At 37.0% G+C, this 72089-nt stretch overlaps 1 non-coding gene across 1 annotated transcript; it reads right to left on the bottom strand.

Moving 5' to 3' along the window:
- Nucleotides 1–43702: 43702 nt before the first annotated feature.
- On the bottom strand, nt 43703–43784 carry TRNAL-AAG (transfer RNA leucine (anticodon AAG)). Its single transcript has one exon. It is a non-coding gene; the product is annotated as a tRNA-Leu (tRNA).
- Nucleotides 43785–72089: the final 28305 nt, after the last annotated feature.

Genomic DNA, 72089 nt, shown 5'->3' with positions numbered 1-72089 from the left:
CAGAGGCTACAGAAACAAGTTGTTAAAGGGCTATGGGACCTGAACTGCATTGCAGGAAGAGTACATTTTAAGGAGTATTAGAGCTTGGCAAGAAATTTGTTTTCCTAACATTCAAATTTAAATTTACATTACTGGTTCAGAAGCTCACTGACTACGACTTAAGTGCCCCAAACAAAGAATTACTAACAAGGATACTTTTCATTTTAGATTACTCTTAAATAACAGAAAATATTAGAATGTTAAAAAAAAAATACATTACTGAGAATGTTAGAGAACTATTAAGCAAGACTATAAAATATTAAACCACTGAAAGGATGATTAGAGAAAACTAAGGTCTTTTAATGGGAAAATTCCCCTTTCTAACTTGATAAAACAAAAAGAGCATATTCTACCAAGGCTGTGTACAGTACACACAAATAATAATTAAGAAAAGTCAAACTTGTAGGGATTTTTTTCATATATTAACTTTTTATGTATGATCAGCTTTTCTGATAAGCTTTTATTTCTTTATCCTGGAACTGATTGTTCAAGAGTTAGGCACATAACACTCAATATCACTAATAATGCAAAAATATGCTAATAACCACAAAAGTCCAGTCTTTTACCATCCCATCTCAGAGTTACAGAAGAACCAAAGAGGGCTCAAAAATTAAACAGTGCTCGATATTCTTCTTACTCAAAATCTTTCTTGTGGGTTTACATATGCCTACAATTCTGAATATTAGACCATTAACTGTTTCCTCTCCATATAAATGTGGGAGACAAGCATCAAAGCAGCATGAATGATATCATACTAAAACATGTTTTGGAGTTGTGGAGTGGCTTGACTTTGGAGGCAAATAGCCATAAAAAAAAGCTGGATTATTTAATGTGATACTTCCCAAACACACAAATTTGGAAGTATCTCTTTTAAAGAGATAGACGACAACATTTTATGGTGCAACAGTAAAGCATTTTCTGCAGAGATCTCATAAGAAATCCCTGTTACATAACTGTTTTGTAAGATATGTTTAGCAGATGCAATTCTAGAATTCCAATTCTTCATTTTACATCAACGGCAGATGATTATATGTCATTAGGTTTAATTATAGATGCAAAGATTATCTTGATTTCAGTATTGGTGATACAAAGACTTGAGTACTCAACTCCAAAGTGAAACTCCAAGAATACATTAGGAGAAAACTCAGCTTCTCCAGAGCCAATGTCTTTGTGATTTGTGTGTTATTTAGGTACAGTCTTTGTAAACCAGTATCGTATGGAGACTTATTATAAGGCTATTTTAAAAGAAATCCTAACATATAGACAATGGTTGCAATTTTTACAGATTTCAATTATTAAAGTACCAAGTATCATTTAGAACAAAAATTTTAGAGAATATGAAAAAGTAGAAACAGTCATAATGGAAAATACAGGAGAGTTAGCATTGTAAATTCCAATAGCTTCTCCATCATAACCATAGCCTACTGTCTAAATGTATAGTAGAAGTTTAATAAAATATGTTTTGCATGTTATATACCCGAAAAGTATTTGTAAGAATATTTTTATTAGCAAATTAATGTGTCCTTTTAGTCTATGAAGTGTTTCTTCTGTAAATCTAATCAGATACTTATTAATCATCTACGTTCACAGAAATATTCATGATTGACTGGCAAAACAAGTACAGTGCAACATGGATTTTAACCCTGAAACAGCAGACCTGTTATCATAATACTAAATTGCTCCCACGCCAAGGATGCATATAACAGGTTTAACTCACAAGTTAATTAAAATAACTGACTTAGAAGTTTTCTGAGAAAAATTTTAAAGTTTTAAAGAATTGAAAGGACAAGTCTTGGACAGCAATAATTGCACTATTGCCTCAGGTAACTTTTTGTTGTTGTTTTCCTGAATATCAGGACTATTTGAGATGTTTCAAATCCTCAACTTCAGGGCCATTATTCTAATGAGGTGTTTTCAAATAGGCCCATTTATGTAGAAGAGAGTTCCTTTAAAATAATACAAAACTTTTCTTGTTATAAACTTGCAGAAACTATTTACTTGAACCATTAGAAAGAATCCTCTATTTTTACTGCTGTTTACAGCAGCATTTTAGTGCTAGTAATATCACAGTGATGTTGCCAGCTAGGTCTGATAGCCAGACCTCTTGCACAGCAGGCATTCTGCTTAATTATGTAAAATTAGTTTTCTTGCCAATAGGAACTACATGAAAGATTCCAAAATTATTTTGCTATCAATTAGAAGTGATGAAACATCTGGTTTCTTGCATCAACTGGGTTATTTTTGCAGCAGAATTTTTATTTTTTTAAGAATTAAAGGAGAAAATACATAATTCAACTTTTCAACTCATAACAGACCATTATTCTATCTAATTAAAAGTAAATTAGGTATGTTTTACAATATTATATATGTCTTTAAAACAAAGAAAAAAAGAAGCAAGAAACAACAGCATGATACTTTTGATTTTAAAATGCTGAAAAACAATCCCTCAGAGCTTTAGTATACACATTTTAAAATCAACCACAGTAAAAATTCCGAGCCACAAATCACAAGATCTGCTCGTGCTAAAATGTATACACATACTTTCTAAAGTAACGCATACACAGTCAGCTTCTATATATTTGATGCAAAGAGAACCATAGAATCATAGAATAGTAGGGGTTGGGAGGGACCTTTAGAGATCATCTAGTCCAACCCCCCTATGCACAGGCATAGTCACTTTCCTGGAGTACTTGAAAAAGTAAAGAAAACAATATTGTTCACATTAGTAAACATTTCAAATATAGGTAGCCGATACATTTTTCTAAGTGGTACTTGTTATTTCAGAGTATAAGCAAGAAGAATTTAACTACATTATTGAGAAATAGATCTTTTTGCATATAGACTTCTTGACAGTTTTCTTATTGTAGAAATCAAAGCAAGTTGAAATGATTCTGAAACTTGTATTTTGTTAATTTTTTTGGTGGCAAAAGCAATAATTACACAAGCATCTTTATCTTCCAGTAACTGTGAAAAGGTTGCTAGATAATTTAGGAAGCTACTTTGTTTTTATTTTCACTCTAGAGATGCTTCTAATCTTTCACTGTTAGCTTTCTGCTCTGCACCTGGTGAAATTGATAAGAAGCACTGTTGGGTGAGCAGATAAGTACGTGCTATATGAAGACAGAGTAAAAACACAGTAAAATGTCAAAGATGTTTGTCTTCAGATATATATACATTTTAAAGGAAACCAATAATCTGGGTTCTTTTGTGTTTTAACAATACATTTAAGTCAATTCTTAAATTGTACCATTAGACCTGCAAAAAATGCTTTATGTCCACAAGAGCAGGTTTTGATATTTGCAAATTAGGTAAAACTGGAATAATCCAAAAGGTTTAACTGAATCCAAATTTAGCCTGTAGGATTTATTACCAATTGGAAAAGCATCTATAAATCCCTTGCTGTGGCTGTTGCTTTAGAGGAGAAGATAAGGGATGTAGACATAGATAAGAAAAATATGCATGGCAGAAAAATCTTCACAACTTTTCCACTGTTGAGTTTATGTTTTAAATTATAAATTTTGATTCACTTTGTTATGGCTGTAAAAACCATGTATATTTAACTTTTTTAAACTCTTCACATTCAGTATTTTATATGTATGATACATCACAAGTTAAATCTGGCTGTAGCATTCCACTTTATACAGCTGTGTAACAACCAAACCTATATTTTAAGCTCAGGAATCTGATTTTTGGGTTGTTATACATAAGAAATAAAATTTCATTGTCTTTTCCCATATTGAAGGTCCTCATAATCAAAATTAGAAGTCAGTGCTAGTGAGCCAGTTTTGTACCTAAAATAGCTAGTTAATTTTTCTATTGCCCTACAGCTCAATGACAGGCTTTCCAATCAGTGCTAATTCAGAAGTTTAACCAATTCTGAAAAAACTCCACATAGTAGAGGTCACAGATACTGTAAATCAAAAATAGCTTTCAACAACTTTTCAAATAAAAAGTCTGTAAGTTTTAGCAGCTTTGCAAAACATTTCATCATCTAATTCAGATTGTTTGGAAGGCAATAAATAAATAATAAATAAATAAAGCTTAAGTAATGGTTTTTTATGACTTCAAAACCAGAAATTACATTTCAAATAATCAGGAAAGAAATGGTTATTCTTGATCTATCAGATACTTTCCCCCTAAAACACATGCATATATTTTAGGTCATGTTTGGGAGTGGAATTAATTTGCCTAAAAATTCATCACTATTTTAGATGCTCAGGGCCCAGCCTCTGGCTTCCTCTACAAAAAGACACATTTTCTCTTTAAGTCTTAGGTCGTACCTGTGAGCCTCAATCAAGTGATTCAGATACTTGTCATTAGAAAACCTATCAAAGTACTTGGATAGCTGGAGAGAAGCCTTCCAGGTTTTGAAATGCATGAGAAGACATCTGAAATTTGCTTCCTATCTCTAGAGCACAAGACCAGGATCTTAATGCCCACTATGTAACAAAATACACCCTTCTCACCATCTATCACTTCTGTGTACCTTCTTTGGAAAATACAATATGGGAAGACTTCAGGCTCCTTGGATGACCTTTACATGTTTAAGAGCAAATCCAGGCAAAAGTAAAGGAAATCAACCAGATGACCATAGGTCTTCTCCCAGGAAAGCTGTACTGAAGCTTGACTATATTGGTGAGACAATCTGATCTTTGACAACATTTAGCTGTGAAGTACTGTTGACAGGACTATGAGATCTGGCAAAATGCCACGTGTGAATAAGTATTGTTCTTTTCTCTCAAGTTGACACTAATCAACCTCTCCTTCTATCTCAACCAAATTGAACCAGGGGTTCAATCCTATAACTTATTCTGTTCCAAACTCTTTTTGCCTATATATGTGTATCTGGGGAAGTGCTGAGATCGTACATCTTTTTGTTTGACCCAGACAGTGTTTTCTTTCTTCAATCTCTTTTCAGTCTGGCAGAGGTTGAGGCCTGGATGCTACCCAGCTGGCTGAAGTTCAGCCCAGATAAGGCAGCTGTTACAACAACTAGCAGAGGGAAACATTTTATTTCACTGGCAATGTACTCAACTTCTCAATCATACCAGGGTTTGTGTCAAATCAGTTTCAAGGTACTCCAGTGCTATGAAGGAGGCGTTGCTTTGATTCTATGATCCATACACCTCTTATTTTTGTTGCTTGACTTCCTTCTACCAGTGATCTGTTTTAACTCCTGAAAATCCTTCTTTTGCCTCCAGTGGTGATCGGATCAGGCTCTGTTCAGAGAACCTCTTCTTTCAGTCTGATTTAGCTGCTACCTCCTGCACAATATTCCATCTGGGCTCTGCAAAAAAAGGCACACAAGTGAAGCTGAAACTGCTAGCCACAATCTAAAAGCCAAAGTTATCCTAAAACACAAATTCCAGGCTTGACTTCCTATAATGTTGATGGTTGCTAGCTCAAGGGAAAAAAATTATCAGAGAGCTAAAAGCCAGGCACTTTCTGGAACTGAATTGAAAGAGAAACAGGTTTACCTATGACCATGCCTACACCTAGATAGAGTTCTAAGTTACACCTCTTTGCTCTGGCTTTCTGCTGATGGAGAACTTTTGTACCTCAGTCATTTAACTGACTGCTCACTTCTTTCAGTGTTCTCTCTTTCTTTAAATCTTCATACACAGATGAAGGCATGAAGTTTTACTTTTTCATTATAAAATATTACTGGCACAATTTCAGACATATGAAAGTGCACCTAACTGTCATGTGTAATAAAGAGTATATTTGTCTTCAAATCCATTATTTTTCAGAAGTTTTAAGACAACCTATAAAAAAGGTGGTCTGCAATAGTTACTGCATTAAGTTATGAAGATGCATTTAAATTTTTTAAAGAAAGGAAAATCCTATGCTTTCGCTTTTGGTAAGAGTATTGGTCCTTTCTCTCAGTTATCCTGTACATCATGTACTCACAGAAGAATTAATTCAGTTCACTTAATATTAGATATTCAGTGTGATTTGAGATCTTGTAAGGTACTAAAACATCTGCATGAGATTGGCAGATATGATTGAAGTCCTCTGGGAGATACATTTGTTTCTTGAATGTTGAAATTGCTAATAATCCTTCACTATATAGTCAATCTTCAAAGTAGGATGGTTTTGAATAAGCACAAAAGACTGGGCAATAGTCTAGCACAGGGACAGCTTTGCTACCAAATTACCTAGTGGGAGAAGATATTACTTACTAAGTATTACAGGTGGCAAGAGATCATATGGAAGACTGTTGCAATGTCAGAAGTGTGATGTTTGCTTATAGTGTCTATTTTTATCTTTTTATTGTTGTTTTGCTTACTGTTGAGTGCTACTAAACCTCCCAGCTGTTCTATTACATGATGTACTGTGCTAACAAACAATGCTGTTGGAAAGTTGTGGTGTTTTAAGCTACTAACTTCAAGTGTGACTGCAGCTCACAATATGTGATAAGCACAGCAAGGTTCTTAAAAGCACTAAAGGTGATTAAGTACTGCCTTGCTTTTCAACACATTAGTCAAGAGTAATCTTACAAATATTCTAGTCAGGCTAACATCTAGCTTCTACTCTTTTGGATACAGCATTGGTGACAGTATTTGACTTGGCTAGTTTGATAGTATTTGTTATCAGAGTAATATCCAATGACAATGGCATGTTGTAGTCCAAATAGTGTAGTCTACATCAATGGCTTAAAGGTCTACAGTGCTATTGTACTTAGCCTGACTTTGCCAATGACTTCTGTGAATTCCTTCCAGCAACATTTTTCTGGGGTCATATAGATTCAATTTTCAAATTTCATTTATGCTTAGATTCACAAAAGGTGCTAGGTACTGAAAGCAGCACTTCCACAGAATTCAAGCAACACACACAGTCCAGCCACAACCCCTCCTCTCAGGTGCTTAAAAATGTATAGATGCCTATATTTCAAGTACATTTGGAAACCAAATGTGTACTCCTGTGCACATATGGACACTTATATCATGGTTGGGCATTGCAGTTTCCTGTTTATTTCTCTCATAAACCTATTTCGTATATTGCCTACCTCCATAGCTAATTTTTATATCAATAAACACCACAAAAATTAAGAAATCATGCCCAGGCCTTAAACGATGTTATTGCAGTAACATATGTAATACTTTCTGACAGAAAGAGAAAGAAAGCAAGAAAAGACAGGCATGACTGTAGATAAAGGAGGCATTAGCTACGAAGATGAGATTTGGATCCTGATTCCTATTTTTAACACAGCCTCTCCATTTTCTCTAAAACCAGCACTCAACAACAGAGTAGGGACAGGTGCTCGTTAATCTCATGTCATTGAAAAAGTCCTCAAAAATAATCATGATGCTTCTGCTTTCCAATCACTCAAATCTTGATTTCTCTCGGTTGTCCTTTGAGAAAGAGCTTGCTCCAGGAATATTTACAAACCCAAATGCAGCAGGAGTGAGAGAATTTGAGACTGAGTACCAAACTATTCAGCTGCATCCCATGGCAGTGTGTCTTCTTGGAAAAAAAAATAATTATTCACAGAGTTTCATGGCATGTCAGTCGTGATTTTGGAGATCTTGTAGTATCTAAATTTTGGACTTTGAGGTATGCACACAGGTGAGCATGCAACCAAATTTCATACAGGTATCAAAGCTGCTTAAAAGCTTCAAAAAATGATGCCTTGTGTTTAAATAAATCTTCTATATGAAAAGCAAGTTTTCCTCCTTATAAGGCATGGCAACACTGCATTCACTAAATTGTCTAAAGCAGATGGTCGTCTGCCTCTTTGACGGTAGAGAAGGTATGGTAACAGCAAAAATTGGGGTTTTTTTCTCCTTGTTTTCTCTTCATTTCTTATATTGGGCTCTGGAACACTCTCCACAGACTATAAAGCAACATAAGCAAGAATTTTTAAATAATAAAACAAGGGAAGAAACACCTAAAATCATTATTTTCATTTTAGAGCAGCACAGAGTTGCTTCACCGTGAATTAACTATACGTATTCAGGATGGATGGATCCAAATTTTCAGCATACAATTCTCTCACATAAAAGATATTAAAAACAAGAATCCATAAACCAGAGAGGTTACAGCTAAATCCCTTTGCTAGAATACTGTCCTCTCTCTCCCTAGTCTGCTAAGATCTCTTATTAACAACTTAAATAACACAAAAAGGATATCAGAAGTCGATCAACCCTCTCTGTACCAAGCAGCTGAATTGTCTTGGCGCAATACTGCACACTCATTTCTCATCTCACTGTATTTTCTCTACTTCTTTTTTTTCTATAAGGAAAATGTTTGGGGGGGGGTGGAACCTCTGGTCCACAGCATGCATGTTATAATACAGTTCAGTATCAGAAAATAAATATTTCTATATTGTTCTGTTATCCTGTTGCTCCCTCTCAGCCCTTGCAGTTAGTAACTGCAAAACATATTTTACTTTGAATAAGAATTAAACAGAAACCAAACTTTAAAAAATAAATTGTTCTCTTATTAAAAAAATAGTTGCAAAAGTGCTAAAATTTTTGCACATGTTGTGAACAAAATCTGGCTTCTCTACGTAACTCTAGTCTTCCCTGAATTTATTGGACTTTCATCCTCAATTTCTCATTTCTTCACATTCAGTTATTCTCTTATGTTGAGACCAAATAGGGCTGAGATGAAAGAACATTCTGTAATTTGTTCCTGAAAATTCTTTTCTTCTTCTTGGGGATGATATAATAGATGATAGAACTAAAGTTATGTTCCTATCTTGGCAAAGACATGATAAATTAGTATCCATGAAGAAACTTGTCAATTCAAAACATAGAACAAAATCTTAGTCTGTGAATCATCACGGATTTCATTCTTTGCATTCAACAAGCATGAAAAATTAAGGAGCATTTACATTAGATGTAAGGGCTTTAATGATTCAATATTCTATTTGTCAACTTAATCAAAATGCATTGATCAATGTAAAGAATTAAATCTCTGCAAAGAAAATAGGTATAACAGTATTTTATAGCATCTGAGACTTTTTTTATTTCCACAAGTGATTTACTGATTATTATTATATATCCTATGCACATGTTTAAACCAATGATGCTTTAATTTACTTCAGATTGTGCTAACATGAATGAGAAATTATTATAAGATGTCTTTAATTAAGTTCAAATTGGTTGACTGGATATAAAATGATGCTAAATGAAATTTTAGTTTACAGCTAAGGAGTTTATTATTTGGCTGTAAACCAAATTGTCTCAAATTGCTAAAAGTTAAACATCAAAGTAAGTGGAAGTGAAAATGGAAAGCAAGTTAACTGCTTATGGTGTGTGAATTCACATTTTTAGCTTCTATTTGTGCTGAACTTGTTGACAGCATCAGTATAATGACCTTAGGAAAAAATCTTAGATGAGAAATTAGATTTATGGCCACAATAATAGTTACTTTAGAAGCAGTGAACCTTTCTACCTTTACTGAAGTAGAGGCTTCTGTAAGAGTTCATATATTATCAACTACATAATATTGAACATTGTGATCCGAACTCTTGGTATGATTTCTGTGTTGGGTTGACGTAGAGAGGCTTCTTTGGTAGCAGCTGACAGGCTGCAGTGATGACCCCTGTAAGAAATTTTTCCTCAAGTTGGGACTCATGCCTATTAAAAACTCTAATTTTTCAAAATGTTATTTAAATAAATTCAAACATTTTTTAGCTTAAGAAAATTTTGCAGTGGTGCATGTGGTTAGTTTCTTGTTACAAACATGTTTTGTATTCTGTGAAAGGGTTAAAATGGATATCTTTCTGATAGTATAAGAAATTGGTTTTTATTAAACTACAATTTCATTCATTAGAAGTATTTTGTTATTAGAACACTTATTGTAACTCTTTTTATAACAATTAATATGCAAAAAATGATACAATAAGTTATAAAATAATGAAAATGCTTTTTCAAGCTGTAGTAATAATAGTTACAAGTTTTGAAATTTTTATTGTAATAGCTCTGCTCATGATACTGAAATATGAGATGTATTACTCTTTCTTCTATAATAACTATAATTTCAGATGTTTATAAACCAGTCATAAAAATCTGCTTCTGGTTGTCTTGCAATATGTAGCTCAAAACTGAATTTAGGAAAGGAAAGACAAGAAAAACTTATTAGAACTACTTGTGTTGCCTTTGATATTAAAGCTTTTTCATAACTCAATCAATAATTCTCACTGGTGGAGGAATGATTGGATGAAATGCTACCTGTAAGTTTTTATGTATGAGATCTGGCCTTTAAGTTTGGTGTAGGTAATAAATATAGTCTACAGTTGAATACAGTCTACAGACAAATTAAATTCTGTTTTCATTTTTATCTTACTGTCTGTAATTTGAACATTTAGACACTATCTGTCTTAATTGGAAAAAAAAATCAATCTAAATTGATAATGTATCCTTATTTAAAAAAAAGTGTATGCAAGTCCATTTAAGTGGCAAGTGGAATCACAGCTGTAGGAATTAGTTTATCCACAATTGGAAGTCCCTTGCTTTTAGGATTCATCCTTTAAAATATTGTCTAAGATTTCATTTTTTTTTTTATTTTGTTTCCCCGAGTGCTTATACTATACATGCTTTATTTTTCCTGTGTTTCTTATTGATTTCCTTTATGAAAAAAAACACGATCAGCTCTCCAATTCGATGCCAAAATTTCATAGAATCATAGAATCATAGAATGGTAGGGGTTGGAAGGGACCTCCAGAGATCATCTAGTCCAACCCCCCTGCAGAAGCAGGTTCACCTAGATCAGGTTGCACAGGAACATGTCCAGGTGGGTCTTGAAGACCTCCAAGGAAGGAGACTCCACAACCCCTCTGGGCAGCCTGTGCCAGGGCTCCCTCACCCTCACAGTGAAATAGTTTTTTCTTATGTTTAAGTGGAACTTTTTGTGTTCCAGCTTCATCCCATTACCCCTTGTCCTGTTACTATCTACTATAGAAAAAAAGGGATGTCCCAACCTCCCGACATCCACCCTTTAGATATTTATAAATGTTAATAAGATCTCCCCTCAGTCTCCTCTTCTCCAGATTAAACAGCCCCAGGTCCCGCAGTCTTTCCTCATACGAAAGATGTTCTATACCCTTGATCATCTTGGTGGCCCTGCATGGGACTTTCTAAAGAATTTCCCTGTCCCTCTTGAGCTGAGGAGCTCAGAACTGGAAACAGGACTCTAGATGAGGCCTCACTGGGGCAGAGTAGAGGGGGAGAAGAACTTCCCTTGACCTGCCGGTCACATTCTTCTTGATGCATCCCAGGATGCCATTGGCCTTCTTGGCCACGAGGGTACATTGATGGCTCATGATTAGTTTATTATCAATCAAGACTCCCAGGTCTCTCTCTGCAGAGCTGCTCTTCAGTAGTTTGATCCCCAGCCTGTACTGGTGCATGGGGTTGTTCCTTCCCAGATGCAGGACTCTGCACTTGTCCTTGTTGAACCTCATGAGGTTCCTCTCTGACCAACTCTCAAGCCGGTCGAGATCCTGCTGAATGGCAGCACAGCCTTCTGGGGAATCAGCCAGTCCTCTCAGTTTCGTGTCACCAGCCAACTTGCTGAGGGTACACTCTGTCCCCTCATCCAGGTCCTTGATGAAGATGTTGAACAAGACTGGCCCCAGAACCCATCCCTGTGGAACTCCACTGGCCACAGGCCTCCAACTTGACTCCATGCCAATAATCACCACTGTCTGGTCTCTGTCTTTCAGCCAGCTCTCAATCCTCTTCACTGTCCACTCATCCAAGCCACACTGCCTGAGCTTTCTGATGAGGATGTTGTGGGAGACAGTGTCAAAAGCCTTGCTGAAGTCAAGATAGATGACATCCTCTGCTCTCCCCTCATCTAGCCAGCTGGTTATGCACTCATAGAAGGCTATCAGGTTGGTCAAACAGGAATTCCCCTTGGTGAAGTCATGTTGACTCCTCCTGATAACCATCTTATCCTTCATATGTTCAGTGATAACATTCAGGATGAGTTGTTCCATCACTTTTCCAGGGATGGAGGTGCAGCTGACCGGCCTGTACTTTCTGGGTCATCCTTCCTGCCCTTTTTGAAGACTGGCATGACATTGGCCTTTCTCCAGTCCTCAGGCACCTCAACTGTCCTCCATGATTGTCCAAAAATGACAGAGAGAGGCTTAGGAATCCCATCAGTCAGCTCCCTCAGCACTCTAAGATGCATCCCATCAGGACCCATTGACTTATGAGCCTTAAACTTGGCCAACAAGTCTTCCAACAACCAACAAGTCTTGGCCAACAACCTCTTCCTCTTCCACCCAGGGCAAGTCCTCTGCTGTCCTGGCCATCCTGTTATCCTTGCCAGACTGGACTTCCCGAGGTTCAGCCTTGGCCGTAAAGATTGAAGCAAAGAAGACATTGAGTACTTCAGCCTTCTCTGCATCCTCAGACACCAGGGCACCCTCAGCATTTAGCAGCAGGCCCACATTACCCCTCACCATCCTTCTGCTGCTGATGTACTTGTAAAATACCTTATTGCTGTCCTTAACATCCCTGGCTACATTTAATTCTAGAAGGACTCTAGCCTTCCTAGTTGCACCCCTGCATGCCCTGGCAATGTTCCTATACTCTTCCCAAGAAGCCAGCCCCTGTTTCCACCTCTCATAGATGGCTGCTTTCTGCCTGAGTTGTCTCAGCAGATCCTTGCTCATCCATGGAGGCCTCCTACCTCATTTTCCTCCTTTTTTATGCATTGAGACACACTGATCCTGGGCGTGGAGGAAGTGGTGCTTGAAGATTGACCAGCTCTCATTGGCACTTCTGTCTTCTAGAAGAAAAGAGAGATCTGTCCAAGTAGATCTTTGACGAGGCCAAAGTTGGCCTGCTTTGTGTCCTGCCCCTTCCTCAAAGGATCTTGAACTCTACCATCTCATGGTCACCGCAGCTGAGGTTGCCTCCAACCTTCACATCCCCCACCAGGCCCTCTCTATTCGTCAGTACCAGGTCCAGCAGTACATCCCTCCTTGCTGATTCCTCGATCATCTGTGACAGGAAGGTGTCATCAACAATCTGTAGGAACCTCCTGGACTGTGTGTGCTTGGCTGTGTGGCTATCCCAGCAAATATCAGGGTGTTTGAAGTCCCCTGTGAGGACCAGGGACTGTGATCGTGAGGCAGCTCTCAGCTGTTCATAGAAGGCCTCATCCACATCCTCATCCTGATCAGGTGGCCTGTAGTAAACTCCTACAACAATATCACCTGCCTTACCCTGCCCATTAATTTTTACCCATAAGCACTCTACTCTCTCCTCATTCCCACCCATGCACAGTTTGGTACACATTAGTTGCTCCCTCACAGAGAGCAACTCCATCTCCACGCCTTGTCGGTCTGTCTTTCCTGAACAATCCATAACCCTCCATGGCTGTGCTCCAGTCATGGCAGCTGTCCCACCATGTCTCTGTGACCGCGATGAGGTTGTAGCCCCGCATCTTCACCCACATCTCCAGTTCCTCCTGCTTATTCCCCAGGCTACATGCATTGGTGTAGAGGCAGCGCAGGGGCTTACTCAAACACACAGGTTCCCCTGGGCGGGTGCAGGAGGTTCCTCCCCAGTTTGGCTCTTTCTCAGGGTGGTCAGCCTTCCGTATCTCAGCCCAGTGTGCAGATGAAGGGCACTTATCATTGCGTTCCCTGTCCTGCCCTGTTTCCCAGCTAGAAGGGACAGCTTGTTCTGTTTTGCTTCTTCCCCCACCCCCCAAGTCCCTTAGTTTTTTATTTTAGTTTTTAGTCCCTTAGTTAATTTCCTGGGGTTTTTTTTGGTAACCTTAAAAAAAAAGATTTTTTTTTTTTGGCTTAAACCTGGATCTGACCTCTTCAAATTAAAAATGAAAACCATCTCTTTTTTCTTAACATTTTTGCCTGTGAGGTTTTTTAAATTAAATTTAATTTACTTTTATTTTTGTGTTTGTGAATTCATCATTCTACCTTGTTGTTAAGATCTTTGTATTAAAATAAACTCCTATAAAATGTTAAATGTAAAGGAATGTAAATGTTAAATGTAAAGGAAAAAGTTCCCATATTCATAGAAAACAGAGAATATTCACTTATCCATTCATACAACTAATTTTCTGTGAATTAAGTTACTATTTTTTAAATTCAGTTAAATAATTGCTAATAAAATACTAATATTTGTACTGAAAAAGTAATTCTTTATTCTATAGAAATAATTCAAGGAAAAATATACATGTAAAACCCTGAGGCTGAAAACTTCACAACCAGTTGTATTTCCAGACGTAATGACTGTTTTGTGAAAAAATAATTTCCAAATTGAAATTTGAAATTTTGTTTTAAATATGTAAAAAATGCTGCTATCTTTAAGCAAAAACATTGATTTTATAGGATAATAAATAAAAATAAGGGAACAGATATGTTTTCAATAACAGAGGATTTTGAAAGCAGGCTATATTTTTAACTTAAGTAGAGGTAAAAATCTATACAAACCAGTCTGAGTACTGTGACAGTCGGCAGCTTTGGACCAATACTTCTCATAAGCAAATGTTTAATCCTCATGCATTATGTACATGGAAATCCAGTCTGGACGCAAAACCACCGTTGTTTGGCCAATGAACAATTCCAAGCAAAGAACGTTACCAGTATACTACAAATGAGGATATATTTTTAAGTAAAAGTGTGCATCAGTTCAGGTCGTCATGTCATTTATATACCACCATATCATTCAGTATAGTCACTGTAATGGTAATTTGTCTTGTTTAAGTTTAGTAGGTCCATAGCTTAAGATTTTCAAACTTAAGTGATCCAAAGTATCGTCACCTTGAGGAACAGATGTACACACATACACCATCGGTTTTGGTTTAGTATTTTTGGTTTGCTGGTTCGGGGGGGTTTTTTTGTCCTGGTCATTCTGTTAAATATGGTTGCAAAGTTCAACATTAGATTTGGATTTTGCTTCAATTCCATTCTATGTTATTAAAATTTATCTTTGGGCTTTAACAGTACCTAACTGTCAACTTCCTCTTTGTTTAGTGTCATGATATGCAGCTCCCATTTCTCCACATCAGAAAGAACTGATGCAGCTAGTATATACCTTTGGTCTCTACTCACTATACTCAAAAGTTTATTATGGTTTTCAAAATAATAGGCACACATGGTACAATTAAATTTTATTGAATTGCATTCAATTAACATATTTACTACCCTTAAGAAAAACCCATTTCACATATTGGTAATTGTGGTAAGCAAGAATTCTAGTGGTTAAGTCTCCAGAGAACAAGAAATCTTTACACTGCCCACTTTCAAGGTCAGTTTCTGGTCACCTGCTTTTCATTCATCATGATAAAGTATAGCTCTCTATTCAAAGTTTCTTATGTAACGGAGCACACAGGTTTGATAGGGACTTAAGGCTTCTCAGGCTATTTTTCTACTATTCATATAATGTTTTTTCATAAGCATACTAGATTTCATTTTATAAGATGCCCAGGTGTTTACTCTTGAGACACTGTCAGTATGTTGCTCCAAAACGTATTTTTGTGATGCTTAGAAATGTTAACAAATCAGAATCATTCACTATATAGCCTTGCAATGTCTGTGGTAGGAGAATACTTGACAGAAACCAGGAATTAGAGGGTGTTGTGACTTCGTGAATTGTTTTAATTTGTAAGAGAAAAGGTTCTTTGAGTAAAATGTCCTAGTTTTTGTAGTATACAATTCTAAAAAAACATAAGCAAGAGAGAGGTGAATTGTAATCCTGAAGAGAACATCTGTGCAGTCCCTAGACACACACACTCATTTGAATGGTATTTCAGTATATATAGCTGTTATAAAACCAGATCATTAGATAACTTTGTATGCATCTCAGCCTGGTATTTATTACTTTGGCCATTTGAGAAGCTATATGGATGGAATGCAGCCAGACATATATTTAAGCAGATTTATGTCCTGTCCATTTATTAAGGAATCCTTCTTCTTGTATTATTCAGGGAAAAGGATCTAAATCTACGAGGAGAGTGATGCAATTGTCCAAAAATCCACAGGAAAGTAAGGAATAACTGGCATGTTATTCTATCTTGACCAGTAGAGTGTAACAATTTTCGTATTACTTTTTATTATGGATGAGACTTATTGATAAAAAAAACAAACTTATCATCTTCCTTTAAAAGCTTACCAAGCTGCTAACTCCATAATATGAGTCTTCACTTTACACGAAGGAAGGGAGTCTTTTTTTTCAACTACCATATAACATGTATGAAAATCGAAGTTTATCAAATCAGTTGAGGTCCTTCCTCATTTATTACGTATAAATTTAGGTATAATTTTTTTTCCTGCCCCAAATGATTTTAATTTGAAAGGCATAGTGATGTATACTGCAACTTGCTAAACAATTTAACATTTAAATTTGTATTGGAATTAAAATACTCCTTCAAGCCATGAATACTAAGTAAACATTTTGTGCACTTTAGAACACAACTGGAAATCTCTCCTTTCATTATAGCTTTAACTAAGAAATTATTTTGATTTTTCACACTAAGATGTTCCATTATTTAGATTGAAACCAGAAAAAATACCATACCAATTTTTTTAGTTAATTAGCAAGCAGAAATCTTGATGAACAGCAGGTACTTTTATGTTACCCATGAATAGTTCTATCTACTGTGCATGCTTATTTCTATTATCTTCCTGAAAATCTATGAGCAGAAAGCAGCTGCATGCTGAGTTATTGCAGGATTAAAGGAATCACACAGATAAAAGACAACAATGTGCTTGGGGAAATAACTCTTTTTGCCCATAAAATATAAATCACATATTCATAATTGGGATGTGCTTTGGGATTTCTGTTCATCCTACACTACATAAATATCTGCACTACTACTGTATTCTTAAAAAGGAAGAGAAAAAAAAAAGTCTTTTTTAAAGAAGCATAAGAATATCTTGATTTTTCTTTTATTTGCCTGTACTATAGGCTATAACATCACTGAGATACTGTACTTGCCTCTCAAAACAAGTTCTGTAATATCAGAATTTCATGAACTTTTCAAAGTATCGTCAAAGGGGCATTAGTTCATCTTGCAAGAGACAGAGACACATAGCCAAGGTTAGGATGTGCAAATTTTTCCAGGAAAACATCTAAGCTATTTGTTTAATTTCTCTTACAAGTATTTAATCATTATTTGTTCCATTTACAACATTAAAATCAGAATTATATTCCCTGAGTATCTAGTAATGGAATTATCTCTCAAGCTAATATTGACTTAATAATTTCATGGAAGTAACTTGAAACAATTACTGGGGAAAATGTGAAACAAACAGCCCTGACAGGAGCATCTGGATTCAGGACTATTTTTCCCTGGGTACCTTTTATAATCTGCAAATAAAGGAATCAATGTTTTCACTTTTCCTCTTTTACTGGGCAAGTTGTTTATTCTTTTCTGTAGAGTTCAGTAGCTCTGAAGATAGCTACCGCTTCGTGGTGCTGGGGGTATGGGCTGCCTGCTGAGGAGGGCACTGGGGAGTGTTGGTTTCAATTCTTTCAAACAAAAGGGGGAAATGAACTTAGATCTCATCTATTTCGGGGTAATGTTTCAACTGGTAAAGTGAAATGTACAAGCTTTGCAAAGCTATCACTACCACTCATTGCCTGCTGTGTTTTAGAAGAGTAGGTCCATCTGAGCTTTCAGAAACAAAACAAAAAAAAAGGCTCAGTTGCATTCCTTTAAAGGAGGGATCAGAAGTACATGCAACTATTATACAAGTAAGTCATAAAGACAGAGAGCAGTTGAGACTCCATCCTGTCCTCAGTATGTTCCTGATGGCTGGCTATAAGTAGATCCTCTTTCAGCAGCCTGATTTCTCTAGAGGCTGTTCACCTATAACCTTTTCTGTGTATTGTGTGTGGATCTTGAGATTCTGACACAGGGCTCTGCATTTCAAACGGCTCCTATAAAAAGAGTAGGCCTTTGAATCTCTGATATGGTACTTAAATGCCTATTTAGAAGTAACTCAGATACCCAACTTTAAGCACTCCTCCCTTATTATTCTTTTTCTTTCTTTCTGTGTCTTTTTTATTGAGATGTCTATTTTTAGTACAAGTTTTTATCTGTGGGAACACGCTACAGTTTGACATTGTTAGATTAATATTTTCATTTTAAAAAAATTACTTTGAGTGGTTTATAACATAGTTGTAAAAAACTTCAGTAAAACTGTGATATATATGGCCAACTTGGCCCAAGGGAAACACAATGTTCAGTAAAGTAGCATGTATTTTTTCCTTCACAGAATAGGGGGAGAGCTTTTGCAGGTTATCAAAAATAGAAGAGTACCAATGAACAGAATTGCTAATAAGTCTATCCACCTTAGTTTACTGGTACCTTCAATCTTGACCTAGAATAGTTCAGGTCATTTTCCTAGAAAAGCCATCCAGTAGTGCAAAAATAATCCTGATTTATTGTTAGACTATGTAATGGGTGAATTTAATGAGCTGTTCACTGAGATCACTAAATATATACAACCTTGAACAGATCTTATATAAGAAATCAAAACCAGAAACACAACTAGATGAAAATAAAATGTGGTATGTGCCCATATCAGAGTTTCAGAGATTTTCATACTGAAGTGATGTTATTTTCGACGTGATTTGGAAAGTAGACAGACAAGATGAGTTCTCATTTAAATCCTAGATTAATAGAATTGAATCCCTAGATAGTCTGTTTTAAACCTGGGAGGATTCTCCTACAAGAAGATGAAGGGGAAAGCAGTAGGTTGTTTTTCTCAAACTATCCAGGTTTGGTGAACGACGGTATTTGCATCATAAACCCTTGCGCAAGTTCTGGGCATTATTGATGAATTCAGGATTCTGCAGGGTGAAATTTAAAGAAGTCAGAAAGCTGAAATTATGCCGCAAACCACTCTATCCTTTACAACAGATCAAAATCACCATGATAATACAAAGATGAGTTAAATCTACCTTTACTTTGTCTTCCTGTTATCTGCATATTGTCCACATTTTGAGAACAATCTCATCCAATATGCTTTAATAATGTCAAAAATTATATGGACTGCTTCTTGTCTTATATACTAAAATAATCCTATCAGCTCAGATTGATAAAAAGAGTTAGGTAATTAATATTATCCCACATCTAAAAGAAATGTGCATACTCTGCATCACACTTTGACTTTTATTGATTTGAACTTACGTCAAATGTTAGGAAAGCCGAGGTGTTCAGCTATGTCGTCGGCTACTTCTCCATACTCCTGGTTTTGCAGAAGCCTTTCTACAAATATCTCACACAATGCAGCTTCTGTCATAAAAGAAGAAACTTGGCTGAGATGGCTCCATTCTTAGTGTCTTAATGTTACTTTCCTGGTTCTAAACAGCAAGTCTCTTACTCTATCTCCTCTTGTGTTTTCCACATTAAGAAGTCTCCCATGGAGCAATATAAGGTGCTGGCTAGAGGGGATTAGACAGGAGCAGGCAGAATAGAAACGTGTGTGTGAAAACCTCTTGTGACAGTCTGTTATTCCTGGGCTTATTCTGCAAGAGTAGAGACAGAATCCGAATTGCAATACAAATAAGTGATCTGAAGACATCTCTAGCATGTTTAACCAAATTGGTCACCTGCTACGCTCATAGAGAAATATCAAAATTTTAATACAAGGGCTCTCCTGTCTTGTGTAGTGATACCAGAGAAACCTGAGACTACAAAAAGTTGTGACATCAATGTTCAAGGTATAAGTTTTTTTATAAAGGTCAAAAAATAATTCAGGATTATATTTTGGAACTCAGTTCCTGGTGGTGTGGCAGTAGGCAAGCTTGGTGGCACTTTTTTTTTAAGAAGATTTGCAGGAATCATCACAGTGCTGCTGTGTGGTACAGCAGGAAGCTTTACTCTTAGGACTTTAAAAAAATGTCATTTCATTACACTAAATTAATTAGCATTGGTCAGAAAATGAGAAAAAAACTTGGACTGCAAATTGAAAGAAATTAATTATTAATAATCTCAAAAAAATGGGGACTTGGGGTACAATATCTGAAAGTAACTTAAGGCCAGATCCTTCAATAAGTTGGCATCAACGTGTATAGGTCAGATGTGATAAATAATCTGAGTAAATTAAGGCAATATTTCTACGTGCACTGAACTAGCTAAATATAACAGTAGGAAGAATGATAAAAATCCTAGTCTTTCAAATTCACGCTTTCTCTATGACCCCATAAGAACTCTAACTGTCAAAGCCTGCTACTGTGTAAAGGCAGATACCAAGTAGCTGGAATACAGCAGGGTAACAACACAGTTACTCACCACCCACTGATCAATGCCAGAGTAGTTATCTGCACTTCCCCATCAACTCCTCCTAGTTTTTATACTGGGTGTGTATCATGGTTTGACATGAAGCTATTTCTGGTAATGGGGAACGGGTTGTAAAGATGGCTCCTGTAAGAAGTTGCTTGAAACTCTCCTCAGCTCTGAGTCAGACCCACTTCTGGGGCTGAGTCAATTAGGTACCTCCATGATCAGTTTTTAAGACGAAGAAGCCAAAAGAGGAGAGTTCTTCCTGTTCCTTCTTTCCTTATTTTTCTTGTTCTGTTCTTTCTTCTTTTCCGGCTGGTGGTGGTGCAAGGAGTTGAAGGAGAGAGGGAAGCAACCATGTGAATCCCAAGGTCAGTGAGGGAAGAGAGGAGGAGGTGTGCTAGAGCAAAGACTCCCCTGCATACTGTGTGAGTGACAAAGCAGAAATTTGTTTGCACTTTGTTAAAGACCCTGCATGAGGAACAGTGACTCACTTCATTAAAGACCCCGTGCCAGGGGCAGTGACTATTGCCAGAGAAGGCCATGTCTTGTGGAAGGGACCCTATATTCACAGAGGCTGCAATTGTTGGTAAGAACCTACACCAAAGAATTAAAATTAAGCCCAAAAGAGGCCGTGTCCCACGGGAGGGACCCTGTATCTGCAGAGGCTGTAACTGCTGGGAAGAACCCACACCAGAGAAGTTCCTTAAGGGCTGTGTCCTGTGGAAGGACCTCGTATCGGTGCAGGGGAAGAATGCAAAGAGTTGTCCTCCTCTGAGAAGAGAGAAGCAGCAGAGACCATCTGTGAGAGACTGACCACATCCCCCATTCCCTGTCCCCCTGAGCCATTGAGGGGGGAGGAGATAGAGATATCGGGAGCAGTGAGCTGGACCCGGGAAGAAAGGAGGGATGGGGGAGGGAGATCTTAAAGTACTGGTTGTATTTTTCTTATCATCCTACTCTCTTTTTGCTTTTTGTTCTGTTCTCTTCTTGTAGGTAGTTAGAATAAACTTTCCTTACTTTTCCTCTCTAAGTCGAACTATGGAATCTGTTTTGCCCAGAACTGTAATTGGCAGCCAGCCCTCCCTCCCCTTGTCTCAATCCACAACATCCTTAGTTATATTTTTTCCTCCCATTCCACTGGGGCTTCCGTCATCCTAAACAGGGTGGAGGTGGAGAGATGGCAGTGAGCAAGAGACTGTTGTGGTGCTTCATTGCTGGCTGGGCAAAACCACAACAGCATGCTATTCCATGGTGTGGAATAGCCTTTTGGCTAATTCAGATTAGCTGTCCTGGCCATGTCTCCTCGCAGCTTCTTCTGCTCCTCATCTCATTGGCTGGCAGGGCAGGATGAGAAGCAGAAAAGATTTTGACACTGCAAGCACAGCTCAGCAATAAAAAAAACATCACATGTTATCAACATTCTTTTGAGCATAAACTCAAAACACAGTGCTGTAGCAGCTTCTAAGAAGAAAATTATCTCAGCTGAAATGAGGACAGCTCCACATCTTGCTGAGGGAAGGAGAAAGGAAAGGAGGGAGCACCATATCTCTAGACAAATTCAAATCTATTCTTTTAAGCATTCTGTAATCATATAGCTACCTTAACACTACAAAAACAATGCCTTTGTAATTTTTTTTTTAATTTGCAAGTTTGGTCTCAGTAGAGGATTTTTTCCTGACTTTAAATGATAACATATTATCTAGAGCCACATATATACCTTGAAAGTATTTTAAGACATACAAATTTTTCATGGAATCTGTAAAAAATTTTTAAGAAACTCCATCTCTCTATGAAATGTGATAAGACTGTAGCTGTTAACATTATGGAACTAGCCTCTGCATCACTTCGCAGCAACTTGTTGCTTTGTTCCTTTCATACATTCATCTGGAAATTCTCCAAAATGTCAACTACATCTGTGATGACTGGAGATCTGTCATTGGGAAATATTCAACATACCACAGACATAAGCTATTTTCCCTGCCAGGAATGCCAGCTCTAGCTGACACCAAATATACTTTTTCATTAAAAAAGTTTTTTTAAAAAAATAAAATATTGATTAAAATGCAGTGGGATTTATATATTTGTTGCATAGTAGATGCATAGGTTTGAGACAAATATACCAAAATAGTCTGTTTCCTCCATTTCACTGATATTTATGGACATAATGCACATATCCTCAGATGTCTGGATAATTGGCAATACTGCTGTGGAGCTTCTTGGTTTAGTTTAGCAACTATATTTATGCTTGCATACTTATATTTACTAACAGAATCACTTGAATTAGAAATATGGAACTTTTGTAGTAAATGATATCTATCAAATTCCTTATACATGTAAAGCAGATTTCTCATCCAAAAGAATCATTTTGTTTGGTCAAAACCTAACTACTTGTGTTTAAAGCAATCAAATGATTTTGTTGCAGCCTAGGCAAGGAAGACATGGATGTGCTGGAAGCAGCAACCCAAACCAGCAAGGAGACAGCAGATGTCATGTCTAACTTTATGATTCAGATGTTCTCATGAAAGTTAAAGGGCATGGATTAAAATTCCCCACTCATTTTATTAAAGAAAAAGATTTATAACAACACTATTTTTGGTCTTTCTCAACTCGGTAAGTGTGCTAGCCACTAGACTATAGCACATCCTCCAGCTGGGCTTTATTTGATTCTTGCTAATAAAGATGTCCAGCTTCAAAGAAAATATTTCAATTACTATTTGGTCAAACTAAATCTGATTTTATGATGATAGGATATGGAAAAACTCCCATATTTTTATCTTGGGAAACTGGATTATTCAAGTGTATTCAGTGTTAAAAAGGCAGTTGTACAACCCACTTTACAATATATTATAACTTTTGGCCAGTCTTGAAGTGGTCAGGCAGATGGTTTAGATGATCACTGAATGTCCCTTCTGACTGAAATCTATCCTGTTCTGTTCTATCCTTGAAGCTGAATTACTTCTGTTTTTCAGATACAAACTGTAACTATCGCAACAGGTCTTATTTATTAACAGTACTAAAATTCTGGTGTAAATCCAGTTCACCTTTATAATAAAGTCTTTTCTAATTGTCATTTTCTAAATGATCTGACTATTTGAATATTTCTAAAACAACTTTTTATTGAGATAAAATTATTAGTAGAATTTCACTGGGATTTGCAATGAGTTTCAGATGACCCAAAATTTATTTCTTGAAAAGTGAACAATTACTCAAGAAATATTCATCCAACCATGCTGATAAAAAAGACTTTAAGTGGCATATATTCTCAAAACCTCTTGAAAACAGTAGTTTTCAAGATGATTTTCTAGCTAGCTTTATCCTCTTTATTTTTAGTGCCAGTTACATTTATTTCTTAAAAGTCACCTTCCACGTTTTTAATTGTTTCTTTTAAAATTGTTTACTAGTGCACAGCTGTCTTCATTTAATGTTGCTGGAATAATGTATAATAGGCATGCTGATGCTAAATGAACTGATGGTTTCATTCATCCAGTTGTCGCTATTAGTAAGTCACAAGTTGCCAACTGTTACCACATCATAAAAGCCCAGAGAGATATAGTATGCTAAGTACAATCAAATAGCAATGGTATCTAAGATACTAGGGCATGGTTAACTTTTGGCAGACACTAAGTGTTTAATAGCTCTCAAAAATCCCAATAATTATTGCTTAGCCTACTATCACAATTGAATCCCTGATGGCAGAGAACAGAAGCCAAAAACAAAGTAGGCACAGGATCCAAACTAATCCCACATTCTTCAAGTATAAAGCCAACTTGAACTTGAAAACACTAAGAGTTTTTCCTGTTGTTATCTGTTTTCTATTATAAACACTAGTTCTCACTTTTGAAGACTTCACCTGTCACTTTACAGGAATATTAATTTGTCTTTAAATTAAACTCAAAGAAGAAGTGAGTTACTGTTCTGTAACAATGTTTAGAGGAGTATCTTGACTGTGTTATTGAAGACAGGTGACTTCAAGACTGTCATTATCAAAGGATCTCAGGACTTGGTAGTTACCTTGTAAAGGATGCTGATCAAACGCAACCTGCCCTTCTTACAGACTGGAACAGCTGAAGTGACTCGGTATTTTCATTGTAAGACCAATCACTTGTATTTCATTGGTTTCAAAATAAACAAGAAAGAAAAACCATTATATTAAACATGGCATACAATTATCCAAATCCCTATCTAAATGTAGTATCTTGTGCCATTCAGAATGTGCCTTCTTAACAGACATCATACATCTGTCAGGAAAGTAAAGTACTATGGATAATCACGATGAATATTTATGGTTTATATACAAATGCAAGTAGATTAAAATTGGATAGCCACTCATCCTACCTCTCTAATTGAGTCAATTCTTTTCATATTAAGGTTTACTGAACATTTTAGGAAGCAGTTCCTGAAACTTCACTGTATCAAATACAGCATAGTAGGCTAAAAAGCTTTGAGATGGTTCATTTCAGAATGTCTGAAATGTAAGGTGATGAGGAGCTGTTTCATGAGTCATCCAATCATCCATCCTACAGGGACATCAATCTGTTGTTGATGTGGTTTAAGGCAGACATGGAGCAGTAATGCTGTTGGCATCCACTTTTAATCTGTGACCACATAAATCTGAGGTCTTAAGCTTTACTCATTAGAGAGGTTATTCTGCTCTCTAACTACACTGATATTGAAGGTGCTTAGAAAAACAATACTCAGGTGTGCACAATTATTTCTCATCAAGACAAGCTCATAATTTTTGTAACTCTATTATATCCAAGGGAATCATGCCTGCAAGTAGTTTGTCAAATCCATTCAGTTTGATTCAAGGTCTAAAGGATTACAAAGACAAAGGGGAAATTATGTATACTGGAGCTGACTGGTGGCTGAATTTAAAAAGGAAAAAAGAGCAAGGAGTATCAGCCCAAACCAAGACAAATATAATTTATTTTTAAGAATAAGTGATGTAAACTGTGATAGTAAAGAAATTTATGTAGTCTTTAAAAGCTGTTATAAGAATAGGGATAGTAAGGCAGGAAGAATTATTGGTATTTCAGTTTCCAAGTGTTGTTTGAAGATGATTGCAAGAAAACAGAGACATATTTACAGATTGATTTTCACTAACTCTAATTTTATTTCTGGAAGAGTATAACAAAGAATATCCTTTACCAAAAAGGATATCCCTTACCAAAACAATATCCCTTACCAAAAAAGGAGTAAGCATCTGAAGCCCAGGGAACTTTGTTACTCTTAGGATATACAATTCTGGCTTGAGTGTTTCCTTGGAATCTTTAAAGAAACTGCACAGTAGCTAACTGCAGATATCAGAGAAGTCCCTTCTCCATCACACTTGCACTCCTCTCTTCAGTATGAAAACAGAATGGCAAGGAGATGATAATGTTCACCAACATCCCATAAGAGCAAGAAGTCCCCCCAGCAAATGAATCATTTTCTGTCTGGTTCCCCTCAAGCAATATAGAATGCACAAAACTGTGTTAGAGACCTTACAAAGCATGCTCTCACCATGGGAAAACACACTATTTAACTCAACTCTTCTTATTTAACATAAAATACCAGTGAAATAAGAAGCCTGTTATCTTCATAGAAGTCATAAATTGTAGCTAAATGGTTATCTTTTGTGAACACCTTTGTCTTTGCTGTGGCTTCAGGTTGAATTGATGAACCGTCATTCAAACATACTGTTGTACTTTTTATGGTTAGCCAATAGCATAGACTTCAACTATAGAAAAAGAGAACAACAGAATCATAGGGGTTGGAAGGGATCTTTAGAGATCATAGAATCATCTGGTCCAACCTAGTGGCAGAAGCAGGTCCACCTAGATCAGGTACCATAGGAATGTGTCCAGGTGGGTCTTGAAGACCTCCAAGGAAGGAGACGCCACAATCTCCCTAGGCAACATGTTCCAGTGCTCCATGTTTAAATGGAACTTTTTGTGTTCCAGCTTCATCCCATTACCCTTTGTCCTGCTTTTAGATACCATGCTTTTAAAAAAACCCACATCGTTATTGAAAGAAAATAGTTTTCCATTAATTCTTGCACTGTAGTAGAGATTTTATTAAAGAATAATGTTCAACAAAATGGAGTAAAAAAATGTAATTTCCTTCCTACATAATGTTGCAGGGTTTTTCCCCTATTTAATGACATAAGACTTCTTCATAAGTTAATATTTGACTTAGTTTTATAACATGATTTGAATAATTACTTTTATTTATGATATTGTTTAGAGTGCTGTAGAATTGCTGCAGGCTGGCCTCTGGAGATTACAGGTTTGCCAGGCATCGTGACTTTGCTTTATTTTTGATTTTGTTGTTATTCTTTTAAATCATTTTACTGTGGAGAAACTTCTCAGCTCCATGCCACAGTGGCATTTCACAATGCTGCTAAAATGCTAACAAATCTTTGGAATGTCACTGTAGGAGGAGATGTATTACATACACATAGCAAGGTCAGTATGAGTTCTATCCATATAACAGATATTTTTACAAGATTATGAATAGTAGTTATGACTACTTTTAATCATATGATTTTCTTGTTTCTAATCTTGGTCTCTATCCAAATGTTATTTGTTCAGCCTCTTTAAAAGTCTGAAAAAGCTGGGACTCTGTGTACAGCACTTTGCAGGTGAATAACTGATGGAAAGAATGTGACAGGAGACCCTGAGGCATCCACAGGAAGACATGTGTTCATGTATGTAGAATACTCACTTGATTTGATATTAATTTCCTACTCTGTAATGTTAGAAACAGCAGTCTATGCTACGGTGTCACTTAAAGCAGATGGCTCTCCTATGCTTTCAGAACAAGTGGCTATGCACATTTCAGTCAATATCTGTCTCCACAGGGACAGAAGAAAGGGTTAGAAAAATATTTAATTTAGATCATACCACTTCTTTCAACCATAGGTAAACAAGCTTTTCCTGAAATATCAGTATGTCTTTATTTATCTATCTATCTATCTATCTATCTATCTATCTATCTATCACTGAGCCTTGGGGAACACCACTGGTGATCAGCCACCAACTGGATTTAGCTTCCTTCACAACTCTTTCAGCCTCGATATCCAGCCAGTTTTTTACTTGATGAAGAATATGCTCATCCAGGCCACAAGCAGACAATTTCTCCAGGAGGATGCTGTTGGAAAAAGTATCAAAGACTTTACTGGAGTCTGGCTAGACAAAATCCACAGTCATTCTGTCAACCACTAAGCAGATTACTTGGTCATAGAAGGATATCAGGTTGGTCAAGCAGGATTTGCATTTCGTAAACCTGTGATGACTAGGCCAGAGCACCTGGTTCTCCAGTACATGCTGTATGATGGCACTCAAGATTACTTACTCCATAACCCTCTCCACCACTGAGATCAGGCTGACAGGCCTGTAGTTCCCTAGATCCTCATTCCCCTCCTTGTAGATGGGTGTTACATTTGCCAACCTCCAGTCAACTGTGACCTCCCTGGTGAGCCAGGACTGGAGAGTGGCTTGGTGAGCATTTCTGCCAGCTCCCTCAGCACCCTTGGATGGACTGCATCTGGGCTCATAGACTTGTGGGTTTCTTAATGGTGTGACAGTTCACTGATCATTTCTGCTTGGACTATGAGACTTCATGTTGCTCTCTGTCCCTGTCTTCCAGCTCAGCGGATTGGGTAGCTGGAGAATAATTGTCTTACCATTAAAGACAAAGTTGACTTTGAGTACCTCAGCCTTTTCCTCATTCTTTATCAGCATTTTTCCCCCCAAATTTACAATTTATTTACAAAGCAGGTTCTGGATCAACTAAGGAAAAAAAAAAAAGTGAAACAATAAGTAGTCAAAAAATAAAAAATAAAATGTCATCAGAGTAAGAATAAAAAAAAGGCCACTTTTTATCATGTCCTTAATCTATTTATTTCCCAGAGAGTAATCTGGTCACTTAAGATTCCAAATCTAAATAAGTCAATCCCTATTCCTAGTAACAGCACTGACTTTCAGTGTGAATTCAGAGAAGGCATGAATACAGCTTTTAAGCGTGTTTTAAGAAGCTGTAGAGGATAATAAACCCGTGACAATTAGTAGTGTCCATAGACTTGGAGTAATGAACTGGACATGTTGATAAGAGAAAGAAACATATGGTAGCAAAACCAGTGAGCTGAAGGTAGGAAGTCTAATAGCAGAAACACCAGACCAAACACACAAGGCCCGAAACAGAATGTGAGAGAAGATAGCAGAAAAAAGAAGGAAGAGGAAAACAACAAAAGAAAATGAGACAAAAGATTAACATAAAGGAGATTTTCTTCTCCTTTCCAATACCTACCCTATTCCATTCCCATTCCCATCTCCATAATGTACTTCAATTTCACTCCAGGAGGAAGAACTAGATCTTAAGTAGTACATTTCTCATGAAAATCCTATTACTCTACAAAGAAACTAGTTTTAGAGCTAAACATAATTACAATGCTAAAATATTATATTGTTGTGATGTTTTAAGCAACCAAGAACAAATCAGCTAAGTATTCTAGATAATTTTTTCAGAATGTCTCTCACATATAAATTCACTCAACAAGCTTTAACGTTCTGATAAAGCCATAAGCAGACGGCATAGTCTGTAAAAGGAAGACAGGCAGACAACAAATCTTCAGCTATGGATTATATTCAAGAGATGACAAGTAAAACAGTATTTCAGGGGATAACTGTTAGATTTCCTGTATCAATTTTAAGCCAGGTCAGACAAATAGACTCAAGCTTATTCTACTAAATTTCTATCAAATATTTCCTTAAATATTATTATTTTGACTTTTCAGTGGAAGGCAGCAGGATAAGGAGAGGTTTTGAGATCATGTCAACATATCATTATCCTTCCTTCTGGCAACTGGTAGATGTTTAGAACCAAAATAGTGCAAAATCAGCTTAAAGTGTTACAGGATGCCAAGAATACTCTTTCTTAAAGGTGAAAAAAGGAAATAGCCTCAAAGTTCTTATTTTGTGGCAGTAGATTATTGTAAACAGAAGCTTCCATTCCTCCATCAGAAGAATTTTTATGTAGGAACAGAGTTTTAGCGAAAGTTATTCTAATTTTTAATATGAAGTCTAAACATATATTCCCACACAGGGAATAAAAATCTGCTACTGTGTCTCATGTTCAAGAGTGCTTTATATTTGTCAGGTTTCACTCATATTTCAGAACATTCTATATTTTTGTGTTTTACAATAGTCTTTCCCTTTCTTTCTTTTTCTTTTCTTTGTCTATTTCCTCCATGTCTTGCTCTGTAAAAGTGTCGATTCTCTTTCCTTTTGTCTGGGAAGGGAAATTCAGAAAAATTAACAGTGTCTCTTCACCTAGCAACCACCAAATACTTTGTGTATGAGTTGAGTGTAATTTCCTTCCCCCAAGAGTAACCTCCATAAGCAAAACAAGAGTGTGTTCAGTTGGTTGCCTATAAAAATGAGAAAAAATAATATAGAAAACTAAAATGTATTTCCTAATCCACAGAAGACTTATTATTTTCCTCATTTGTTTGACTATTTATTTCCACTAAGCATTAATGATTATGTTACTTGAAAACAGAAGAGAAAACTGGGTGATCTACCACAGTCTTTTTGCGTAATTTAAGCAATGAGATGCAGCTACCATTCAAAATCTCAAGATTTGGCTTGAATGTATTCTGAAGCCAGTTGGTTTAGTATAAATCTGCTTCTAAAGTTACAAAGTATAAACCTCCATTTGAGCTCATCTGACCATGGACACACAAAATCAAGTATCTACAAATTAATATTTAGTACATTGTCCAGAACGTATTTCACAGGAAGAACACATTGAATGCATGATTGAGGGAAAGAGATGTTCAGAAAATGAAACCATTAAAATTATTTTCCACAATATATTGCTTTTAAATAAATATTTTCATGACTTACTTTATTATAAGAATATTATACTTGTTACCTATTTAGCTAGTAGATGTATGTATATGCATATATGTGTGTATACAAAGTACACATACAGGTTAAAAGAATAAGGATATAGGTTCTTTGTTTTATTTAAAGGCTCATGAAAATCATTAATTAGTAGAGCATTAGAGCCTTCCTAATGCATGTTTTCAAAGAATAAATATTCCAAGCCTCTTTGTATTCAAAATATATTTTAAAAACCTAGAGGGGAAAAAAATCCATCTTTGGTGTTACCTTATTAATTAACACCTGAGGATAATCTGATTCCTAAGAAAAGACAATTTTTCAAAAGTATGAGAGAGAATTATTTCTTGAAAGTACAGGGAGTGATGATATAAATATTTGCAGAAAAATCACCTCTTCACAATGTTTGCAGATGTGGGGCTAGCAACAACATATGTCCCACAAATCATTGAAATGTAGAGATCTGAGTTTTGAAGGGAACGAAAAGACAATAACAATCACGGTCCTTCTCTGTCCTTCACGTGGATTCTGGGAATATTATCATGCATCTGGATAAAGATTCTTAATGAAACAATGTTGTACAAGCTCTGCTAATGCAGAGCTTATATTTTTTTTGTGTCCCCAAGTAATACAGGCCAAAACCCTTGCGTTCTACAAGACTTGAATATACTGTATGTTCCAGCAGTAAGATTACAAGCTCTTGTCAAGACAAATATTTTCGTATGTTTTCATCTGGTCATGTTCTCTTTAAAATTGGACAGATTTTTTTCTATTTGCCAATTTATAGCATTTGTAAAATTTTTGACATGCAACCTTGCAGCGTGATCCATGACTGAATGATGGAGGTGTTATTTCCACCTGTACAGCCAGCACTGTTGTCTGGCTGAATATCCATTATCTCTTATCGTTGATCAGCTTCATCTTGTCTGACTTTAGGCACCTGGCAGACATTTCTAAACTAGGGCTCTGGTTGCCACAGGTTTTTTTATTTATTATACTAGTGAGAAAGAGAGGCACTCCCAGAGGAAAATACCTTATCTTTGATATGAATCACTCCCTGGAGATTCCTCTCTGTCCTTGCTAAGTATGCAGGGAACATCCATTTGCTATGTTTTTAGATGCGAAACCTGTAGACAGGTGGGATGAATCAGGATTCCTGAGTCTTTTCTTTCATTGTTACAGTACTTTATCTATTTGTTCTACTTAATCATAAACTCTCTTCAGAAAGGACTGTATTTTCTGTCTTTTTGTATGCAGTAGTCTGGAAGAATGTTTTTAAAAGATATTTTTTAGGAGGTATTTCAGAGTTATATGAATTGCATACTTCATATATAGTGTTTTCTTTTATGCTTATCAAAAGCTCTGTGCTTTGAAAAACACAGTTTATAATCTTAAATTTTTCCACTGAATTTAGTGAGAACAAGACTGGACAGTTTCTCATGATGTGACATTTTATTCAACCATCTGTGGGATAGCTTTAATTTCTCTTTTTATACTTTGGTACAGATGAATTGGAAAACTGGGACAAAACAAGCTAAATTTTATGTTTGTTGACACACTAGTTATTTGTAGTAAGTCTTGGAGTAGAAACATTATAATATCAACAATCACATCCAGTATCTTTGTATGACAGCTCTTCATTAAAAGAAAATAAAACAAAAAACCAAGCATACAGAATTTTAGAAATAAATTATCTAAGTTAGACATAATTATTTTTTTTATCTCTATCCTTTTACAACTGTTTATATGTATGGGGTTTTGTAACCTGACTGTTCTAGAAGTAGTGCTCCTGTAGTAGCACCTTGATCTTAACTACAGCTCACTGCTGTGTTTACAACACAGCAAGGCTTTTCAACCCCAATGCAAAGATGTAAATCTCCACTGTTAACATTCAAGACAGTATTCCAGTCATTGACTTATACCCTGCTCTTCTCAAGCAAGTGTTCTTTCTTGAACCAAAAACTTTCTAGGTGAAATTTGCATGGAAACAGTTTTGTCTCTATGGAACATTACTGCTTTGGTGAACCAGTGTATTTTACCGAAATGTCACACAGCTGAAAATGTTCCAACTGCTTTTAGTGCTATAATATATATTTAAATCTTCCTTAAAATTGGCCATGCAGAACTGTTAATACTGTCATCTATAATTAAAATATGTGATCAGCTTTGAACTCTAAATTCCACCAATTGTGATCTTAACATATAAGCCTAAATTCCAAAGGCTCTCTTCATGGTCAAAGAGATATCAGATGTTAGTTCACAGGAAAACTCTTGCTGGAGCAAAAAAAGTAATTTTGTAAAGTAATCTCTAAAGGCCATGTAAAACTAATTTTTTAACAGTCTTCAAGGAAACTGTCTCTTTCTGATAGCAAAGATCTGGGATTTGTAAAAGTCAGTTAGAAGAGTTATTATTTAACCTCTCTTGGTGACATTATTTGAGGTTGCGTTGTTATAAACTCTGCAAAGATCCTATGGGTTGATTTACATTGTGAAGGTTATCTTGAAACTGGAAGACTAGAGACATTTTTTAAACAACTTCTCAAATTCTGAAATATTTTTGGTAATATATTCACAAAGGATTTAGCAATGCACCTTCAATGAATTCAGTATGAATACTAGACCAGTCAAAGAAATTCTTAAATAAGAAGGGTTAAGGAGATACTGGGTTCCAACCTGCTGTGAAAAATATGCTGGAATTTCTGCATCTAATACACAACAAATGGGACTAGTGAGTTTATATCAAGCCTTAGCATATGCACTCTAAAATAAAAACACCTAATTATATGCTACCAAAACATAGAAGAGCCAGAAGCTTGAAATATGTTTTTAATTTTAACAAAAACTTGCATTTTGAGGAATGCAAACTGTTTGAACTGAAAAGTGAAATTCTATCACTTAAAAAGATGTACATTGAAAGTCAATGGCTTCCAGGTTACTATGTGGAGGGGTATTTTTAAAGTAATAGAATCTTCATGCAGATTTTAATCATATTTTTTTATGATTTAGGATATCAGTAAAAGTATTGGAGTGCCCAACCTAAGTGGCTGCAAAATCATCCTGTAGAATGTAAATAGGTCTATGTGTCTCATTTTCAAGTTTGTGGAAAGTGAGCCTTAAACAATTTCATTGCAGTATTACTTGAAAACAATAGGAAAGTAAAATGAATAAGCTAAAGGAAGATACAGCTAGAAGTAAAAATAAGCAAGGGGAAAATCATGGTGCTGGAGCTGATGGATATGAGTTATAATATGATATTATATAATAATAATGCATTCTGGAGTCAGAGTGAGCAGACAAAAAATATACCATGGTAAAGCAGAAATACTGCCGTTTGAAGCAGAATAAGTAGAATTATTATCAATTTTATAGGACATAGATGATAATTCTGATGTCTCATTTGTGCCAGTTAATATGCTTTTGCTGAATTAAATTCTGCAACCAGGTTATAAAGCATCAAAAGCTCAAGTCTTCCTCATTAACAAAAACTTAGAAGAATTGTGATCACACTTGGCAGTAATTGTCATTCTTAGATCAAGTTTATTAAGAGAAACACTTTCATATTTTAGAAGAATTACCATAAGTCCATTTCCTCCTTTTCCATACCTGCTGATATATTTCCAGTGGGAAGGCACTTTAGGATATTTTGTGGAAACTTTGGACTAGGTTAACTAATAAACTCTGTCAATCCATACTAGGCAATTAAGTGGTATATTTAATCTGTTTTACCTCAGGAGAAGGCTTTTAAATCACAGTCATTAGTTAATTAACTGGCCCATTAGTTGAACTGACATCAATTTAAGGGGTTGAGCTTTCTTTTCATTTGCAAATACTTTTCAAAGTCAGACTATGGTACAAATATAATTAAACAACAAATTTTGCTATGGATTTTGGGGAACAATCTTTACCTCTAAGGCATAGCTTTTGATTTACTAGGGTTAATATGTAAGTTGCAAATCAAATTTTAAAATTTTATTCTGTCTCAGAGCAAGACGGTGAAGGATATAAAGTAATGTATTTTTTTATGTTGAATACATAGGGAAGACTTGAAGGTATATGATGAAACAAGCTTTTGCCCATCCTCCCTTTGATATGATAATTCTTTTTTGTCCTCACTAATCTTAAAAACACTGAACAAAGATTCTCTAGAACCCAAGTATTTCAGAATTATAATAAGAATATCTTATATTCAGAATGTTGATTTTTTTTTTATTCCCACACAATTTAGTCCTTTTTCAGATGTGTTTAAAAGTGATTTTAATTCACTAGCTAGCTCTTCTCTCAATCTGTTCCTTTAGACATTCTTCTTAATAGCACATATTTCAGTTGGCTGCTTCTGGTAATTTGAATCATAGAATTATAGAATGGTAGAGGTTGAAAGGGACCTTTAGAGTTCATCTAGCCCAACCCCCTTGCAGAAGCAGCTTAACCTAGATCAAGTCACATAGGAACATGTCCAGGTGGGTCTTGAAGATCTTCAAGGAAGGAGATTCCACAACCTTCCTGGGCAGCCTGTGCCAGGGTCCCTCACTTTCACAGTAAAATAGTTTTTTCTTATATTTAAGTGGAACTTTTTGTGTTCCAGCTTCATCCCATTACCCCTTGTCCTGTTGCTAGCTACTATAGAAAGAAGGGATGTCCCAATCTCCTGACACCCTCCATTCATATATTTGTAAATGTTAATAAGATCTCCCCTGAGTCTCCTCTTCTCTAGACTAAATAGCCCCAATTTGGGAGACTTCTAGCACATTCGTAAAACTTTTCAGGTAGTATCAAATTGAGAATAAGCGTATTGAATCAATAAACCTGTAATAGGCATTCTAGATTTTTAGAATTCGCCTTCTTTTCTGAAACTGTCTAGCATGTCCCTTAGAACCAGCTGTCATCTGGACAGTCAGTTTCCAGATAAGGACAAGGACGGACAGATATTTAATATTCTTGAAATAATCCAAGGTTTTGTAATTTTTGTTTAAATTTCTGCTGATGAACTTCGGCAAAATGACTGTACAACATCGTAACCATATCTTACCTTCAGATTTCGGAATTATGTGACATGAAAAATTATTTTAGAAAATAAAGCAAAAATTATTGCAGATTGTTTTCAGATTTCTTAGTTTATCAAATTCAATTCTAGAATTTGAAATGTAGTTTGACTTGGGTTGCTCATGTGTGGCTATGGTACATTTTGAAGCAGTTGCATTTCTCATCATCTGTTGTGTAAGTTACCTGATCACATCTTTGTTTGGCTTTTTAAAATATTTTATCCATTCTGCATGATGGAATGAAACCCTACCAACACAAATCAGAAGACTATTTGAGAATAAATAATGTTGTCACTAAATTCTTCTGGCAAAGTAAGCAATTACTGTGGGCTCTAACAAGGAGCTTCATATTGGTAAGACTTAATGTATGACAAAAGATTGCAATTTCTGTCCAATATCACATTCTCAAATACTGTGCAACTCATGTCAGTGAGAAATAATTTGGTCTTTATGCTATTTCCATCTTGAAACTTTCTTCAAAAGAGACAAATTGTGATAAATTATGTGTGATGGTATACTCTTGTGATTGATGGCAGAGAAAATCAAGCTATTTCACTTAGTTTCTTGCTGTGGAATTGAACTGGACTTACCAGAAATAAACATTTTGCATTGAGTCATCCAGCCTTGTTACTCAGTCTAGAAGCTCTGTTTTTAAGTTCCAGCCACCTCCATTGCTCAACAGGATCCACTTCTTTCTTTCAAGGGACTGATAATTAGCACAACTACAGTTATTGTAAGCTAATTATATGCTCTAAAACCAATGTACTTAGTGAACCAGAGGGTAACTTACCATGTGAGCATTTGATAAGCAAACAGGTGCTTAAAAGATTTAATGGGTTTGTAGCCATCTGTAGTGATTAATGATGTTTGAGATTCTCAATGCAGCTCATAATATCATCATAAATGAACACTGTCTCTTTTTTAGTTCAACAAAAGTGTAAACGATTCTTACATTTTCATTGTGAAGTTCTTAATGCTAAGGGGGTTTTTTCATATATTTTGAGGAGCAATGAATAATTGAACTTTTCTAGAAACTACAAAGATGAAAAAGATCTTTTCCCCACCTTTTCACTGCAAGGTAAAATTAAGTATTCATTTTTCACATATGAAACAGAAAAATCAAGCAGAATTTCCTACATAACCAATTTATCAGCTCTCAATTTTCTTACTAGGTCAGAAACCTGGGTTAAGTAATTTTTGTTTATCACACCCTGTAGAAATGCTGCCTCTCTTGAAGTAAGTGGTAAAATTCCCACTGTGACCAGATGTTTCTTCCTATTTGGAGATGAGGAGCCAAGTATAAGTAAAAGAAAATGTCCCTGCTTGTGCCTGAGAAGTGGTTATGACTGTATAGCATCAAGCTATGTATTAAGTTGTAGTATTAAGCTATGTACCCACAAAAGACAGGACAGGATATAAAATACAGATACATCTCAGATCTTAACATCCTACAAAAGCCAAACTTATTTTCTTAGAACTAAAGGGAGCTCATCCTTCAAGCTGTGATTCACAGGTCTTTCAAAACGATGGCCCTCCTACAAGGTAACTAAACTAACCATCAATTTCACCCATGCTCTGTGAGACACAGGGTTTGTTACTTTTACAAAAGCTGTTGTATTAAATAAATCAATTGCTGAGGCAAGGCAGAAGGAAGATGGATCTTTATCTGGAAGGCTAGTAAACTTATGAGAAGGACAAGTTGTATATATGAAGTCTGAAATGAAAAAGTAAACAAACTTATCTCTGCATAGAGTAAAAGTTCTATGACCACCTCAATAGAATAAGCCTCATTTCTTATTTGTGCCATATGTCTGACTGATCTTAACATCTAAAGGAAAGATTTCAAGCATTGAGTGATTCTTTTAATTGCTCACCAGGGATATTTGTAGGTCTGAATTCTGAATTGCTTTCAATTTCCAGTAATGCGCTCATGTCTCAGTCTCTAAAACCTTTGTAGCACTTATCAAGTGTCTCCCAATAACAAAGCTCACAAAAGTTGAAAGGATTCATTTTTTTTGAGACCTAGGATCCTCTTTCCACTTGGACTTAAATTACTTGATAGGTTCATATACTTCATATACTTCATATACATAAGCTTCATGTACTCTTCTGTTAGATCTCAGGATTGAGGTCTGGCAAGTTTGCTTGTGCCTGAACTTTTTTTTGATCTACCTGTAGCTTTGTTTCACTTGAGTTAGCTATGATGGTAATTTGTCTAATTGATTAGTTGTCTATGGTTGTATTTGTTGTTACGCTATGCAATAAAAGCTCATCTGCACACAACAGAGCAGAGGCACAATAGCAGGTGGAAGGGCCATGATGGCTGCTTCCACGCCCTTCCCAGAGAACCATCAACCCATCAAAAGCCCATCTCTACAAATTTGGGGAATAGAGATGCAGTGGCAAAAGGGGAACACAAATTAAGAAGTCGGAGAGAGGGACACCCTGTCTGAGTCCCTCACAGTAGACCTTCAACCCCATTTTCAAGCCCAGATGTGAAACTCATCATCATGAGTCATTGGAACCAGATTTTCATGTCAGTTCTTGAACTAAGGGGAGCTCCTGCTGATGGGTATGGGACAGTATAGACGAAGAGGAAAGCTTATGTTGGAATTGCACGGGATTTATTAGGGCATATTTAGGAGAGGAAGAAATGGTGGGAAAAGAGAGGAGTTTAGGTGACTTGGGAAGAAACAAGTATGAAAAACAGAGGGATTAAGGAATAGAAAGGACCATTTACATGTAAGCAGGGACTGATTGGTACATTTGTCTGTCTGTGCCCTGCACCTGATCATTGCAGTCTGTCCTATCTCCTCGTTGAACTCCACCTTCAACTATTTTCCAGTAAGGGGCTCTTCACTCCAAGTGCACGTGTGTGTATGGGGGTCTGTGGTACTACCGAGAGAGTGTGGTGTGTGAGCGAGCGTGTTACCACTAGTGAATATTAAGCTTAAAGAGACAGTAGGAAGTGACTTGGGTTCAAGGAGGGGGTGAGTGGCTATCTGAGGGCCAGCTCTGAGTCTGAGTACCTCTGTGTCTCAGGGTCAGAGCACAGGGAAGTCAGCTATGGAACTTGAAAGTCATAGACACCTGTGTGTGTGTGTGTGATGATCTGTACCATGAACTAGAACCAGTCTGTGGCCGTAGGGATTCATATAGCTAGGTGCCAGCAACCGGGAAGACTGGGATCCAGGGACAGCAACTTGGTGGGCTGGGTGTATGAGGCCAGATGCTGGAGGTAATCATACTGTAAGTATACATATAGGTATGATGTATTTCTAATAACATTTCTCCATGCTGGTGAGCCAGAGCTTGAAGCAGGATGAGGCCTTTGACACTGTCTGTGTTCATGTCAATGCTCTGTGTATCTGGCTGTTATTTGTGTGACCAGACACCTATACATGTCATGTATAACTGTGCTCAGTGTGCATGTGCCTATTTTCATACTTGTTACTTGTTAGACCTAGAGGCATGGAGCTGCATCAACTTTGCTTCTCTCAAGCTATTGGATCCTGCATGATATATTTTCCTCTAACATTTTTGTTTATCTTTGTGTGATACAATCATAGTTCCATAACAATAACAATAATAAGCAATTATTCTATGTAATATAAAGACTTGATATGAGAGAAGCAGTCTGAGAACTGGAGATATAGGATGCAGTATGGAGGAGTGTGGGAGGGGGATGGTAAGAGATGGAGCACAGTCTTGGCACTGGGGATCTCTTAACTGCAACCAACTGACCAGCAATAACTTATAGAGATGCAAACTTGGAGCTAGACAAAACCGGTTTTGAAGGTGACAAGAAGAATAGAGAAATGGTATCAAACATAAAGAAATAGCACCACACATGATAAATTTAGATTTAATGTGCAGCTGCAAATCAAAGAACAAAAAGATGTAAAAATATTTAAGCAAACATGTATGAATGATTCAGAGTAGATACTAGAGGTGGAAGAAGAAATCACCAGCATCACCTTCATATTACTCCTGGCAAAGGAGCCCAAATGACACTGACTTTTCATAACACCACCCAGTCCTCATCTTTAGTAGGTTAAAATCAGCATTAGGATACAGAGGAGGAGGAGAAGGGTGACTATAAAACCAGTAATATGAGTAGAAACTAAGAAGTTTATGCAAAACAATTTTAATTTAATTATTATTCTTTATTTAACAATTAGATCTGGATTAAGAATGGTTAGATTCTTATGATTTCTGTAATATAAAAAACCCAAATTAATGCTTTTATTTGTATATAGGATTTGTTTCCTCTTTGCCCATTAACACGATTTTGAGCATAACACTAGATGTGCTGAAAGGTAGCTAACCTTTAGAAATTGATGTCACTATATATCTGGCAAAATGTATGGACATAGATGAATTTTGTATTCTGGAACACTGGAGACACCAGGTGAAAAGGACAATGAGAAGGACATGGTGGTATTGCAGTGAGGTAGTTGTGAAGGAAATAAAGGGAAGAAGACAATGCTGTGAACAGATGAAAATGCTACAGGAACAGTACCTGAAAGAAACCATGCTACATTAGTTCAAGAACCTTTATCTAAAAGTTTTTATAAAGGAATTTATCAAAGTAGGATTGTCTCATTTCTATGAAGGCTAGTGACAATATTCTGTTACGTACTGTCTTCTGACAAGCTGTGAAAGATGTTCTAAAATCAACTGGATCAATATTATAACCATTAAAAATAAGATCCCCTACTGTTGCTCCCCTGACAGCTGGGGATCAGAGAGTTGTTTTATATAGCTGATACTTACACACAGTAATGTCAGTTACATGAGTTTGAATGGACAATACCACACTCAGCACAGAAACTGTTCTTGATCTATTTTGGATTTTTATCCAAACTTTTATCCACAAAAGGTAAAATATTCCTTAGGTTTTTTTAATAAGAATAATTACCATCTTCTACTAGGCTTACCAGTAGAAATTTAATTGAAAATATAATAACTGAGATCTAAATATCTGTTCAAAGGTTACTACTTGTCTGACATATGCAGCTACTCAGTTGAGAATGTTTATTTCAAAGGTCAAATAAATGTGTCAGTGCTTATTTGCAGTTGCTGCTAATTCATGGATAGGTACTAAACAACAGATTTTTCAATTTATTACTGTAAACAGCAATGAGCCCCCATTTGGTTGTTATCCACCACTACCACCACAGGTACTCAATCAATATGAACATGACTATTCTCACACCCAAATGATCTGATGTCATTTAACATAAGTTATCTCTAACCTATTTTTTTCTTATTACATCTCACTTCTTGACGTGTCACTACTGATGGTAATTGTGTTATCCATCTGATCACAGATGACCTTTTTAATTACAATGAAGCTGAAGGGATATCAAGCTCCCCAGTTTTCTTCACATCTGTTATTGGTCCTTCTTACTTGATAGGTATTGGAGCATCCTGTCACTCTTAGTTTACATATCAAAATATTCTTATAACCCTTTATGTCTTTCTCTAGCTGTGCCTCATTTGATGCCCTGCCCTGCTGACATGACCTTTTTATTCCTTGACATTCAGCATGGTTTATGGAAAGCACAACCTCTCAATACATATACATTTTAAAATATCATCTGTTTAGCATTGACAGTTCCTGGAGGTACTGGTTTGTGCTAGGATAAAGCTTATTTTCTTCATAGAAGCTTGTATGGGACTATGTTTTTTATTGGTTACCAAAACAGTACTGGTAACATGGAGCTATTTTAGTTGTTGATGTGCAGTGCTTACATGGTGCCAAGGCCTTTTCTGTATCTCACACTGACCTGTCAGCAACTAAGATGATGACACTCAAAAAGGGAGGGCACACAGCTGTGAAAACTGATCCCAAGTGACTAAAAGGGTGTTCCATACTATATGATGTGCTCAGCATGAAAAATATTGGTGTTTGTCTTCTCAAGTAACCATTATGAGTGATGAAGCCTTTCTTTCCTGGAGACGATTAGACATCTGACTGCTGATGGAAAGCAATGCATCAATTCCTTACTTTACTTTGCTTGCATGTGCAGATTTTCTTTACTTATTAAACTGTCTTTATCTCAAATCACGAGTTTTCTGGCTTTTACCCTTCTGATTTTCTCACCAGTCTCACCAGGGTAGAGGGAGCGAGTGGCTGTGTGGGACTTAGCTGCCTGCTCTAGTTAAACCGTAACAGTCCTTTTTGGCTCCCAACTTGAGGCATGAAGGGTTTGAGATAATGACAGATTTTATTGGAGTGTACTAGACTGAAATTGTAGCTGTTATAGCTGTTTAGCTACCAATTGAGAAGCTCCTGTACTTGCCATGGGGCTTGCTTGCCTTACTGTGTATTAGAGTCCAATGCTTGTTAGTGGCTGCTTTTTGTATTTGATTTTTGTTGTACTGACTATCATCTTACTCTGCTGTGCCTGGGAATATTGTGATAACAGCATAGACCACATACCAGGACAGTGCTGCTGTTCTTACAGTGCCATACTGGACAGTCCGGAACTCCAGTGTGAATGTGAGACAAAGGGACAGTGACCTGTGGATAAATATACATGGGAGCAGGTACACCTCAAGGCATCTGTGGTCATGGATATGTCCACATTGCAGCAGGTATGCTCCTGAAGGGATTGTGACTCAATCATAAAATCAGAGAGTCATAGAACCATCTAATTTGGAAAAGACCTTTAAGATCATCAAATTCAATGATTAATCAAACACTGTGAAGCCCACCTCTAAACCATGTCCCTCAACATCCCATCTATGCATCTTTTTAATATCAATAGGGATGGTGACTCCATCACTTCCCAGGGCAGCTCCTTCCAATGTTTAACAACCCTCTCGGTGAAAAAGTTCTTCCTAATCTCCAATCTAAGCCTTTCTCTATGTAACTTGAGGCAATTTCCTCTTGTTCTATCATTTGTCACGGGGAAGAAGAGGTTAACCTCCACCTTGCTACAACCTCCTTTCAGGTAGTTGTAGAGAGTGATCATATGTCCTCTCAGCCTCTTCTTGTCCTGACTAAATAACTCCAGCTCCTTCAGCTGCTCTTCATAAGAATTGGGCTCCAGAATCTTCACCAGCTTCATTGCCCATCTCTGGACATGCTCCAGCACTTCTATGTCATTCTTGTAATAAGGAGTTCAAAACTGAATACAAGTTGGAAGTACAGCTTCACCAGGGCTGAATACAGGATATACTGGGGCAGGTACACCTTGAAACATCTGTGGCTGTGGATAGGCCATGGCAGAATACTTCAAAGTGTCTAAGATTCTCGATAAGTCCATGCTGCAGCAGGTTTACCCCTGAAGAGACTGTGGCCTGTGATTCAGCTGGCAACACAGAAGATATATGTCTAAGCAATGGTGGGTGTGGTTAAGGCCATGCTGGATTAGGTTGATACCTAATCCATGCATCAACCCATGCTGGAGAAAGGGCAAGTCCACAACACTAGCAATGTGGTTTATTTAAGTTCTAGTAGTTACTTTACTCTTTGTGACATGACAAGAGAATTATAGAATTACAGAATTATAGAATTATAGAATTACAGAATTATAGTATTATAGAATCATAGAATCATAGAATGGTAGGGGTTGGAAGGGACCTTTAGAGATCATCTAGTTCAACCCCCTGCAGAAGCAGATTGACCTAGATCAGGTTGCACAGGAATGCATCCAGGTGGGTCTTGAAGACCTCCAAGGAAGGAGACTCCACAACCCCTCTGGGCAGCCTGTGCCAGGGCTCCCTCACCCGCACGCTAAAATAGTTTTTTCTTGTGTTTAAATTATTTTTATTCTAATGATTTATTGGAGGCATATCTGAGCTTGTTCACATCTTCATTTTCTCTTCTGATCTCAGTTTCCAAAAGAAGCTATCTCTCCAGTGATTCTGTGGAGTCATGGAACCATTGTGCCTCACAAACACCACAATCTGGTCAGAAAGCTTAATCCAGCCAATTGTAAGGACAGGAGAAAACAAAAGTAGACTATACTATACTAGTTCAGGTAGTAGGGACATACAATAGTCACCTAGTCCAACTGCCTGACCAGTTCAGGGCTGACCAGAAGTTAAAAGTATGTTGTTAATGGTATTGTTCAAAAGCTTGTCAAACACTGACAGGCTTGGGGCACTGGTCACCTCTCTAGAAAGTCTGTTCCAGCATTTGATAACAGTCTTAGAAAAGAAATGATCCCTAATGTCCAGACTAAATCTTCCATGACTGATGCAGCTTTGAACTGCTCATGTCACTGGGTAGCAGGGAGAAAGCTCAGCACTTCCCTGTACACTTCCCCTGCTCAGGAAGCTGTAGGTGTCATCCCTTCGCCTCCTTCTCTCCAGACCTAGCCACTCCTTACAGGCACCTGCATTCCATTCCAGTTCTCTCACTAACTCTGTTAAACTGCTTTGGAGGAGGTAAGGATCAAGTACTGCAGACAATGCTCCTGATCTCGAAGATCTAATATGGCACAGCATAATCACCCACATTTACTCATCTTCCTGTCATTACTCAGTCACAGAAAATATACCTGGCAGCGGTGGGATTCGAACCCACGCCTCCGAAGAGACTGGAGCCTTAATCCAGCGCCTTAGACCGCTCGGCCACACTACCTTGGTGGAAGTGCAAATCTGCATCTCCACTAACTATGTCCCCTAACCAAAAGCCAACTTTTCACAGGATGTTTTGAAATAAATCATACCCACTTATGACTTAGAGTAAGTAAAAGGACCAATAGTGACTCTTTCTATAGGTAGAGGTGGACACTCGTTGGAGTGCACCACATATTTCTGGCCCTCTTGTGAGCTGTCAGGGAACATCAACTGGAAAGTATAATAAATATGGTGTATTTTGGGAAGGAACTTGAGTTGACTTTGCATTCAACTTTATATTTTCATATTTTTGGTGTGTAGTGAGATGGAGGCAATGAAACAGCTGACCTTTCATGCAAACGCAGTCACTGCAGTGTTTAACTCATCTACACCAAGAAATATGCCATGGCATGAAGGTAAAATTCAGGCAGAGGTCGTAAGCGTTTATGTGCTAGTCTGTGATGTCTGTCGAGCATGAAATTCAAGGGCTTATTTTACGATCATTTTGACATTTCCGGGGAAAGTTGAACTGAAATATTGTGTTGGTTTTGCCTAGACCAGGTTTTGATAGCAGGGGGAGCTACAGGGGTGGCTTCTTAAAACAAAGATCCACCAGAAGCTTCCCCTGTAGCTGATAGGGCTAGGGCCAGTCAGTTCTAAGATTGACTTGCAGCTGACCCAGGCCTGGCCAATTAGTGACTGAGGTAACTTCTCTGTAATTAACTTATTTCAGAAGGGGAAGAAGTTGCTGCACAGTTGCTAAACTGCAGCAGCTACAGGGAGGGAGAATGTGAAAACATCTCTGCAGACACCAAGGTCAGTGGAGAAGGAGGGAGAGGAGGGTGCTGAGGCCCTGAAAGAAAGACTCGCCTGTGACCTGTGGTGAGGACCATGGTGAGGTAGCTGTGCCCCTGCAGTCCATGGAGGCCACTGGGAAGTGGAGACCCACTTGCAGCATGTAGAGGACTATACTGCAGAGCAGGTGGATGCCTGAAGGAGGCTGTGACTGTTTGGGAAGCTCACCCTGGAGCAAGTTCCAGGAAGGAGCTGGGAGTCCATGGGGAGAGAGGAGCCCCTGCCAGAGCAGGTTTTCTGTCAGGACTTGTGATCCTGTGAGGGACTGAGGCTGGAGCAATCAGTACCTGAAGGACTGTTCTCCCAGTGGATGACCCATGTTGGGGTAGAGTGTGAGGAGCTGCCCCTGTGGGATGCCTCATGCTGGAGCAGTTTGCAAGGAATTGTATCCCATGGGAAGGACCCACATTGGAGAAGTTCATGAAGGACTATCTCCCATGGGACAGACCCCACAGTATAGTGAAGTGTGATGAGGCCTCCCCCTGAGAAGAAGCAGCGGCGAAGTCCATCTGTAATTGACTGACTGTAAGTCCTATCCCCTGTGCCACTGCAGGAGAAGGGAAGGAAAGTCCAGCAAAGAAGAAGGAGTGGGGGGAAGTGTTTTAAGATTTGGTTTTCCGTTCTCTGTTTTGATTGTTTATTAATAAATCAAACCATTTCTCCCCAAGTTGAATCTGTTTTGCTCATGACAGTAACTGGTGATTGATCCCCTTGTCCTTATCTTGACTCATGAGTCCTTTATTATATATATTTCTCTCTCCCCTGTCCAGCTTAGGATGGAGAGTGATAGAACAACTTGGTGAGCATCTGACACCCCACCAGGGCTAAACCACAACACATGTATTACTGGTTTGTTTGATTCTACTTGAAAGCTTTAAGATGTAGCTAGCTGGTCTCTTGATTTTTGTCTTCTTCGGGTACTACCTTTGCTTTGCATGTTCTCCAGCCAAGTACAACATGTTGTCAATTACTCAGCAATACTAGATGCTCCAGCAACTTGAACAAACTGTATATATATTATAAGTATACAAAAGCTTGGTGATGACATTTCTTTAAACCTACTAAATACTGTATACCACACAATTGTTCTAAATATTTACTATTACATGTATATTTACCAGTAGCAGAGTACTGAGACTCTGAATTTAACTTTTTAGAATTGTATTTCTGGGTCAAATTATTTTTAGTTCTTTGTAAAAATTAAGCCAGTAACAGTAACAATTTAAGTCCCTTATAGCATGTGCAACGTGAAGAACCCTATTTGGGATAGTTCTAACATACATTTACAGATTCTGTATATATAGTCAATAGCCTACCCTCCTACGGACTTGATTTTCTCAGATGGACAACCACATAGGATTTGTCTTTCAAATGATTCAAAACATATGAGCTTCACTGGGAAGTATGACCAAGCTAACGTCTAGGTTCTCTGACATCCTAATAACCTGTAACTTATAGCATTGTCCTTCACAAATCATATCCTCTTATCTTTGCACTGGAGTTAAGTGAATCTTTCTTTTTGTACAGTATTGATATGAGCTGCCTCAATGTTTATGCAACAGTATTTCTCCTGGATCTTAGCTCCAATGCTTTGATACACTCAAATATTAACTGATGCCACCTCTCTACCTGTTTTCAGTAATACTGGTAGTTCCTCCCTCTTTCCTAAGTGTATTTAGTATTAACTGCTGCATAATTAAGGTCTCTAAGGAGCTTTTAGTAAGAAAGATTTTGTAAGGTGAAAGTGAACCCAACTTCTTCCTTACATGAAGAATTGTATTTCTACTCCTCTTGATTTAGGTGGAAGTGTACAGTTTATATTCCATACCTCTACAGTAAGTTTTTCCCTCTCTTTTTTCTTTGTACGCTTTTTTTAGAGCATTCCCCCAGCATGCAGGAGCACAATGGAAAGCTTGTTAATATGGAGCACTCTGTTTAATCAGGAAGTGCTTAAGCAGGTCACCCATTTTATCAGGTTATCTTTGCTGGAGCTGGTGTGCATGACGATAGTGTTAATGATTATAGACAGAAGCTATAGCATTGTGTTATATTTGGCCAGTGTAATATTTTAATGTTTCAAGCATTTTAAGTAACTTTATGGACCTTGTATTGTTAACAGCCCAAAGAAAGTAAGATAAAGTGAACTTTCCACAACAGCTAAAGACACTAGGGATGGCAATTAATCCCAACTGCTGAAGCAATTTTTTGTTGTTTTTGTGGGTTGTTGTTTTTTTTTTCCCTGGGGCTTGTATATATCAGGCCTGATATGCCAGCAGGATTAAAAAATCAGAGGCTAATTCTATATGAAAAGACATGGTAGATGTGGAAGAGGAATACACTCTAGTTAAACTCATGGGATAGAATGGTCCTGAAAAAGAGTGTACAGAAGCTCAAATTCAATAAGGGATTGAATGAGGAGAGAAGGAGTGACTATGCAGGCTTGTGAACACCCGTCCATATATGCAGTTTCTTGTCTTAGGGTCACAGGATCATGGAATGGAATTTTCAGATAATTTAGAGTGGAAGGCACCTGTGGAGATTGCCAGTGCAGTTTCCTGCTCCAGACACAGTAATCTCTGTAGTCAAATCAGTTTGTTCTGGATTTTATTCTGTTGGGTCTTGAAAACCTTCAGCAATGGACAAAGACTGCACAAGTTGTCCAGTTAATCTGCTTGCAACCAAGTTTCCACTCCTTAGAATCATAGAATCATAGAATGGTATGGTTGGAAGGGATCTCCAGAGATCATCTAGTCCAATCCCCTGCAGAAGCAGGTTCACTTAGATCAGGTTGCATAGGAACATGTCCAGGCGGGTCTTGAAGACTCCAAGGAAGGAGACTCCACAACCCCTCTGGGCAGCCTGTGCTGGGGCTTCATCACTCTCACAGTGAAATAGTTTTTTCTTATAATTAAGTGGAACTTTTTGTGTTTGAGTTTCATGCCATTACCCCGTGTCCTGTTGCTAGCTACTATAGAAAAAAGGGATATCCCAACCTCCTGACACCCACCCTTTAGATATTTGTAAATGTTAATAAGATGTCCCCTCAATCTCCTCTTTTCTAGACTAAACAGCTCCAGTTCCCACAGCCTTTCCTCATATGAAAGATGTTCCAGTCCCCTGATCACCTTGGTGGCCCTGCGCTGGACTCTCTCCAGAATTTCTCTGTCCATCTTGAGCTGAGGAGCCCAGAACTGGACACAGTACTCCAGATGAGACCTCACCAGGACAGAGTAAAGAGGGAGAAGAACCACCCTTGATCTGCTGGTCACACTCTTTTTGCTGCATCACAGGATGCCATTGGTCTTCTTGAGGTTTTATTTTTATAAAGAAACAATAAGAACAGGGAGATGAGAAATAAAACTATCTTAAATACATCTCCCCCCACCCCTCCTCTTCCCAGGACTCCCTTTCCTACCCCGCAGTGGCCCAGGGAACAGGGGTGAGGATTTCGTTCAGTTAATTCCAGATAAACTTTACTGCTGCTTCTTCTTAGGGGGAGGCCTCATCACACATCCCACTGCTACACTGTGGGGTCCCTCCAGCATGGGTCCTTCCTGTAGGCTGCAGCTCCTCATGAACTGCTTCAACACGGGGCCTCTCACCAGGGCAGCTCCTCACACCCTGCCTCAAAGTGGGTCACCCACCCAGAGTCCTTCAGGGACAGACTGCTCCAACCTAGGTCCCTCACAGGATTACAAGTCCTGACAGCAAATCTATTTACTTAACAGATAAGTTAGAATATCTGTGAGGGTGACAGAACAGTGGAACAGGCTGCCCAGAGGAGGTGTGGAGTCTCCTTCTTTGGAGGTCTTCAAGACCCACCTGGACATGTTCCTATGTGACCTGATCTAGGTGACTCTGCTTCTTCAGGGGGGTTGGACTAGATGATCTCTAAAGGCCCCTTCCAACCCCTACCATTCTACGTATTGTTTCTAAAATTGTCCTTTGTAGCCTGTTCCACTTCCATATCTTTTTTTTTTTTTTCATCGGTACTGTGTCCTCCCACAGAATCCCACAAGTTTCTTGAATTCACTGAAGGATATGTGTCTGAAGTCCAGAGTCAGTAGTCCCACTCCTCCCTTTCGTCATGTCCCTAAGTATTATGAGCTCCACTGCTTCAAGGTCACTACAGTCAAGGGTACTGTTGATTACCATCTCCTCAAACGGTTATTCCTTGTCAGTGAAATGCAGAACCAGGTGTGTGTCACACAGAGTTGATCCACTCCGTACTTCTATCACCTTGAGAAGTCTGCTTGACTCCTTGCAGTCCACTGTATTGTCATTCCATCAATGAACAGGGAGGTCAAAATCTCCCATAAGAGCCAAGGTCTATGATATAGAAACTTCCAGGAATTGTTCTCTTTTTATACCTTCTCTGAAATACTATTGATTAGAAAAAATTGACTAAGAGGAGTCTGGCCACAAAATAACCTTGTCATTGCCCCAACAGCAGAAATTAGGGTGTTGAACTTCAGCGGTGTGCTGTGATGAACAAGGCAGATTTTCAATATGCAGTCCAAAGACTGCAGTCTTGACAAGTACACGCTTGAAAACTGAGTTAGCCCTTTCAACAAGTGTGAGGGGCCTGAAGGGACAGTAAATCTAGAAACGCAGAGAGATGGCTAAAGTCTGCACTCTGAATTTAGGCACTTCACAGAAAGAGAACACAAGACCAAAGCTGTGGAAGAGTTGAATCCAGTGCCTTACATTCACCTTGAAAAGTCAGAGCAATGACTAATGTTTAATTTACAGAAATGTAGTCAGACATCTACTTAAAATATTCAGGATTCATAGTTTAAATGGCAAAGCCTCTGCCAAGGTGGCATAAACCAGTCATACAGTCAGTAGATTGACCCTCTGAGTACTGCACTTCCAGAGAAGAATATTTGGACAGTGGTGTGAAGTTATTCAGTACAAGATTTGCTAGCCTCAGTTATGAGTTTCATTCAGTCATAAACCCTGGTCATTTTAATAGTAAAAAGATACAGAAAAAGTGCAGCAAGAAACATTCCTGAGCTTTTGCTGATTTCTACAAGATTTCATTTCATTTTAATGTTTGGAAAAAAAAAAACCAAAAACCACCAAACCTATCTATATCCTTGGGGTCTAATTACAGTTTCTATGATAAGAACAACAACAAGTTTAGGAGTGAAAAGAGATGCTTTGAAAAAGGAGTCTATACAGGAAACCAGGGTAAAAAATACACTGGCATTTTAAAAAGAACAAACTAATGTATCATGTAAACATGTGCTGCACCTCATTCAAACAGTCTTTGGGTCAGTAAGAACTGCTGACAACACCTAAAAGGTACACACTTTACTGCTTATAGACAATAAATTTATGACTGCATTATCATGAAAGAAATTTATTATACCTTTTCAGCACCATTATGCTTGAACAACTGTGATTAAACTCCTATACCTTAATATCTCAGGTTGAGAGAACCTTTGATCACTATTGTGTAGATATACTTTAGTGAGCTCTCAGACAACTAGACCAGGATTTCGAAACACTACACTTACAGCAGCACCAGGTCAAGCTTTCATTTATTATTTTTGTTTCTGAAATCCAGGATTGTTGCTTCAGGATGGTGTTCTGTTGAGTCATGCAGAGGTACTAACTCACTCACAAGTAGCACAAGACAACAATGTATAGTGCAGAGTAACACAGAAATATGAAAAAAATAACAAGAAAAAGATCCAAATTTTATGTGAAAGTTGTATTTTATTTGGCATTTCTTCCTGTCAGGGGCTACCCATAGATTTTCCAGCATATCTAGATATAAACTGGTTACAAGAACACTTTAACAGAATCAAAGAATCTTAAGGTTCTGAAGGGACCTCAAAAGATCATTTAGTCCAACTACCTAACAGAGCAAGACCACCTATGTAGGTCACACAGGAACTTTTCCAGATGAGTCTTGAATGTCTCCAGAGCAGGAGACTCCATAACCCATCTGGGCAGCCCATTCCAGTGCTCTGTCACCCTCACAATGAAGAAATTCTTCCTTGTGTTTCTTTGGAACCTGTGTTCCAGCTTATACCAACCGCCCCTTGTCCTATGATTGGATATCATTGAGAAAAGCCTGGCTCCATGCTACTGACACTCGCCCTTTACGTGTTTGTAAATATTAATGAGATCACCCCTCAGTCTCCTCGAGCTGAAAAGTCCCAGCTCCTCAGCCTTTCATCATAATGGAGATGCTCCACTTCCTTCACCATCTTTGTGGCCTTGTGCTGAACTCTCTCCAGCAGCTCCCTGTCCTTCTTGAACTGAGGGGCCCAGAACTGGAAACAATATTCCAGATATGGTCTCACAAGGGCAGAGGAGAGGGGGAGGAGAACCTCTCTCGACCTACTGACCACGGCCTTTCTAATACACCCCAGGATGCCATTGGCCTTCTTGGCTATAAGGGCACATGGCTGGCTCATGCTCATCCTGCTGTCCACCATGACCCCCAGGTCCCTTTCTCCTTCAGTACTCTCTAACAGGTTCATTCCCCAACCTGTACTGGTACATGGGGTTATTCTGTCCCAGATGCAAGACTCTACACTTGCTCTTGTTGAATTTCATTAGATTTTTCCCCACCCCAGCTCTCCAGCCTGTCCAGGTCTCCTTGAATGGCAGCACGGCCTTCTGGTGTGTCAGCCACTCCTCCAGTTTATTAACACCAGTAAACTTGCTGACAATGACTTCTGTTCCCTCATCAAGGTCAGTAATGAATACATTGAACAGTCCCAGTCCCAGCATCGATCCTTGAGGGACTCCACTAGATACACACCTCCAACTAGACCTTGCCCCATTGATCACAACTCTCTGCCCTGTTTCCTTCAACCAGTTAACAATCCACCTCACTATCTGATCATCCAGTCCACATCTTCTAAGTTTTGTTATGAGGATGCGTGGGAGATGGTGTCAAATGCTTTACTGAAACCAAGATAAAACATATCGACTGTACTACCACCATCTATCCACCTGGTTACATCTTCATAACAGGCTATCAGGTTGCTAAAACATGATTTCCCTTTGGTAAAAGCATGTTGACTGCTCCTAATGACTTTATTGTCCTTTAAATACCTGGAGACAGCATAGGATAAGTTGTTCCACCACCTTTCCAGGGATGGTGGTGAGGCTGACTGGTCTATAGTTACCCATCTCCTCCTTTTTACCCTTTTTGAAGACTGGAGTGACATTTGCTCTCCTCCAGTCCTCAGGCACCTCTCCTGTTCTCCATGACTTACTGAAGATGATGGAGAGTGGTTTAGCAATGACTTTCATCAGCTCCCTCAGCACTGTAGGTGTATCCCATCAGGGCCCATGGATTTATGCACATCCACATTGCTCAGCTCATCCTTAACCCAGTTCTCATCAATCAAACAAAACTCCTCCTTTAAACTGACTTCCTCTGGAGTCTGGGACTCCTGAGGACAGTTTCCAGCAGTACAGGTAGAAGTAAAGAAGGCATTCAGTAACTCTGTCTTCTCATCCAACAGTGGGCATACATTGCCTCTAGCATTAGTTTTATCTGCAATGTATTTGCAGATCTGCAATGTATTGTATTTTCCTAATGTATCATATCTTACCAATGTATAGCTTTCTATTGCCATTTCTACTACAGCTTGAGCTTGGAAATTTCATTTTCATTTTTTCTAGTAGGGTTCATATTTTAAAAAAAACTACATTATTACAAATACATTCACATACCTTAGCTTTGAGGATTTTTAATATTAGTATTTTTTATCAGAATTGAATAAAACTACAGGAGTCTCCACATTTCTTATAAGATTGCCTCATTATTTTTCCACATAAGATATTTTTAAATTGATGATGTAATTTTAATGCTGTCTTTGTTTTAATATTTATTTTGGCCTCATTACAAATGTAACCTTGTGTTGTGGTTTAGCCCCCGCCAGCAACTAAGCCCTACACGGCCACTCACTCACTTCCACCCAGTGGGATGGGGCAGTGACTCTGTAAAACTGATAAAACTTGTGGATTGAGATAAAGACGGTTTAATAAGGAAAGCAAAAGTTGCATAATTAAAGCAAAGCAAACCAAGGAAATAATTCACCAATTTCCATCATCGGATAGTGTTCAGACATCTCCAGGAAAGTAGCGTTACATTCCTTGTAACACTTATTTGGGAAGACAAACACTGAACACACCCACACATCCACACCCACACATACCTCCTTCTTTTTCCCTCAGCTTTACATGCTAAGCAGGATGTCCTACGGTGTGGGATATGTCTTGGGTCAGTTGGAGTCAGCTGACCCAGCTGTGTCCCCTCTCAACTCCTTGTATTCCTCACTGGCAACATGGGATGAAGAAGAGAAAAGGATTTGAGTCTGTGCAAGTCCCTCTGTGTTATTAACACTGTTTCCATCACAAATCCAAAACACAGCCCTTACTAGCAACTATGAAGAAAAATAACTCTTTTTCAGCCAAACCATCTTGATAAATGGTAATGTTAACTGATGTAGTTTGTGTTACCAAGAAACTTTCTCATTTGTGAAAATATCTATATGGGGCTATATACAAATCTATGTATATTTACACACATATATGTATGTATAACCATTTTGAAAATCACATTGGTGTTTCCAGAAGTTGATCCCTCAGGATAACTTGTCATATGGTTTCATTTATATTATTCTCTGAAGTAAAGGAAAACATCAAGCTCAGAGTTATCCCTGTTAAATTGTTCTATGATGGAAATATACTAAAGAAGAAAACTAGTCAGCTAATAAGGTCATGCTGCTTACTCTATAAATATCCACTAAACACTAGAAAATTGAAGATAATAAAGTTTTATTCTTATTGAACACATTGCTGCACTTGGAAATATAAATAGATATTAACGCAATATCAACTCTTAGATTACATTCTCTATGAAGATGAGTAGTAGAATCTGGATTTCAAGGAAAGGAACCCTTCTGGATGGTAACATCTTGCAACTATTTTTACAATTTCCTTGTTGTTTGGAATTTTATTTGATTCATGTACAAAGTTTAAAGGCTAGGATACTTACATCTAATCATTTATCATATGCCAGAAGTTCAAAAATTTCTCTATTATTTTCACAGAATTTTTTTCAAAAGTGTGTTGTGTTCTTTTTTTCCTAAGATGAAGGATAGGTTGTTTATTGGACTGTGTAAATGTTTCTGTAAGAAAAATGCATTTTTCTATAAAAATTTCACTGAAGAAAGAAAATCCAGATGTAAAGCATTTCCCTGCATTATTTTAAAAAATACTTATTGGATATCTTGCTCTTCTTCTCTCCTTCATGTTTCTGATTTCTTCCTCAACCTCTCTTTCTTCTCACAAATGAAAGAATGTCCTTTTCTTGCTACTGAAAAAAGAAGGGAATACAGCTGACCGAGAAATCAATTGACTTTTTTAATATCTAAACTTCAACAATTAATAACCTGCTCTGCTTTATTTTTAATCGTGTTTACTATGAAGTGGTATTACTTTGGCATCCAAAATCTTTCAAATCTTATTGTACCTATTACCTTTTATGGTTACTTTCCTATAAATACATCAGAGCTATTAATGAGTAAAATAAAAATACTTCACAAAAAGCACACACTGGCATTGTGTTTGCATTTTTTAATGCATCTAAACTGTAAATTGAATAAAACTGAGCAAGATTGTTCTCCTAATTTGTCAAGAGAAGTACGAAGAAATATGATAATTCTACCCAAAAAAAAAAAAAAAAAAAGTCTTAAATTGCTATTCTCATTTTGTGGGCTTCCTCGGTTTTGTTACAACTGAAAGGCAGAGCCAAGGAAATGGAACAATTCCAGCTAAACTCCCCTAAGTGTCAGATTCTACAAAATTTCTGCTAGAGTTTTATTTTCTACTCATAAATATATGTGGTTGCTTAGCATATCTCAGATTATTTTCTTAATTTTCTTACACCAGACCACAGAGCAGAGGAAGTTTTTAATGTTTTCCAGCCAGAGCATGTAAACTCCAAGGATATGTCTTCCAGTATTCCTAAAATGCATATCTAGCACCTTTCAATACAAGCAAAAGTATATATTTAATGTTACTATTACAGGAAGCCAGCAGAGAAAAATTAACATTATGGCACCAGTTCTTTTCAATAGCTGTGTTATTTTGAAGATGTCAGAGCATTTAAACCCATCTTGGCTACCCTTGTTTAAAAGATGCATAAACTATAAATCCCATGAGGCTTAGTGAGCTATTTGAATTAACCAATGAGATAGAGAGAGCACTTAGGGTATCTAAACTCTCCTTCTTTGTTTGTGGGAATAAGAAATTCTGAGATTACTGAATATATCATTGTAGTTAAATGGCAGTCAGGATTAACTCAAGAAATGGAGTTGGACACGATTCAAACTTTGTTTCTGTCTTTACAGTGGATGGAGAGATTACAGAGGTTCCTATCTGTAGCACATTCCTCCATGGCAGTGAAACACAGCCCTGCATACACACTCTCAGACCCATGACTTACCAAAGTGGGAGACATGTAGTAGTAGTTTTCAGCTCACTTTGCTTGTTGGATATACGAGAGAAGTTTAACAGAAGATGATTATTAAAGAAACTACAGGAAAAAAAACCTGTTGAATAGTGAAAGCTAAGAGAAATCTAAATTATCCTTTGTAAGGGAAATCTAAATTATCTCATTTCTGATTATTATTTTTTATACTCAAATATAAGCTTGTTTGAAATCAAAAGAATGGGGGAAAAGTAAAAGAAAATCAAATTACTTTAATTTAGCTTTTCTCAGTTTTGCCAGTTAGGAGATCTTTTAAAATATTTTTTTTTAATTCAAGTTTCTTTCCTTGCTAGTTGCAAGTTTTTTCCAAAATTTCCAAAGACTTCTTTTTTTCTTATATTTATTATACAATACAATGAATAATAAGCTGGGGTTTATTCTGATATGAACAAAAACACAAAAGAGAAATTAAAAGATAGAGAGAAAATTGAGGAAATAAAGACAGGAAGAAAGCAAGACAGGAAGACAGCAAGAAAGAAATAAAGAAAGAAAGAAAGAAAGAAAGAAAAGGAAGGAAGGATGGATGAGGGGAAGGAGATAGAAAGAACAAACTTAGCCCTCAAAATATTTCAACAATTGCTTCCAAAGTTGCTTCCAATTTTGTGCATTTAAAATTCATGAGGCAACCACCTTCTGTTTTTAGTTGCATAGTCTAGCAAGATACAAGGTTTTTCTCCTGTATCTACCTGTTTCTTCCATAGCAGCAGCAGTTCACACAAGAGTGACAGCAGGAACACAGCTGTCAAACTAAAGATATTTGGTTTGTCTAGTTTTGACAGTGAGAAACTCAGAGTATTCGCCATTTCATAAGAGTATTTGCTATTTCATGAACAGCATGAACATCCCAGCTATTTTTAACCTATGTCATCATGATCAAAAATAAAACTTACATGAAACACAGTGTAAGCCAAGCTGCTTTGGATTCATTTCAAAAATTGCAACCCTTGGGGTTTCTGCTTACATCTCAGCCAACTGGGTAGAGCTGGAAGGCACAGGGACAGAAACAGCTGGCCACAAAATGACTTATTGTATTCACCTCACATGCTCAAAGCTAGAATCAACTAAAGTCTACTGTAACCAATGGCTATCTCGGTTTCCTGTTTTCTGACAAGTTATTTTAAGCAATGAAGACAACTTAAAGAGACTTCATGCATAAAAGCCCAGAAAATCGTTCTCATGCCATTGAGTAGTCTAACAGCTTATACTTGTTTTCATACAGTGCAGTTCTTTATCATGAACCCAGGTCACATGCCTAAAAAACCCACTATCCATTCCTTCTCCACAAAGTTTATATTATTATGTATTTTCTGTTTCGTGAAATAATTGCAATGTGAGAAAAAGAAACAAACAAAAAGTCCTCTACAAATTCCAGAACACAAGATGTAGCATGCATGTTAGGAGGAGGAGAAACAAGTCTTCGTGTTCTAAAATACTCGGAAATAATCTAATTGATAGTATATCTGTAGATTAGAATGGAGCAGAAAAAGAATAGTTTATTTTAAATGTAAGGATCTGTGATCTCACTGCTTTTTTATTCTGTGGCACTTGCAGTAAATCCAGAGTAAGACATTGAACTTGATAGCCTTGTAAACAGTCTAGCATCATGGTTAGAGAGTAGAATCAAGTTGAAAAAAGTTTAAGGATTTATAGTGCAGTCATTGCATTTGTTTTACTAGATAGTTTGAGAGGATTTCTTGCTTCATTCATTTTTTTGCCATCTCCTTTGCAAACTATAGTTAGGTCTTAATTTTTATATTTATATACAGCCTTATTTAAAACAGCCTTTCCAAAATCTCAAAACACAATGCTCTTCCTGGGTACTGATACAATGTTGTAACCTATGCTACAAGCACAATAACACTGCTGGAAACATTAATAGAGGAAACATGGAATTCCCCTTCTCCCCTTAGGCTAACATAGATATTCCAATAAATATATCATTGTTGATTTACAGGACAACTACATAGCTTCCAATATCCTATCAATTCTTCCCAGAAAGTGTCACCGAAGCAGCACTTTCAAAGAGTGATTTAGCAATACAGCAATTCCTCTGACAAAGAATGACTTTTTAATGACAGTTCACCATCTTTTTTGTCAATGGCTTTTCACATTCATTTCTTTAAATTATATTGTGCATGAGTTAAAAGATCCTTCCCAAAACCATGAAGACAAGATTCATCTTTATAATTAATCAATTATCTTAAAAAAAACCCCAAAACATCAAAAGTAAATTATGTTGCTGAAATTTAAGAATGAGTTGAAATACTGTACAGATATCTTAATAACAAGGAGAGGAAAGCCTGTGTGACTCTCCTTTGTGAAATGCTTTGACAGGGAGTGTTAAGTAGACACATGAAACAACGCATGTGCAACAATGCTAGGAATTGCTTTGTACTATAGCAAATCTGTTAATTCAGCCAATGACTAATGAAAGTTTAAATATATTCAACTACACCAAAGTAATTGAGGGAATCCACCTCATGTAGTTTCAGTATGCTGGATTTCACAATATCTGAGCTCAGTTGTGTGTCATGGCTGCAACATTGCAGCAGAAGTGCATCTGAAATTAAGAATTTGAATCTGCTTATGATAGATCTAGACTATAAATTTTCACTAATCTCCAGTACTGTCATTGCCACTCCTTTTTCTGTTTTGCAGTTAAATTTTTACACTATGAACTTTTTCTTTAGTTAACATATTCAAAAACATTCAAATAATTAAGATTTACAATCTTAAACTGTGACTGGTAAGAGAGTACTTAATAGCACAAGTCTTCCAAAACTCTTACATGCTGAATTTTCCAATGGTCTTTCAAAACCAAAGCTTAGCCTCTGGTATAATGTCTTATATTTCCACACTGATAAAACAGAAAAGGTTTTATCCGTATTTAATAAGTTGAAAGTTTTGTTTACATAGACATAAATGAAATAATAAATCTTCATATCCACATACACGAATCCATTCATAGCAAAGAAGATACACAGAATACAGGAAATTTCCACTGACTTGTGATCTGAGCTGTGGAATAGATGTGCAGGTATGTGTGGCATTTGGCTCTTGTTGAGCTGCATCAGAACTGCAGAGTCTTTCTGTGATACTACAATTAATCATGTATTTGCAAAAGACCTAGCTAGGGTGGTTGCATTCAGTTGTGATAGCCTATTTTTAAAGTTTAGCTTCTTTGCTTTCATGAGTCCAGTAGTCCTTTTAGAAAACGAAATTTACTGTTTAGTTTGTGTGTTGCGACTTCCTCTGTGCTGGATTTCTGGGGGATTGAGTAAATTGAAGCAAATTGAAGGTTTTTTTGCTTGGACTGCAAGAACCCCAGAAGCTGAATTCAGAGCTTTCAGTAAATTTCCAAATGGGCCTCCAGCGATTTGAGAGATCAGAGTGAAGAGAAAGGATCCAACCACTGGGTCCTTGCTACTAGCATTTTCATAGTACCTTAGAATGAATACTGTGAAAGAGATAGCTAAAAATGAAACATGAAGGATGCATTTGAAAACAATGAGATTTTATGGTAAGTTGAGATATGGGAAAGTGACATATTTACCTGAGATGAAAATTAAAGATACACTGGAAAAAATGTTGCAAAGTATTAAAAACATATATTCTTTGCTCTACTCAAGTCTTAGTCACAACAAAAGCGGAGAAACTTTAGAATGATATTTTTAGGATGATCCTTTCCCTGTTGAATTAAAACATCAATTGTTTAAGGTGTTATAAATGGATTTTTGATGCAGTAAGGGTGAGTCTGTATTCTGTCTTTAAGGAAAATGCAGCAACATAGTAAAGTTAAAATAAGTGATGTGTGAAGTGGCTTTAATATAGGGAATTAAGTTAATTCTTTTCAGTAAATTTGATTAAATCAAATACATGGATTCAATATGTTTAAACTAATGAGGCTTACTTTCACATCTTTAACTAATTCAGGCTGCATTCCTTGCATGTGATATGTACAAAAGCTGTAATGGATGATGATTGAGGCCTGAGAAGCATGAGATTAAAATATATAACTATTGTTTCTTTTGCTTAAGCAATATTTTGTAATTATTGTCAGAAAAATGTGTATGCTCAGTGTCAGCTGAAATGATGTTTAGCTTGTGAGAATTGTCATTGAACGCTGCTGCACAGGGGTGATATATTTCCTGCTCACACACATATAATTTCTTGTTTTACTGTGTAGTAGTATCAGGCTTGATGCTAGCACTGGACTTTGTATTAAAGGGAAATTAAAGGCTCAGAAAGATTTTCCAGAGGATTATAAAGTTTTGATGGGGTGGGCTCCTTGTTGTCAAGGTAACAGGCACCCCTTACACAATGATTGCCTGATTCCTCTTATAACATCAGAGCAACATTATAAGTAAAATAAGACAATTCATACATGTTTTTTAAAACTCTACATTCTTTTGTAACAGGGATATGAGTGTATAAACAGAATATTTGTCTGAAAGAGATAGATTGAATCTGCCTCTTCTTTTCAAATTTAGTTTCATGGAAACATAGGACACATAGTACATGAACTGAGCAGACTACTTACCAGACAGGAAAACAGAAAGTTCATGTGTAACTGTGACATTTGGAGAATGAAAAAGCTTAGTATACATAGCACCTCCAAATCTACATTGTGCATTTGGTGGCAAGAGGACATATGGAAAAAATAGAAATGTTTTGCATTAGTCACTGAATTAATGTTGTGCCTGCCTTTTACTATTAAGGTTATGACTCGTACAAACCAAACTCTTCATTCTTTTTGTTTATCAACAGTAGTTATACGAATTACATGTTTTGACTTTAATTTTGTTGACGGCAGTGATGTTTTCTCTAGAATTTTGCATTTATCCACTCAAGCAGAGCTACAGAAGCAGTCATTTCAAATACTAAATAGCAACACAATATTTCTATGTGCACTAAGCTACACTTAATTCATGTTTGATCTAAAGTATAAGAGATTTGGTAAATATATCCTTTACTATAGAAGATACTGCATTTTGGGCTTGTGGGTATATTAGTAATATCAGCTAATAGACTAAGTGGTTTAAATCATATTTCAAATTAAAGAAATAATATAATAATAATTTCAGTACATATAAGTTTGAGGAAACTTCAAAAAATTTATGCAGAATATTGACACATTTTGCAACATCTTCTCATGATTTTCTAACTTTTGTTCACAAAAGGCATACTTCAGTGTTATCTTTCATTTAAAGAAACTAAAATTTACCATAAACTGAAATTTAAAATTCAGTACCATCACTTTTCTCTGAAGTAACTCTAGTTCAGCTGCTGCTCTATACACCAGTATACCTGTGATACAGCAGACATCTAGTATTGATATTTTTATATCCATATTGATTGACAAGTTTAATTATCTTTCTAAAATAAAGTTTGGGAGAAAATAGATCACATGAGGTATGGCACTTATCTAAATCTTTATGCATTTGAATCTGAATAAAACATATGTCTCCTTTTTTTTGAAGTAAGATATTAGCGCATTGTACTAGTTCTACTTATAATTTCTGTCAGCAATTGGATTTAGCACGTAGGCAAAATTCAGGATAGATAAAAACTGCAAATTCACTTACCACTGGGCCTAACATTTAATTTTGAAAACTTTACCAGGGCTGCAGAAAATATGAAGATATGGTATCAGCTTTGATAAATACTAAATAACAGGCTCTTCTATTTTTCTTTTTTACTATTGAATAAAGCTGTGCATCTCTTTCACATATGTGGGGTGGGGGGGGGAAGCATTTTCAAAGTTAAAAAAAAGTATCGGATTTTCACATGGTTGCACTTACTAAAAATTCATGGATGAATCTTCAGAACAGCATACAGTCATATAACTATTATACCTGCTTCACTACTGAGACACAAATGAAAGTGGGAACATGAGCAGGCAGTATAGTAACAAGAAGTAGGCTTAAAGTCACAAGTAACAAGACAGCAACTTATAGTAACAAGAACTAGGTTTAAAGTTCTGAGCTCAAGTATTGACTCAGATAGCTAATCACCCTGAGAGAACATGGCTGGCAAGAGGTTGCATTTAGCCATCAACTTAATACAGGATTGCAAAAGCATAGGTTCTGTGCAAGTCGGGATAAGTGTCTAAGCTCCAAAGATCATCAACAATGAGTAACAACATGTTCAAACTCCACTTGGATACAGTTACTGTGAGTGAAATCCAAACCACTTGGAACATCTGACAGCAGTGATGGTCTATGGAGTCCTCAATGGGTGGACTAGTGAGTTTCAGTCTGGGTAGCAGCCCAGGAATTAAAGCTATTCTGTGACGTGGTTCATGCTCTGTCAGTTTAAAATCTACCACCCTCTGCTTGGAGTGGACTGGAGTCCACTGTCTCCCTGTCTCCTTCCTTCTTCTCCTTTTCTTTCTGCTTTTCTCTTGATTCAATTTCCTAATGAATGGAAATGACTAATGATTTTTAGTCATTGCTGTCAGTATGCAGAAGTCTTACAAAGTCAGAGGATAGAGACAAACAACTTATTAAAATCCCTTCTGACATTTTGGGTTTGCTGCTGTCCACTCACTGAAGGAAGGTGCTCTGAATCATCCTGCCAAGAGGACAGCATGTCTTTACATACCACAGAATCTAAAGTATCCATAACAGGAAATGTAAGTGTAGATAGAGAAAGTAACAACATGGTTCCATTTTACAGTAGAAATTTGGAAAAGATAACAGAAACAAATTAAGACCAAGACCATTCAAACTTGCCTTCTCCAGCTCATTGAAACAGCTTTGTCAGATTTTCTTATCACACATGCCATACATTTTCTGCCTGTAAGCAGAAAGCTTTATTTTGGTTCTGCAGGTTTGTACCCCTAGTTGCAAATGTGTAACGCACTTTTTAATCTATGCTGATTGTAACCTCTAAAAAAATGAGCCACTCACTGAAGGAATCAGATTACACACAAGGTTCTGAAAATCATCATGAATATATTACAACTGTATGTCTAACCAAACCTTTGTGCAGTAATTGAAAGGAACAAAATGGATTGTAATATAGTACAAGGAAAACTAGTTTACATTATTAGAGTTTGGCTGGGGTTTTTTTTTGTCTAAATTAGACAGCATGACATGCTTTGTAATTACACTTTAGACATTTTGCTGTGCTTGTGTTTTTTACCAGCTAAACTGGTAAACTGCACAACTGCTAAACAATTACAATGTATTGAAATTGTTAAAACTTCATTGCCTTAGGGCAAAAAAGGAATGTTTTTGGCTGCAGAAAGAGGAAAGAATGACATTTCATTGATGTTAACCGTGGTGTCAGAGCTTGGTGTCAGAGATCCCAAGGTTTCAAGACAGATGTATACAAATCGGTATAATATAAAGAGCTGCTGAAGCTCAGAGCCTGCTTTAGCAGAGAGAGCTGCTGTGGTAACACTTGGAAAGTGGCAGGTCTGGGACCATCTGTGTTAAGGTCAGATTACATATCAGTACCCTTGAAAATTTCTCAAAAGTGCTTAAGATAACATTAGCCATTTCTACAGCTGAGGCAGGAAAGATGGGGTTGAATACAGGCAGAAGCAAGGGTTCTCCTATGCCTGGGTAGACACAGACCACTTCACTGAGACAGACATGACAAGCAGAGTTCTTCAGAGATAGACAGCTGCAGTGGAGAGAGGACCCGACAGAAACAATTTTTAACAGCTGGTATGTGAGCTTTACCTGTAATTTTAACATGTCATCTGCCAAACCAGCCCTCAGCATGGTACTCTCCTACATTCATAATCAGACAGGTTAGGGATAATCAGAAATGCATGCTTGAGAATGGAATTCTCAGTCTATCATACAAATGCAGTGAGAAAACACTGGTACTAAAACTACTGGACTTCTGAATTATCCATGAAATGATAAATGCCTCCCAGAATTCTTTTCCACGCAATTGCCAGGTATATTTCTATGTGTAAGAAGAGGGATAAAACCTTTGGGCAGTGAAAGCTTTAAATGTTACAAGATATAATAGACAAACCTTTATGTGCCAGGAGTTGCATATAATTTCCTGTGCAAAAACAGCTGAACATAAACCGTTACGTGCTGCTTATGCACAGTTGTACATAAATAACACAGAGTTCAAGCAGAGCTTCATATAATGAACTTTACATGCAAAATCTCTTCACCTCACTAACTTTCTGTGCATAGAGAATGTAATGATTCAAACAATTAAAATTAACCTGAAAGGCAATTAAAATAAGTAAAGCAAATGAAAAAAATCCACATTACATAATTCAGAAAACTAAAATTTCGTAAATTTTCACATCACAAGGTATCTACCTTCTATTAAAAATCTATCTAGTTTTAATCACACTTTTTGACACTTCTTAGTTAGGCAATTGCCAATCAGTTACACAATTGCCAGTCTATATTCCAGGGTTTCTGAGGAATCTCAGTGAAGAATGCTTGAAGATTTGTGTAGGGAGCCAGGAGCTTATTTATTTTTTTCCTAGCATCATGTCTTCCATCATCTAGGTGCATCCTCTAGATTCAGACTATGCTTATTAAAGTCTTTGCAAACTAATAAAAATGAGAAGCTGAAAATCAGTAACTCGGTTTTTCACCTGACCTATATATGTGTTGTACAGAAACTTGCTTGTCCAAGTTGCTACATCTTTAATTTCCCTTCTTATGTATAATACTTATATCTGTCATAAATTTGTTAATGAAGGAGTACTGTGCTTTACAATATAGCAGCATAACAGGTTTTGAAAAAGAGGACAACTATTTTGATTTGTCTTCTGTTTCAGTCTCTAGAGTCCTCTTTCAAGCCAGTAAAGGTAAACTATGGCACTATTTATAACATCAGTATATTTTATTGTATTATTTTATAAGTCCCAAAGGTTTCTTTTCACACTTCATATTTTCTGATTTGGTCTTTATAGATTTCAGAACTGTGCTGTAGGTATTGTATTACAGCTAAAACATTTTCATAGGTCTCATCTTCTACAGTTAATTTCCCTTAAATTATCAAGTTTTTGAGGAATTTATAACTTACTACAGTTTGGTTTCCATTTTTATTCAGAAATGGACTCATATGTTTCATAACTAAAAATAAGCAAGCATGTATTTTTGGTCTTTATGACCTGGGACTCGCTTAGTTTGCTATGTATTAGATTAGATTTCTTAAGCATTTAATGGAAAAAAAAATAGAATAAACAGAAGGTTGTTAAATATTCAATTTAACACAATGAATACTTAGTCATCCTAAATCTTAGCTTATAATACAAATTCTTTCTTCCCCTTCAGGAGCTTGAGGTCTTTTTTAAACACTCTTTTATGAGTATTACTTAATAGAGACACAGATCCAAGGCCTCTAAGAAGTTCTACATTTCCCAAGAGGTCTCCTTAGTCCAGAATAATTTTATATTATCTCTCATTACTAATGCCCTTGTCCTGGGTTTGGTTGGGATAGTCTGGCCAGTGTCCCTCAGGGATCTGTTGAAAATAAACTCTATCCCAGTCAAACCCAGGACATCTCATTACTAATGTCCCATATAATAACAGTACTACTATTATTTAGTTATTGTTATTTAGATTTTGAAAACTAAATGTTATAAGCTCCCTAACTAAATTGTCATAAGTGGATTAATTTCCAAAACTACTATTTTCCTACCAGGCAAATTCAGGTTGTTTTGGGAAAAAAATAAGACTTAATTTTTAGGGATTCTTTACTAGTTCTGCCTAAATAAAAGAACACTTGTCAATATATTGAATGCTACAAAATCCTGTGGTGCCCCTACTCATGGTTTTGTTCTGAGATACGATGTTCACTCTTTGCTATAAGTGCAGAGAGTTCCGTGACCTAAGCAGCTTCTGGATGGCTTTGGAGTGTGTTTTTGAGACACTAAAGGATCTATACCACTTGCCTCGACAATAGTCAAAGGAGAGGAATAGGTGTCCAGGGGAAATGCTTTCTTCTGAGACAAGCAATTTATCGTTCATTGACAAACAGAAAAATAAGCTTCCATTTTAAAGAAGTTGCTGCACTATATCTCTACTGCTTAGGCAGAAGGTAAAGGTCTGTATCCTTCACTGTAAATCATAGCCCAAGAGCAGAGAGAGAGAACCTGAGTAAGAAAGACACTGAAGGCATTAGGGCCAGTGACCCTACCATTGCCTCCAATGTCCCAAGAAGGCAGTCAAAAGACAGTGCCCAACGGTAACATTTGGTTTTAATTATCTTCTTTACCTCCTACTTTTTGTTTAACAGTACCCTCAAGTCTGTTTTCTGATCACAAGATTATTGAAACATTCTGTTTACAATCTTTGTGAAGTCTAAAATGAAAATCAACACAAAGAATGAACTCACTCAAGCATAAAAAAAACCTAACAATACTAATGACAGGGGCTTCCTTGTGGAGGTGGGGGGATATTTAACAGCATCCACCTTGGAAAAACTTGAGGGTGAGACTGATTTGGAGAATTTAATTTTTCTGGGTTTGTTTGTTTCAAAGTTGTGGTGGTGGTCGTTGTTTCTTGGATTTGTTTGGTCTTTGTTGTTTTGGGTTTTTTTTTTTTGCCATGACCACAGTGCCAAATTCTGCAGAGATGTTCAACAATACAATTGAAGCAGTGGTAAGAAACCGCAGCTTGGAAAATTAAGACCAGACATAGGAGGCAAGTAATCACTAGGAGGGTAGTACCTCACTGGAAAAAGTTGCACAGAGAAGACGTGAAATCTCTCTCATGGCCATTTTGAAGACTGCCAGGTACAGACGCAGCTGCCCTTGTGTACTGCTGGCAATAGCTCATGTTCAAGCAGGAGATTCCAACTGACACCTCTATGATACAACAAAATAGTTCCAGTCCCTTACCAATTTCAGAAGCAATAATACTTACTGTCTAGTATAAGAAATAAAACATTGTGCTCGTAAAGACTGCAGTACCCTTAAATCTTAACCTGTTAAGAATAATGCAGAAATAATAATAAAAAAGTCACAAAATCCTTGGCTTTTGTTGATTGTGTTTATACCTTTAATGTTATTTTAACAGTGCTCTTCTGTGCTTAATAAATGTTATCTTCTGTTGATCAAAGTAGAAAAAGTCCTTTATAATAGAACTTAATCTTTTAAAGCTGTAAATGCTATACAGTCTGTACGTTTGATCAGCAAGAAAAAGTAATGCATCGCAGTAGCTTTTGAGAGTTACATAGATCTTGTAAGAAAATAAAAGGCCATTGTGTAGACAAAAGCACAGAAGTCCATCTCATTATTGATTTGACAAGAATGATCCTCATGATTTGATTTTCCAGAAGAACTGAATGCATTTGAACTCTTTTGTACTCTTGATAATTACCTTTACTCAGACATAAAGTCAGGTCAGGTCTGCAATCAAAAGTATAAAAGAAGGAGTTCTGATTGCAGGGATCTTTGCTCATTCATGACTGATCAAAGTGATTTCTTAAATAAACCCTTACTAGCCTAAATCTTTTTCAGAGTTGTTCCTCCATAGACCAGAGTAAATAGATGGAGACATTGATGAAATTTGTATAGGAACACATTGTCACAGTGGCTTATAATGCAGAGTGTTGTCCCTCACTGTAAAGCAAAGGACTGTAACTCAGAGCTGACCCTGCCTCTGCTTCAGTCTGATGAGTCACAAATTTCTCTGCCTGTATTGCTTAGTCACCCCTGGTACTTCAGCAGACTTTCTGCAATAAGGCCAATAATCTATATAAAACTTTTTTACATTCTTTTGTTGAACAGTGTGGTAAATGCAGAAACCATCATTAATAAATGTGGTTAATTACTATATCTGTAAAAACTCTGCAACAAGTTCCGCTAAACATACATCTCAGTTACAAAATATTTTTAGTTCTATTGACCATTTTCTTTACTTATTCACTTTCCAGAAATAACTTAGAAATGGTTTTTATTGGCAAATGCATTCATAGAAATAACATATTCTTGTAGGATATCTCAAATCTTTGGAAAAGAAAATTCAGAGCAGAAGTAATCTCTAAAGGGATCTGATCTCAAATTATGTATTTGCCCAAAAAGAGAAGAGGAATATAGATCAAACTAGACTTATCTAAATGATTTCCAGGTTGTCAGTAGTGGCTACGACTTTGTGTAACACCATTCACTGGAAAAAAAAAAAAACAAACCACTATTCTGCCCCCAAGAAAGAGGTAATTTTCACAAAGTAAGTTCTAGGAGTGCTTTATACATTCTTATAAATAATTAATGTCTTAAGCAATGAAGCATCAAAGAAATAAACCGCACCAAACCTCCATTTTTCTCCTTAGTACATTTTTAATACTTGAGTGTTGAGCTTCTATAAACAATAGAAGTGAAAAAGGGTACCTACTGTCTCCAAATATGTTTCTACACAGAAATTGAGTAAATTTTCCTTTTTCAAATTCAACTTGCACTCAGCTGAAAAACTTGCCATGAATGATTAAAAAAAGTTAAGTGTTAAAATTATCTTTTTTGAATGTTAAAAAACCATTGGACGAATGACAGGCTTCTAAATAAGAATTAAACTTCAGATAAAGCAGAATGTTATTCCAAATAATGAAAATTATCAACATTAAACACATGATAAATTGTACACACATTCTTTGCCATAGTTCCAGTCCCATTTCACTGAAAGTTAACTGTTACAATTTCCAGAAATAACGTCTAAATATTAACTAATCAGGATTTTTAATGAAAAACTATTCAAACATGTGAAAATTTCTGGAAATACCCTACAGGAACAGATGAAAATGAACATAGTGGAGCAAAAATAGATATGAATAAGTTTTTCTTAAACTCATCAAATGAATATGAATGGTTTCAAATTAAATTAATTTAGAGTGTTTTGGACTTTCTTAGATTCTCAGTTTCATTTGACACCTAAGGTAAAGTGCCTGAATATTCCTGTGCATATAGACTTCAGATACCAGGTAGAGAGTAGATAAAGGCCTGAACTAAGCAACGAATGCTCTAAGAGTAGGGACTTTATAAGTAGATGATGGTAGATTGAGTTGCTGCTGACAGAATACAGATTGGGGGGAAAAAACAACTATTATTTCCATTGTGCAGGGAAATGTATTAATTTCTTTAAAATATATAATCTTCCAATTCTTGAGAGAGCTGTGAGAGTTCTGATTCATGCAATCAAAATTATTTTATACAGGAAAAGTAAAGAGTTGTTTAAGGAACTGCTGATCTCATGAAACCAACAGAATTGTATCTAGGTGAAGGTTAAAAACAGGCATTGTTAGAAAATATCCAAGATGAGACAATATTTAAGAAGAGGAGAAGAATGTGGCCATCTGGTTATCGGCAGGTTAAGGGGGCCTGTATTCATAAAAGATACTGTTGCAGCATTTATTAACATCACTACATCTGCCTACTTGCTGATAGACATTTACTGTAACTGCAGCAGCTGTTACACATTTCACTCTTCTGGTCAAATAGAAGAAGCTATTTTTCTGTTGCTTGAAGAAACTGCAGATAGTCTGATTCCCAGTGCCTCTTTTCTTCTCTCATCTTACTTCTTGTGTGTGTATATCCTTTATTAATTTTCCCCTACCTTCATCTATTATATATAAAAACATCAGCCTTTAAAAAATGGAGTGGTGCCTTTTTGTGAGGGAGGGGTGCCCATATTAAGGGCACATTTAGATTAGGTTCTCAGAGATCATCACCTGAGCATTTTTTTTGATATCAGTCTTCCTTGCTTTGGAAAACATACAAAAAAATGATAACACTTGGTGTTACTTAAGGGGAAAAAAAGAAGGAAAAACTATCAGAAGGAGTTCAACATATATGTGACTTTCAATTCAAATGAAAAAAAAAAATCCTACTTCAAATCTATCACATTTTTAATATCTGAAATGCACTTTATTTATAGCAGCACTCACACTTTCTGAGGGTCCTGCTTGAATTACCAGCATCTCTGTGCCCTTCCTGCTGAAGTACTGATTGAATGTTAGAGGAGAGAAAAGCAGACCTCAGAAATATGTCAGTCAGATCACCCTCTAGCCTATATCCTTGCTATATACAAAAACACTTTGTCCAAACCAGTAAGAATGTACTCTGAAAGGGACCTCCCTATGACCAACAGCTGATACACGCTTTACAGGTGTAAATTTATTGGTGCAGTTGTAATATTGAAGACTCAGTTCATGTTCAGCAGGTATAACACATTGCAGGAAAAGACAAGATATCTCTAATTAGGACAAAATCCATAAGCTGTATATAGATTTTTTTGTAAGGGCCAATGAAGCAGGTTAATTAGGAAGTCCCTGATGACTGAAGATGTGTCTCATGGTCACACTGAAATACTTCTGATTTAATATTCAAGTCTTATTTTGTACACTATCCACACATCAGCATGGTGGTGCACACTACAGCTCTGCTCTGCAATATGAAAAACTGTCCTTTTAGCAAGTCTGGGTGAGACAGAGAATGGAATGCTGCTTGATATAGTAAGTAGGCTTGGACAGTCAAGAGGCAGGGATCATTAGGGCTTAACACTTTGCATAGAGGTGAGAGTTTCAGAAGCAACTTTCCCTTCCCTGCCCCCACCATTGACTCTGTTTGGAGAGTGGCAGTAATGAACATGTCACGATCTGGACTAGTTGATGTGGTACTTGTGAAGTAGAATATTAACTCCATCTCTCTGTCAAAGATTCCTTTGGTGTTGGACACTGATGCAGCACATTTGTAAAGGCTTGAATGATTTGTATCCCTGTGCAACTCTGAGAAATGTTTGTCCATTCTTAGCTTCTTCAGTTCACAGGCAGTCCAATCACAACATGTGATTCAGGGTTTGGCATGGTGACTGGTTCAAGGAGAAAGTATATCCTTTGAGATACAGGGATGAAATGGGAAACTTAGTTTCCCCAGACAAGCCATGTTCAGGATATAGGCAGAGAAATGGGGATGTCATTACCTTATCTACTCTTACACTTCCTATCACTTCAGCACCCAGTGTAGCAGCCTATTTGCAAACCATTACATGTGGAACTATTCATCTAAAAGGACTACAATAGCACGTAGCAGCAATTCCTACGAGTCTGTACTTCCATGGGTAGTTTATCGAGATTCAGTAGCCACTCCAGTTTACAGTTACATTCAATGAGGAAGAGCATGATGGCACAACTGGAATAGTTCACAAACCATTACTGAAATGTCCCCTCCACTTTCAAGTGAATTAAATTCCTTGCTACCTCATCATGCTTGAAATATTTGTCATATAGAACAGGATATGGAGATAAAATATAGAACCACTGCAGGCATGGTGTTTCTCACACAGTGCAGACAGACCAGTTCCTTTTTTTCTGGGCAGAAGTCCACTGCTGGTACCATCTGGTGTGGGGTAGAAAAAGAGATTGATTTAGATCTTTAGTGAGGGATTAGATCATCTTGCCTTTCTATATAGATATGCCAACATAACCATTCCCTTCTTAATAGTGAGCTTCCCCTAGGTTTGCACTGCTGTGCCTACTCTGTGTTGTTTTCTCCATCTGAATCTGATAATTTCTGGAAGGTTACATAGTTGTTCTCTTTATATCTCCAAAGATTTTTCTTAGGGAGAACGCAACCTTAGACAAGCCTGCTGGAAGAAAACAACTTTTCCCCTCAGAATGTAACTTGTCTAACAAAAGAGTAGGCAGTGGCATATGGCTTAGGAAACAGACAAGACCAGGGACACATTTCTGCCTGAAATGTGACTATAGACCCAAGGGACATGGAAAATTCAAGCATGGTGACTTTAGTTACAGAGGCAGTGTCCCCTTGTCCGTGTTTGGATAAATATGTTTGAAATGTTCAAACTCCTTAGAGATCCCCAGGCTCTCAGCACATCATTTCAGCCACCTTTAGAGGGATGGCTAGGGGATACAACACAATGACTGTTCCGGTAACAAAAGGGATGTCTCTGCTAGATGTGGCCCTTATGAAAGATAGATTCCAGGGAATCTGATATACAGAATGGCTAGGGTTTTATTTTTACTTAAGGTGATTTTGTTGGAGTTTTTTTTAGGAAGAGGAGAACTTCCTTGCCACAAAACATACCCTACTAAGCATACCTGACACTAGACCTTGGAAAATCACATGCAGTTGTTGGCTCAGACTACTGGGGGGACTTCAACCTTTTTTAGTGGGTAATGGAGGATGGAATCAATTATGGAATAGTGAAAGGGAGTAGTATTTCTAATTATGGTCAGAAACATGAGTGTAAGGGCATTTTGCAGTATTCTGTCAACTCATCACAGAAGACAGACTCAGTGCCTGTGGTTGTGTTAGGCTAAGTGAAAGTGATCTGAACCTAGGATAGCTTCTTGGCAGCCCTGCACAACACCTTGCTGTATGATACAGCATGACACAATGATTCAAAAGGCATTTTGGATGTTGTCATGAGGCTGTACCTGAGGATACAGTATCTTACAGTCAGCTAATTGAAAGTGTACTTGACTGCTACCCAGCAGGAGTTAAGCTTCAATTTCAGTTTATCTTTAAAAAAAAAAAATAATCCTTCTACCTCCAAGCATTTCAAAATGTGATTCGCATATATAAAACACTAATTTTTGTTTGAACTCCCTGTGTGGCCTGATTGTCAGAGTAGAGAACTATATAACTAAAGGCAGCAAGGGATACGCGTTATTACCCATGCAAAGATGTGCACCTTTATTTCATTCACATTCTGCCTGTTCACAGACAGAAGAGCTCATCTGTCTTCAGTTTAAGGGTGGGAAAGTTTGTAATACATAGGCAGCATGGTTTTTTACACCTATAGTTGGCGGTCACTGTACTCATGAAACAGCTTGCGTGACTCATGAGGGTCTTCAGAAATTAAAGATTAATTTCCCTGATTATAGACCTACAAGAGTAATGTGTGACTATCTATTTGGCAAACTTTTCTTAAAAACAGCACAGACTTGTAGAGTTGTAGATGTTGCAGAGATGTAGAGTTCTAGTTGTAGCTGTAG

The sequence above is a fragment of the Colius striatus genome, chromosome 1 (genome assembly GCF_028858725.1).
Source record: "Colius striatus isolate bColStr4 chromosome 1, bColStr4.1.hap1, whole genome shotgun sequence".
NCBI lineage: Eukaryota > Metazoa > Chordata > Aves > Coliiformes > Coliidae > Colius > Colius striatus.
This window is presented reverse-complemented; position numbering and strand designations above follow the sequence as displayed.